Raw genomic sequence first — 72,089 nt, 5'->3', positions numbered from 1 at the left:
TAAGCTTTAAAATGAGTGAGAGGCAATATTTGTTGAACAATTATTAAGCATCAAACACTGGGTTGAGTACTTCACAAACCCTTTAGTTTTCATAGAAATCCTCTGAGGAAGGTACTAATATTATCACCTCCATTTTACAGATGAGAAACCCCAGGGATGGAAAGGTTAATTAACTCACCAGATACACAGCCAGAGACTGATTTGTAGAGCTAGGATTTTTTTTTTTTTTTTTTAGCTCAATCACTAAGCCATACTGCCATATCACGAAAGAATGTTTCTATGAAACCTCACAAAGTTTGAGATTTGAAATCACCTGCAGAAAAGATTGTGGAAGCTGCTCTCACAGAATATTTGAGCAGATGAGAAAAGTAAAAAACGAATCCCTAACACTTCTTGTGCATTTACATATTCTAGGCACTATGATAAACCCCTCATGTGCATTATCTCATTTAATTCTCACAACCCTATAAGAAAAGGTTGCTATTATTATTCCAACACCCATTTAACTAGTGAAGAAATTGAGGTATAAAAAAAGATCACGTGGTGGCCCAAAATGACAGGATAGATTTGAACTCAACTTTGACTCCAGAGCTAGAGGTTTCACCATTTCGCTAAATTATACCTTTTAGACAAATCATGCATGGGTAGGGTGGAATTGAACTTGAAACTATCTCAAACACTTAGGAGTTTACAATTTAAAAAGTACCTATTATTTATTATTTTTAAATTACTGATAATCATGTGGTGTTTGTTCAGATTTTTCATGAGAAGATTAATAATCAAAGAACTTTTAAAAATATACCTACACAAGCAATCTAAAGCATCCATTTATCTTTCCCTTAACTTTAAAATCACCAGGTTAATGCCTTTGGAGAAGCCTCTTGTAACATATAAATATTTAAAGATACATCTTTAAAACAAGGAAGTTGTTTAACCTAAAGCTCTAACTCTAATAAGAATTCACTACCTCTTTGTTTTTTCCTCCACCGCCACTAAGGTGCTCAGTCCTTCCAAAGAAGCTAAGGCCGTTTTGGGGTGAGACCCTCACTTTATCTGGAGACTAGCACTCACCGGCATCATGGCCTCTGTCTCAGAGCAAGCCTGCATCTAATCGGCCCTCATTCTGCAGGACGATGAGGTGATGGTCATGGAGGATAAGATCAATGTCCTCATTAAAGCAGCCTGTGTAAATGTTGATGGCCAGGCTTGTTTGCAAAGGCTTTGGCCAGTGTGAACACTGGGAGCCTCAACTGCAATGTGGGGGCTGGTGGACCTGCCCCAGCAGGAGGTCCTGCCCCATCCACCACTGCTGCCCAAGCTGAGGAGAAGAAAGTAGAAGCATAGAAAGCAGAATCTAAAGAGTCTGATGATGACATGGGCTTTGGTCTTTTGGTCTTTTTGACCAAACTTCTTTAGTAACACATTCAATAAAAGCTGAGCTCTTTAAAAATAAAAAATAATTCACTACCAATTTGTAGCCCTAACTTGCACATCTGGTTAAGCCATGGAATCAGGGGTATTGGAACATACCAGAGGGATTTATGAACTTAAGGTGCTCCAAGAACTTAAGGTTCAAAGCAAGGCGGTCTAAAAAGAATGTCACATTTTTGGTAGGTAATGTCCTTTCTTCATGTGAGTTTAGTCAAAACAACACAAGCATTACTTTTAAAATAATAATATATAACGATGAGAAAATTCTCACGGAAGCATCAAAATACTGAGTGGGTAGAACAGACTCTTACTTCCCTTGAGTGGCTAGAACAGTCTCTCATGTGAGTATCTAAACACCTATTTAGATCATTCAAATGCCATACACATCAAAACACTCCATCTTAACACTTCCTTTGAAGTCACGACAATCAGTTTTTTATTAGTGTCATTATTTAGCATTTCTATAGCACTTCACTTTTGACAGGTGCTTTATAATTATTTCTGCTCTTGGTTAACTCCTACTTATTCATTAGCATGCAGTTACTTTCCCAATAAAAAATATATAAGTTCCTTGACAAAACTGAATCTAACCAAAACCAAGAAGTTTTTATGTCAGAATTTCAGACAAACATGTACCCTCAGGACAAATAAGGCAAACAGATAGATAATAGATGGGTATAGATGGATGATAGACAAACATATATAGTAACATATAAGAAAATAACTCCAAGGACCAGTAACATTTTTGTCTTGGTTCAAAGGCAGCTTGGTAATGTCAGTCATATCCCTGTTGCCAATGACTGAATGAATAAAAGAGAGACCGGTGGTCACATATGAACTAAAATTGTTGAAAGAGTAAATGAATATGGCAGAGACTGCTAGTTATTAGCCAGCATCCATTCTCTTTTTCTTCCTTTAAGTAACAGAATCTCCAGCCACCCATCTAGACAGTACATTTCCCAGACTCCCTTACAGCTAGAAGTAGCAACATAACTAAGTTCAGGCCAATAAGATGTGAAAAGTAACATGTACAGCTTCTGAGTCACCTCCTTAATCATAAAGCTTCTTGCCATGGACCACAATTAATCTAATTAGCACCTGTCCTCATACATAGTTTCAAACTTTCTTGTCCTGAGAACTTCTAAGATCAACTCAGCAAGTATCAAATATACAAATACGCAACACTGTATTGTTAACTACAGTAACCATGCTATATATGGCATCCCTGTGACTTCCTTATATTGTAACTGAAAGCTTGTACCTTTTGACCACCTTCACCCATTTTGTCCACCCCCCACCCCCTGCCTCTGGTAACCACCAATCTGTCCTCTGTATTTATAAGCTTAGTTTTTCATTTTGATTCCACATATAAGATCATATGGTATATGTCCTTTTCTGTTTGACTTATTTCACTTAGCATAATATCCTCAAGGTTCAGTCATCTTATTGCAAATGGTACGATTTCATGCCTTTTATGACTGAATAATATTGCACTGCATATATATTCCTCATTTTCTTTATCCAATCATTCATCTGTGGACACTCAGGTTGTTTCCCTTAGGTTCCCTTAGGTTGGACACTTAGACTGGCTACTGTAAGTAGTGATTCAGTGAACATTGGAGGGGTGGGCAGTGTACAAATCTTCTCAAGTTAGTGTTTTTGTTCCTTCGGGTAAAGACTCAAAAATTTCTGGATCATACGGTAGCTCTATTTTTAATTTTTTGAAGCCCATCTATACTGTTTTTCATAGTGCGGCACCAGAGGATGAGATGGTTGGATGGCATCATTGACTCAATGGACATGAGTATGAGTAAACTCTGGGAGTTGGTGATGGACAGGGAGGCCTGGCGTGCTGCAATTCACGGGGTCGCAAAGAGTCGGACATGAATGAGCAACCACTGAACTGATTCTAACAGATGTGAGGGGATATCTCATTGTGGTTTTGATTTTCATTTCCCTAGTGATTATTGATGTTAAGATCTTTTCATGTACGTATTGGCCATCTGTATGTCTTCCTTGAGAAAATGTCTATTCAGATCGTTTGCCCATTTTTAATCAAATTGTTTGGGTTTTTGACTATTGAGTTGTATGAGTTCTTCATTTTTAACATTTAATATTTTTAATGTTAACCCCTTATCAGATATATTATTTGAAGATATTTTCTCCCATTCATAAAACTGTCTTTTCATATTGCTGATAGTTTCCTTTGCTGTGCTGAAACTTCTTAGTTTGACATAGTCCCATTTGTTTATTTTTGCTTTGGGAGTCAAAAAATTATCATCAAGATCAATGTCAAGGAGCTTACCTACTATGTTTTCTTCCAGGAGATTTATGGTTTCAGTTCTTACATCCAATTCTTTAACCTATTTTGAGTTAATTTTTGTGTATGATGTAAAGATATGGGTCCAGTTTCATTTTTTTGCATGTGGCTATCCAGTTTCTTCAAAATCACTTATCGAAGAGACTATCCTTTCCCAATTGTATATTCTTGATTCCTTTGCTGTAAAATATTTGACTGTAGATACATAGGTTTATATGAGAGCTCTCTGTTCTGTTATCTATGTGTCTGATTTTATGCCAATACCATACTATTTTGATTTCCATAGCTTTGTAATATAGTTAAAAATCAGGGAGCATGATGTCTCCAGCTTTGTTTGTCTTTCTCAAGATTGCTTTGGCTATTTGGGGCCTTTGGTGGGACCATACAAATCATGGGATCAGCTGTTCAATCTCTGTGACAATGCCATTGGCACAGTTATTTTGATAGGGATCGCACTGGATCTGTAGATTGCTTTTGGTAGTATATAGACATTTTAGCAATATTAACTCTTTGAACTGATGAATACAGAATATCTTTCTATTTATTTGTATCTTCCTCAATTTTAAAACTAATGTCTTAAAATTTTCAGTGTAAACTCTCACAAATTTCAAATAAGTTAAAAATTCCCTACAAAAGTTGAGAAACACAAAAAGCATAAAACCACTGCATCAATATCAAAGATTTCTTATGATACTAATTCTCAGAAGGCCAGAATATGTCTTTTTTTATCCTCTTCTTTCTTTTGTACCTTAATGCTAATATAGAGATAAGCTCCAATATCTTGGAACCATCTAAGAATTAAAAACAAATGCCTACTACAGAATTTATTGCTATTATCTTTATCCCAATGACCCTCAAATTCTGTCATTGACTGGTTCTGAGAAATGCAAGCATATTTTTAATTATTAGACCTATTTAGAGCCTGTGAAAATTTAGATCCACAGACATGAACTCTTTTTAGAGTAGGATTAACACTTAATTCAGCATCTCATCTATGCCTGGCTCTGTGTTAATTACTTCTACACAATATTACCCATTTAAAGTAGACATCATTACCTCCTCTTAAAAGAAGAGGGAACTAATACAAAGATTAAGTGATCTGCCCAAGATAACATGGCTGGTGAACAATAGAGTTAAGATTAGAATCCAGGCTTCCTGACTCACCAGGTAGTCTTCTTTCTGAGAGCTCTACTCTATTGCATCATCAAGTTCTGATACATTTTTACATTTCAAAGTTTGTACTCCCCAAAACAGGGGGAAAAAACCTACCAGCATAATAACTGCTAAGTATTGATGGATAGGAGAATTAAAAGGTAATCCTAGTCAGAATATAAGGATCAGGAAGGACCGTCAGTAAACATATGACAGCAATTCTTCCCTGAATAAAAACTGGGAAACTTTCCAAGATGAAAATGAGCAATTGTCACCACTATTAACATGGATATTTTTACTCACTTTTGAAAGTTATCATCTAATTCAACACAATTCTTCACCATAGGTCTAATTAGAATCTGTTTGGATTCAAAGGTGCTAATGAAAGTGAATATATCAAGGTCAGGAATTGTCCAGCTATTCAAGACTCTAGGAGGTTGAATTAATAGTACATCTTTTTTTCCATAAAACTTAACATTTACTTAATGAGATATCCTATATGCTCAGCTGTAGACATTTTGATCAGAATAAGTCTGAGTAGGAAGAACAGTGCTTTGAATCTCCACTTTGATGTTTTTTGTTGTTGTTGTTCATCATTATTTGTTATTTAATTAGCTCTAATTAAAGCTAAAGAAGGAAGATGAAATGAGTTATCCATACAATTCTTAGTCCTCATAAATTGAACATAAGAGTACCTAGGAATCTTGGCTGCCAAGAATATATAAATTTGGTTTCACATCTCAGAAATTAAACTTCCCACTTTTCAGACAGAGAAGCTCTTTGTGAGACCATGGGAAAGCCTTTGTAAGATGAAATTAGGATTGGAGATGGAGATATTCAAATTTATGATTCTAAGAAAGTGTTGTGACATGGTTTATGGCAATGACTCTCATTCCCAAAAAAAAAAAAAGTCTGATTCTAATCGAGAACTAACCCCATCCTCTTCACCTACTGTGGGCAATTTTACTTTTCACAAAAGAAGGTTCTCAGAGCTGCGGGCAATTTTACTTTTCACAAAAGAAGGTTCTCAGAGTTTTAAGCAAACTCATGAGAGTTCCAAATAGTAGGTTACAAAATGCTATTTTACAGGCCTGCCTCCAACTCTGCACTAAATAAGGGTGGGGCCAGGAGGTAAATACAGGAAACCAGCTGGGTTGCATAGAAAGTCCTAAGTGGGAGGCGCTTCGTTTGATGAACCCAGTGAGCACAGATAGTCCCCTCCCATTCATGGTTTCTAGAGCACACCCTTGATTCTTAGTGCTTCTGATGAAGTTTCTGCTTCAATGGGACAACGGCTTTCTATCAAAGAGTGTCATAATACCCTATCAAAGAGTGTCATAACACAGAACTTTTCTAATTGGTGTGGAGAGCTCTGCAAGAGCATATTAGTTGTAAGCCATAGCATCACCTCTCTTTAGGGAGAGGGAACAAAATTTAAATACACAGGGAGACAGAGAGATAATTAACTGCCTTCTTGGCAACCCACCACTCTACTGCCAATGGGATCACTGTGACAAGTTATGAAATTAGAGTCAAAATATTTAACCCAGTCACTAACTCAAGTGGTAGACCCAATTTTAGGCACCCCACAGTTAGGGTACCGATAAAGAAAAAGTCTTCTCTTCATTTTCTGCAGTAGAACGTTTAACTGTTGGCATCTATGGGTGTTCTGTTTCCTCTAATCAGGATATACTTGACTGTCAAGTACACGCATGTATTTCTACCAATGTAAGGAATAAATGACAAATACAGGGAACTATAATAATCTGGATAGTTTCAGGAAAACAAAGGAACTAGACTAAGAATAAAAAACGATTAATACTGGAAGTCTTTCAGAATAATCTGAGAGAAACAGCCTATCAATAGAGTATGCTGCTGCTGCTGCTGCTAAGTCGATTCAGTCATGTCCGACTCTGTGCTACCCCATAGGCGGCAGCCCACCAGGCTCCCCCATCCCTGGGATTCTCCAGGCAAGAACACTGGAGTGGGTTGCCATTTCCTTCTCCAACGCATGAAAGTGACAAGTGAAAGTGAAGTCGCTCAGTCGTGTCCGACTCTTAGCGACCCCATGGACTGCAGCCCACCAGGCTCCTCCGTCCATGGCAGTTTCCAGGCAAGAGTACTGGAGGTGGTTGCCAGTGCCTTCTCTGATCAATAGTGTATAAAAGGGTGAATTAACCCATGTGCCCCCAAGAAAGGCTGATTATACCAACTTACTTCATAGTTCCCAGAAGATGAGATCTCTCCCCTAATGCAGACTAATGATGCAAATTGTAAAACCAGGGCAGGAAATTCTGTGGCCCAAGAGTCAAGGATCAGGTTAGAGAACAGAGTAAGCTCCAGGGAATGAGCTGGCAGTAGGAAAGGGGAGGAAAGAAGTAAGAAGATGAGACTAAATTGACTATGTGGGCCCCATGTGCTCACTGAGTCAAGATCTGACAGAACTTGGTTACAGGCTTTTTAAGAGACGAGGGCTCCTTAGTGGGAATATACTAAAGGCATTTCCTGCTATGTCTTTTATATTCACACAAATAAAATGCACTCATTTTAAATATGCAATTTGATAAGCTTAGACAAATGTATATACCCCCACAGTCATCACCACATTCATGATATAGACTATCCTCATTATCCCAAAAAGTTTCCTTTGTAGTCTCATCCCAAGCCCCCAGACAATTACTGATCTCATTTCTGTCACTGTGAAGTATTGTCTGTTTGGGAATTTCATATAAATGGAGTCCTACATTATATACTCTTTTTGTCTGACTTCTTTGGTTAAGCCAATGCTTTTTGTATTCATGCGTGCATGCTAAGTTGCTTCAGTCATGTCCAGCTCTGTGCGACCCTATGCACTATAGCCTGCCAGGCTCCTCTGTCTGTGGGCTTTTTCAGGCAAGAATACAGGAGTGGGTTGTCATGCCCTCCTCCAGGGGATCTTCCTGACCCAGGACTCAAACCCACGTCCTAAGTCTTCTGCCTTGGAGGCGGGTTTTCACCACTAACGCCATCCATCCCACTTGTAGTGGTGGTTCATTGCTCTGTACGGCTGAGTAGAATTTCACTGAATGAATAACACAATTTATTTATCCACTGACCTGTTGATGGACAGTTGAATGGTTTCCAGGTTATGGTATTATAAATAAAGCTGCTATAAATGTTCATGTACAAGTCTTTGTGTGCATATATGCTTTCATTTCTCTGGGGTAAATATCTAAGAGCGCACTTCTGAATCATACAGCAAAGTGAATGCTTAACTTACAAGAAATTTTCAAAGAGCCTGTACCATTTTGTAGTCCCTTCAACAACATATGAGAGCTCCAGTTACTTCACATCATTATCAGGCCTCAATATTCTCAATCGTTAATCTTAGCCATTCTAGTGTGTGTGCAGTGATACCTCAGAGTGGTTTTAATTTGCATTTTCCTGAATGATGTTAAACTTTTTATGTGCTTATTATCTATTCATATACCTTCTTTTATGAAATGTCTATTCAAATCTTGTGCTTATGTTTAAGTTGGGTTGATTCCTGGTACATTGACTTCAACTTTCTACTAAGGATCACAGCACTTTTGATCAATTTGATTTAGAGTGAATAATTTGAAGCCTTCCACTGGCACTGATAGGCTCAAAATTATCAGCCAGGGTTCAAGTGAAAGGGTCAACAGCACATGGAATGCATAAATCAGATATCATTCTTGTGTTTAAAATCTGCAAATGGCTTCCTTTGGGAATTAGAGTAAAATCAAAACTCTTTATTCTGGTCCCCAAAGCATCATAAGATATGACCTCTGTGTCCGCTCCAACCTTACCTCTTGCTACTCTCCCCTCACAGTGCTTCTGACATTTCACTCTTCTTTCTGTTCCTCAAACATGCCATATCTGTTCTCATCTCTGTACCCTCTGCCTGGAGCCAGGTGTGCTGTGTTTTTCTAATTATTCAAGTTTTTACTTCAATGTCAAGACTCCCCTGCCTAATCCTGATAAACAGCACCCCTCAATCCTTCTCTATCTAGCACTTATCACTATCTGACATTATTTTACATTTTTAATTGCCTGTGTTTATTGCCTGTTTCTCGCCCACCAGGATCCACGCTTCAAGAATCCAGAACTTTGTCTTGGTCACTGATGCTTCCATGGGATGTATAAGCAATGCCAGGAACATAGTACCAACTCAATAACTGTCTTTTGGAAGGAAGACAGGGAGGCAGAGAAGGGGTGAGGAGAGAAAAATGAAAGCATAAATCCAAAGAGTTGTACACAAACATTCATAAGCAGGTTTTCAGAAAAGTGAAAGATAAGCCACTCCCTGCCCCCATCCAGACTCACTCTATACGCAAAGCCTCAAGGCTTGGCACAAAGGCTTTCTCTCCTCCCCTTCAACTGTTCCTCCCATGAAAAGTCCCCAGCCTCTAGAATCAGAGTGGCCTTTTGCTAGAGCCATGGAGGGCCATCATTGGAGAATGCACCAGACGTATTCAATTTGGAGATATCACCACCTCCCAAGTCCCCAAGTCATAAGCAAGGGTGGCTTGATTTGTGACATGGGGTGGGTAAGAGAAAGGGGGTAGCTTGGGGGTAGCTCTGGGCCAGAGAGGGAAAAAGGACATTTTACATCTATTCCTTCATAGATAGGGCTTTCCTGATAGCTCAGTTGATAAAGAATCCACCTGCAATACAGGAGACCCAGTTTGATTCCTGGATCGGGAAGATTAGCTGGAGAAGGGATAGGCTGCCCACTCCAATATTCTTGGGCTTCCCTTGTGGCTAAGCTGGTAAAGAATCCACCTGCAATGTGGGAGACCTGGGTTCGATCCCTGGGTTGGGAAGATCCCCTAGAGAAGGAAAAGGCTACCCACTTCAGTATTCTGGCCTGGAGAATTCCCTGGACTGTATAGTCCATCGGGTCACAAAAGAATCAGACGCGACTGAGTGACTTTCACTTTCATATATAATCCATCTATTTTTGGATGGCCTCAAGTTTCTGGAGCATTCCCCCCTTCCTCATCATGGCCTCAAAACTTTCAGTTTTCATTATGTTTTTATCCTTTTCTCTGAGCCTGTTCAGGGGCAAAAAGCTTCACCTTGCTTTCCTGGTCACATTCCCATTTGCCACTTCTAAATATCACTTGTGTTCCTTCTGGTTTGTAATCTGTGTACTTTATCCTTTATAACAGACTTTAAACTCAGTTTTTTATTCAAATTGGAAATTCAGCGTAAGAAGAGGTTTTCTTTCTCTCTTTTCCTTCTAGTTTTCAAATCTTTTGCTTCTGGTCACTTAAAAAATGATAGTAGATGGTTGGATGAGAGGATGGATGGATGGATGGATAGGTAGACAGATATAATATTATCCTTATAATATTTGTGTCCTTGCAGTTTGGGAGCATCTTTCAAGGAGCCCATGGCTGATGACTACGCAGAACTACTCCCATACTTACAACTTGTTCTATTTCCAGTGGAATCTATGAGGCTCCTATTCTCTGCCCACATGTCAACTAATAAACAAAGTCTCTCCCCACTTCTAATTAGAATACCCTTTATAGAGCCATAGACTTTCTCCTTATGTTTTAGTTCAGTTCAGTCACTCAGTCATGTCCGACTCTTTGCAACCCCATGAACTGCAGCACGCCAGGCCTCCCTGTCCATCACCAACTCCCAGAGTCCACCCAAACCCATGTCCATCGCGTCAGTGATGCCATCCAACCATTTCATCCTCTGTCGTCCCCTTCTCCTCCTGCCCTCAATGTTTCCAACAAACAAAAAAAAAAAAATTAAAAACTATTCCCAGTGTTTGAGCCAATGATATGTATATATAAGACTTTCTAAAATAAATGAACCCCCTTTTCCTTTCAGATTCCCTCTACAGCATTCATTTTATTTTATTTTATTTTTAAACTTTACAATATTGTATTAGTTTTGCCAAATATCAAAATGAATCTGCCACAGGTATACATGTGTTCCCCATCCTGAACCCTCCTCCCTCCTCCCTCCCCATACCATCCCTCTGGGTTGTCCCAGTGCACTAGCCCCAAGCATCCAGTATCGTGCGTCGAACCTGGACTGGCAACTCGTTTCTTACATGATATTTTACATCTTTCAATGTCATTCTCCCAAATCTTCCACCCTCTCCCTCTCCCACAGAGTCCATAAGACTGTTCTATACATCAGTGTCTCTTTTGCTGTCTTGTACACCAGGTTATTGTTACCATCTTTCTAAATTCCATATATATGCGTTAGTATACTGTATTTATGTTTTTCCTTCTGGCTTACTTCACTCTGTATAATAGGCTCCAGTTTCATCCACCTCATTAGAACTGATTCAAATGTATTCTTTTTAATGGCTGAGTAATACTCCATTGTGTATATGTACCACAGCTTTCTGAGCCATTCATCTGCTGATGGACATCTAGGTTGCTTCCATGTCCTGGCTATTATAAACAGTGCTGCGATGAACATTGGGGTACACATGTCTCTTTCCCTTCTGGTTTCCTCAGTGTGTATGCCCAGCAGTGGGATTGCTGGATCATAAGGCAGTTCTAGTTCCAGTTTTTTAAGGAGTCTCCACACTGTTCTCCAAAGTGGCTGTACTAGTTTGCATTCCCACCAACAGTGTAAGAGGGTTCCCTTTTCTCCACACCCTCTCCAGCATTTATTATTTGTAGACTTTTGGATCGCAGCCATTCTGACTGGTGTGAAATGGTACCTCATAGTGGTTTTGATTTGCATTTCTCTGATAATGAGTGATGTTGAGCATCTTTTCATGTGTTTGTTAGCCATCTGTATGTCTTCTTTGGAGAAATGTCTATTTAGTTCTTTGGCCCATTTTTTGATTGGGTCGTTTATTTTTCTGGAGTTGAGCTGTAGGAGTTGCTTGTATATTTTTGAGATTAGTTGTTTGTCAGTTGCTTCATTTGCTATTATTTTCTCCCATTCTGAAGGCTGTCTTTTCACCTTGCTAATAGTTTCCTTTGATGTGCAGAAGCTTTTAAGGTTAATTAGGTCCCATTTGTTTATTTTTGATTTTATTTCCAATATTCCAGTCATTCATTTCATAAGTAGGTAGTTGAAACCTATCACATGGTAGACGCTGGGTATAAGGTAAGAGCTGGGGAGGAAGCTAACATATACAAAATACACTTAAAAGTATACAATTACCACTTTTAAAGTCTTGAGTTCTTAATGAAGTACTAAATAATTATACATTGTATGGTGTATTAATCAGGATTCTCCAGAGAAATAGAACCAATATAATGTGCATATGGAGAGAGATTTATTTTAAGGAATTGGCTCACCTGATTGTGAAGGCTTCCAAGTCTAATATTCTACGGGAAGGGACAACAGGTTAGAGACCCAGGAAAGAGTTGCAATTTGAGTTCAAAGGCCTTCTGTCGACAGAATTCCCTTTCTCCTGGACAAGTCAGCCTTTTTTCAGTTACAGCCTTCAACAGATTGGATGAGGACCACCACATTATGGAGAGTAAATCTTCTTGAATCAAAGCCTACCGATTTATGTTAATCTTATCTAAAAAATACCTTCACAGAAACATCTAGAATAATGTTTGACCAAATATCTGGTACTGTGGCCTAGTCAGGTGAACACATAAGATTTACCATCATGTATGTCAAACAATCTGAGAACAATTTAAGACAGTCTGTATTAAATATGATAAACTGAAGGGCCAAATCATGGGTGATAAGAAAGAGTGCTAACATTCACCGAGCACTATTAGATGCCAGATTCTTTGCATAAACTAGTTAATATACACATTATACCTTTGGTAGATTGCATATAATGTCTGCTTTTACAGGTAAAGAAGATGAAACCCAGAGAGGTTAAGTAACTTGACCAAGGTCACTCAGCAAGTATTCTAACACAAATAAGTGTGGCAACAAAGCCCTTGGAAAGTTGAACAAAAGAGTATTATTGCATAGGGAAGGTAGTGGGAGAAAGCTTGACTGAGTAACATTAGAAGTTCTTCCCTTAGAATATACATTGGTGCAGCCATTGTGGGAAAGGGTATGGAGGTTCCTTAAAAAACTAAAAATAGAGCTATCATATGATCCAGAAGTCCACTCTTGGGCATATATCTGGAGAAAACTCAAATAGATACATGCACCCCTATATTCATGGCAGCACTATTTACAATAGCTAAGACATGGAAACAACCCAAGTGCCCATCAGTGCATAACTGAATTAAGATGTGGTGTGTGTATATATACATACTGTGGAATATTACTTGGCCATAAAAAAGAATGAAACAATGTCATTTGCAGCACATGGATGAACCTAAAGATAACCATACTAAGTAAGTCAGAGGAAAAAGAAATACTATATATTATTATATGTGGAATCTAAAATACAATACAAATGAATCTATATACAAAACAGAAAGAGACTCATAGACATAGAAAACAAACTTCTGGTTACCTAAAGAGAAAGGGAAGTGGGGAGGAAAAATTAAAAATATGGGACTAACTTAACTGATACAAACTACTGTACATAAAATAGATAAGCAACAAGGGTTCACTGTATAGCAGAGGGAATTATATTTAATATCTTGTAAAAACCTATTGTAGAAAATAACCTGAAAATCTATATATGTATAACTGAATCACTTTGCTGTATACCTGAAGCTAACACAATAATGTCAATCAACTATAATTCAATTTTTTAAAATGTTCTTCCCGCAGAGTAAGGAAACACCCTTTTTCTAACTCATGATGTTACAATCTATCATTTTTCACTGACTCTTTGTGTGTATATATCTTCCTTAGGAATAGAACTCTACATATTTATGAATAAGCATGTAACTATATGCACATGATAAATAAAAAATAAGATTTAATTACTATTCTAGAATGTTTCATTGTATGTTTTAAACAACACTCATGGACAGAGGCATTTCATTTCCTTTTGGGGGTTTGAGGAGGGAGAGAGACTAACCAAAAGTAGCAGATCTTCTTAAATAGGACAACTTTATAGCAATCAATTTTTTGATGGTACAATAATTTTATTATGAACATTTTCATGTGTATAGTTCATAATGTCCTATGGTAAACACCTAGAAGCAGGAACATTTTCTCAAAGTAGTATCTCAGTGTGATATTAATTTCTCTTTCCCTGATATTAATGAGGTTAATAGTTCTTCATATGTTTATTGGACATTTAGATATTCTTTTTATAAATTGCCAGTTCAAGTCCTTTTGGTGAATTTTTCCATTTGGCTTAGCAGTATTTTTAAATTAATTTAGCTGAGTTCCTTATGTATTTGGATGAGTTCTTTATATATTGCAAGTATCTTCTCCCACTCTCTGACTTGCTTTTTCACTCTCTTAATGTTCTTTCGCTGAACAAAAGTTCCTTAATTTTAACTTAAGCATTTTTATCTGTCTTTTCATTTAGAGTTAGTGCTTTTTGAGTCCTGCTTAGAAATCCTTGCTCCCTCAAGGTCATGAAGATATTCTTCTCTATTTTCTTGTAGAAGTTTTATATATTTGCCATAGAAGGTTTTTCACACCTATATCTACAATCCATCTGAAACTGACATTTGTGTATAATGTGAAATATTTATTATAAAATAAAACACAGATGCAGAAAACCACACAAAAAATATATAGCTTAATCAACTATTATGAGTCAAAAACCATCCAGGTCATTAAATAGAACTTTACCTGCCACACCCAGAACCTCCCCACGTTCCCCTTCCAGGTCTATCAGTTCAGTCAGTTCAGTCGCTCAGTCGTGTCCGACTCTTTGCGACCCCATGAATCGCAGCAGGCCAGGCCTCCCTGTCCATCACCAACTCCCGGAGTTCACTCAGACTCACGTGCATTGAGTCAGTGATGCCATCCAGCCATCTCATCCTCTGCTGTCCCCTTGTCCTCCTGCCCCCAATCCCTCCCAGCATCAGAGTCTTTTCCAATGAGTCAACTCTTCGCATGAGGTGGCCAAAGTACTGGAGTTTCAGCTTTAGCATCATTCCTTCCAAAGAAATCCCAGGGCTGATCTCCTTCAGAATGGACTGGTTGGATCTCTTTGCAGTCCAAGGGATTCTCAAGAGTCCTCTCCAACACCACAGTTCAAAAGCATCAATTCTTCAGCGCTCAGCTTTCTTCACAGTCCAACTCTCACATCCATACATGACTACTGGAAAATCCATAGCCTTGACTAGACGGACCTTTGTTGGTAAAGTAATATCTCTGCTTTTCCAGGTCTATAACCCCTCCCAAATCCTGATTACTGAGTGCTTCTCATCTCTGTTTTCCTTTTCTTTTTCATTAAAAAAAAAAAAGTCCTTCATCTCACCTATGTCTCTTAGAGCACTGTCTGTTGGACTTATTTATCTTGTGTTCCTTCTAGTTTAGTGTTTGTCTGAAGCTATTTTTTCTTTTATTTCTAATTCTTTCCTTTTTAACTACCTTATTGAGGTATGATTGGCATAAAAAAAAGCTGTATAATTTGTATAACAAATATAGAGATAAGTACACATTCATTAAATAACTGCCATATTCTATGCCATCAACATATCCAGCACCTCTAAAAGTTTCCTCTTGCTCTCTTTATCATCATTATTTTGTGATAAGAACACTTAACATAAGAGCTGCACTCAACAAATTTTTAAGTATACAATACAGTATTATTTATTATAGGCAGTTCGCTTTACTGTAACTCTCCAGGACTTACTCATCTTGCATAACTGAAATTTTGTACCTTTTGACTGAGACCATCTCATTTCCCTCTCCTTCCAGCCCCTGGCACCCCCATTCTACTCTCTGCTTCTATATGTTTAATTCTTTTAGATTCATCACATCAGTGGTGTCATGCAGTGTTTGTAATGTATCTGGTTTATTTCACTTTCCATAATGTCCTCCAGGTTCATCCATGTTGTCACGTATGGCAAGATTTCCTTCTTTTTTAAGGTTTTATTGGGCTTCCCTGGTGGCTCAGTGGTAAAGAATCTGCCTGCCAACTCAGGAGACGCAGGTTTGATCCCTGGGTTGGGAAGATCCCCTGGAGAAGGAAATGGCAACCCACTCCAGCATTCTTACCTAGGAAATCCCATGGACAGAGCTATAGTCCATGGGTCTGTAACAGAGTCAGACATGACTTAGTGACTAAACAATAACAACAAATATTTTATTGCATTAATATCACATTTGCTTTATTCACGTGTCTGTCAATGGACATTTAGGTTGCCTCCATGTCTTGGCTATTGTGAACAGTGTTGCAAAGAGCAGCTATCTCTTTGAGATTCTAATTTCATTTTCTTTGCATGTACATCCAGATGTGGGATTTCTGGATCATATGACAGTTCTAATTCTTTCTGAGTCCTGTCACCTCATTTTTATGTTTTTCTAATTCTGATTTGTGAAGTTTTCTTTTTTTCATGTCTTTTAGCTCATACTGAAATAGGAGTTTACAGCTTTCAGCTATTGTGTTCACATGTCTTTCTGGCATGGTTTAACTGTAAGGATGATTTTTTTTTCTTGTAATTTTGTGTGGCATTCTACCTCAAAAATTTCTGTGGCTTAGTCCTCATGCAAAGTTAGTTTTCCTCAGCTTCTGTATGGAGGCATAATTCAGGGCAGCTTTTCTCACTTCATAGAGCTCCCTCTTCTGTTGCTTTCTTGAAGTGCTCAAAAACACAGCAGCTTGCTTTCTCAGATTTCCTGGGCCTGTCCCCATCTCCCACTTCTATCTTTACCTGCTGTTTCCTTCCTCTGTTATGTTACCCCTGTCCTACTCATCATCTGGGTTGCTACCCAGGAAGAGAATCCTGGATGATCAGGTTGGCAAGTTCACAAAGGCTAGATTTTCCATCCTCTTCAGACCTGACCACTGTCCCTTTGCTCTAGCCCATTATTAAAATGGAAAAAACCCCTCCCAAAGGCGACACATTATTTTCATGGATTGCAACTTGGCCCACCAGGCTTTTCAGTGAATATCTCTCAGTGACTTTAGAAATCTCCTCTTCCCAAGTCAGTTAAATACGGCCTTGCTTCCCTCTGCATTCCCATCTAAGGATTCAGGTCCCAGACAGATACAATGGCAGCTGCTAGTTTTTGCTCGGAGAAGGCAATGGCACCCCACTCCAGTACTCTTGCCTGGAAAATCCCATGGATGGAGGAGCCTGGTGGGCTGCAGTCCATGGGGTTGCTAAGAGTCGGACACTACTGAGCGACTTCACTTTCACTTCTCACTTTCATGCATTGAAAAAGGAAATGGCAACCCACTCCAGTGTTCTTGCCTGGAGAATCCCAGGGATGGGGGAGCCTGGTGGGCTGCCGTCTATGGGGTCGCACAGAGTGGAACATGACTGAAGCGACTCAGCAGCAGCAGCAGCAGCAGTTTTTGCTACTTGCTTGTATGCTTGTATCTTAGGTTGGGATTGCCAGAAGCATCTGCTGAGATGTTTAGACAGCAAAATGCTCATTAAGAAACAACACAGATAAACAGGAATAAGAAGAAGCCGGGTTGGGCAGAAGGAGATGAAGAACTGCAGTTCAAGTCTAACAATCTTACCAACAATCCAGCAGGCTGTTGACAAATATTGCTTGTCAGAATTGTTCCACATCAAAATGGCCACAGGTTTGTAACTCATCTCTTTTAGTCATGGGATATGGGCTACCCAGGAAAGGTGGAACTCCAGGCAATGCAACTCTCTGCAGTTGAGGCAGATTCTGAAGGAGCTGAGAGTTCCCATAGTTGGGCAGCAAATCTTTCCTTGAAGAGTGTATCTCTGTGTCTACCCTACCTAGTCACTTAGTTTTGTTGTATTTTCTTCTATAATTTTATTTGGAATTCCATTGACTCTACAGATGAGATTAGGAGAATTTACATCTTTAAAATATAGAGTTTTCCAATTTATGAAAATTATATATGTCTCTACTTGTTTAGTCCTACAGTTTTTATAAAGTCTCATATAATAGCTTTCTATATAAAAGCCTTACATATCTTTTGTTAGATTTTTCTCCTAGGTATTTAATGTTTTGGTGATGTGATGTTTTTAAATTTTCTAATTGCTGCTATATATAAATACATACATACATATATATATATGTATATTTCATATTGATCTTACACCTATTGACCTTCCTAAATTCACTCATTAACAGTGTTCCTTCAGATTCATTTGGATTTTCTGGACACATAATCATGTCATGTGCCAATAATGATTTGTTTCCTTACACATTTTCATTTGCCTTTTTTCTGTCTAGGATTTCCAGAAAATGTTGAATAAAAGTGATGATAGAGGTATCACTTTCCTGGTATCAAAGGGAAAGCTTTCAGTATTTCAGCATTAAATATCATTTTACTATAAGTTTTATAAATATACGTATTTTCAGATTCTAAGTTTTTTTAAATAATGAGTATTAAATTTTATCAACTGTGTGTTCTTCAACTTACAAGAAAACCATTTTTTCTCCATCATACTATTAATGTGGTGAGCTATATTGATTTTTTTAATATTAAAGCAACTTTGTAGTCATAGAATAAAAGCTGACTGTGATATAGTATCTTTTTTATAATTGTTAGATTCCATTTGCAACTATTTTGTTTATAACTTTTCCATCTGTGTTCACAGAAATTTGGGTTTTCTTTCTTACAATGTCTTTATCACCTTTGTGTATCAAGGTCATGTTAACCTCATAAAATATGTTGAGTTACTTTTTTTCTGTTCTCTGGAAGAATTTAAGAAGGATGTTATTTCTTCTATAACAAAATTAGAGGAAGCTGAGCAATCGAGGCTTGGCAATCTCTACATGGGAAGATGTTTCTTTCAATAATTATAAAACTACCCAGATTTTCCATTTCTTGACTTATCATTTTGAGGATAAATTCACAAACCAACTGTGACTATCATCTTTCTTCTAGAGGAAAAAAATTCAAGCCAGTGCACTCTATCATCACTTTTATGCTGAATGCCGTTGAGGAATATGTAGTTGATCCTGGCTTATTTTCCAGGACTTGGTGCTCATTTTATCTATAGTTTCAATATTATTCACATTAAGTTCTTTATAATATCCTCTTACTTTCTTATAAATTTTGTAGGATCTGCAGTGCTGTCCTCTTTCCAATTCTTGATACCAGTAATTTTATGCTTTTCCTTTTCTATGTCCTGAACAGTCTTCCTAGAAGTTTATCAGAAGAACTTATCTTCTCTAGGAACCAAACTTAGCACTTTTATTCTATTTTATGTTTGTTTTTTACTTCTTTAATTTCTAGTCTTATCATCATAGTTTCCTTATTTCTATTTCCTTGGGGCTTAATTTTCAACAGCATCTCAATTTCCTAAAATAGATACTGGTCATTGCTTTTTCAGCCATACAAGAATTTTAAGGCTGTTAATGTTCTACATGAATTTAGCTATATCCCACAATAAGTTGTGCTATGTCATATTTTCATTATCATTCAGTTCAAAATATTTTCTAGTTTCCATTGTACTATCTACTTTGACCCTTGGGTAATTAAGTAGTTTATTTCCAAACATTTGGACATTTTTTTTCTTTCTGTTCTTGTGTAGCTTAGTCACTGAGACCTGAGAACATAATCTGTACAATAATCTGTACATAATCTGTCTTTTAAAATTTGGTGAAAAATATTTGATGGTTCAGCATCCATTAAATTTTGGCCATGTTCCATGTTACTTTAAAAAAGCATACTTTGTTGTTGATTGCAGTATTCTATATCTGTCGATGGCATCAATTGTGTTAGTTTCATTAATCATACCATTAAGATCTACACACTTATAGTTGTGTGCATGTTTTAGTTTAATCAGTTATTGATGGATATGTTTTGGTGTCTCTCACTATGAAAATAGAGTTCTACATATGCCATTTTAGTTTCAACCAAATTTCACTTTGTATATTTTTTACCAGCTTATTGCTGTTGTGTTCAACTCTTTTGCAACCGCATGGACTGTAGTTCCTCTGTCAATGAAATTTCCCAGGCAAGAATACTGGAATGGGTTGTCATTTCCTTGTCCAGGGGATCTTCTTAGGTGCACACAAATTTATGATTGTGTTATCTCTAAGGTCCTTTGTCTCTTTTTTCATTTTGAAATGTCTTTTCTCATTTCTGGAAATTTTTATTGTCTTCAGGTTTTCTTTTACTGATAGCAGTGTAGCTTTCTTTTGCTTAGGGTTTGTATAGTATTTCTCAGTGCATTCTTTTCACTTTCAATTTTTCTTTGTCCTCATATTCAAGATGTGTCTCTTCTAGCATTATATAGTTGGATATAGTTATTTTTAAATGTGGTCTGATAACTTTCATCTTTCTATTAGATAATTTATTCCATTGACACTGAGTACACTTACAGTTTAATTTGGACTCATATTTATCAACTATTATTTTTCTTGTTTTACTGACCATTTCTTCAACCTCTTATGCTACTATTTCTCTCCTTCATCTCTTTAATCAATAAATTATATTTTTGTTCCATTTCCCCTCTAGTAACCTGTTGACTGTATATTTCACTTATCTTTTACTTGTCATCCTCATTTATAGAATGCATTCTTGATTTCTTAGAATATAAAATAATTCCTTTATCACTTTCCAGACAATGTTAAGTCCTTAGAATACTTTTACTCTATTTGCTTCAGCATCACCTTTTAAATTAATTTTATTTTCATGCTTTTTAGTTGTACACATATTTTAAAATCTGTAAGTCATTATTATTATTATTCTGTATAGCATATATTCCATTATATTTTCCCATTTACTTGCTCTGTGGCTCTTCAATTATTCTTATATTTTTGTTTTTCAATCTGGGATCATTTTGCTTTTGCCTACATAACTATCTTTGCTACTTTGTTTAGTGCAAATCTGTTCACTGAGCAATTTTCTCATTTTTTATCTGGAAATATTTTCATTTCACCTTCTCTTTGAAGGATATTTTTGCTGGATATAAAATTCTACGTTGGCAGATATTTTCTCTCAGATCTGGAAATTATGAAAGTTACCTAATAACATTAACTAATTAAAACACAAGGAAGCTTATTAAAATGGGTTTTGATGTCTGCAACTAGGTATCTTGATGACTGAAATGTGAAAATGTGCTAGTCCAACTCCTTGCAACCCCACTAAGGCCACTCTGTTCACGGAATTCTCTAGGCAAGAATACTGGAGTGGGTAGCCATTCCCTTCTCCAGGGGATCATTCCAACCCAGGGATTGAATACAGGTCTCCTGCATTTCATGCAGATTCTTTACTGTCTGAGCCACCAGAGAAGTCCTAATAACTACATCTTAATGACTACAGGGTTGCAAATCACTAGTCAGGTTTCCTATTGAATAATAATGATGAATTTGAATTATACTTTATCATATATTAGTTTTTTATTAATACTTAACACCTCTGAGAATTTTCCACATTTTGTTCTGATCCACACAGTCAAAGGCTTTGGCATAGTCAATAAAGCAGAAATAGATGTTTTTCTGGAACTCTTTTGCTTTTTCAATGATCCAGCAGATGTTGGCAATTTGATCTCTGGTTCCTCTGCCTTTTCTAAATCCGGCTTGAACATCTAGAAATTTTGTTTTGTTTTTTTGTATGAATCACAACTAAATGTGGAAAATTCTTAAAGAGATGGGAATACCAGACCACCTTACCTGTCTCCTGAGAAATATGCAGGTCAAGAAGCAACAGTTAGAACCAGACATGGAACAACAGACTGGTTGTTGGGAAAGGAGTATGTCAAGGCTGTATATTGTCACCCTGGTTATTTAACATATATGCAGAGCACTTCATGAGAAATGCTGGACTGGATGAAGCACAAGCTGGAATCAAGAGCTCCAGAAGAAATATCAATAACCTCAGATATGCAGATGACACCACCCTATGGCAGAAAGCAAAGAAGAACTAGAGAGCCTAAAAAAGTTGGCTTAAAACTCTACATTCAAAAACTAAGATCATGGCATCCAGTCCCTCAATCCATGGCAAATAGATGGGGAAACAATAGAAACAGTGACAGACTGTATTTTGGGGGGACTCCAAAATCACTGCAGATGGTGACTGCAGCCATTAAATTAAAAGACGCTTGCCCCTTGGAAGAAAAGTTATGACCAACCTAGACAGCATATTAAAAAGCATAACCATTACAAAGGTCTGTCTAGTCAAAGCTATGGTTTTTCCAGTAGTCACGTATGGATGTGAGATTTGGATTACAAAGAAAGCTGTGTGTGGAAGAATTGATGCTTTTGAACTGTGGTGTCAGAGAAGACTCATGACAGTTCCTTGGACTACAAAGAAAGAAAACCAGTCAGTCCTAAAGGAAGTCAGTCCTGATTGGAAGGAATGATGCTGAAGCTGAAACTCCAATACTTTGGCCACCTGATGCAAAGAACTGACTCATTGGAAAAGATCCTGATGCTGGGAAAGATTGAAGGCAGGAGAAGGGGGTGACAGAGGATGAGATGGCTGGATGCCATCACCAACTTGATGGACATGAGTTTGAGTAAGCTCTGAGAGTTTGTGATGGACAGGGAGGCCTGGCATGCTTCACTCCATGGGGTCACAAAGAGTTGGACACGACTGAACAACTGAACTGAACAGAATACTTAACATTGCTTCTATATTATGTATCATATTTGCTGCTTATTCTGTCTATTCTTGGTACAGAAATAAGCTCCTTGAATTATACATTTTTTATCTCTCTTACATTAAATATCTCACAATGCAAGTCTTTCTCACTTTACTACTTTTCTTTTTCCAAATTTTACTAATATATTCTCCTCTATTCTGCGTAATCTTAAGAATTGTTTTATAAAATTCCCACACAAGTGTCTTTATAGTTTTGATTTGAAAACAACATATTAATAAATTAGTGTATATTGTTTTTACAACATTGTCTTTACTCCAGCAACATTAAGGCTTCTTAGTTGTGGGAGTTGCTTGTCTCTGAAGAGATGTGAGTGTATGTGTATATCCTGTGTACTGAAACTTACTCTTGTTGATAAGTATAGAAGCTTTTTATATTATATCAGCATTTTTTTAATATTAGGATATAATATAATATTCTTTTTGTATTAGGATATTATAACTGAAATACTGGGGTCCCCTGGTGGTCCAGTGGTTAAGAATCCACCGTGCAATGCATGGGATAACAATTCTAGCCCTGGTCCAGGAAGATGCCACCGACAGCTAAGCCCACGTACCACAATTATTCAGCCTGTGCTCTGGAGCCCTCGAGTGAGGCCCACATGCCCTGGAGCCCGTGCTCTGCAAGGGAGGCCACTGCAATGGAAGGCCCGTTCGCCAAAGCTAGAGATCAGCCCCTCAGAAAGTCCATGTACAGCAAAAGAGATCTAGTGCAGCCAAAAACAAATAATTTTATAAAAACAGAAACAAAAAAAATAAAATACTTTTCCACAATGTTTGTTAATTGGCATTATACAGCAAAGTCCATGAAGAGTTCTCTAATTAGTTATAATCATTTTTTTCTTAATCCTTTGGGCTTTCAAGATGGACAATCATATAATCAGAAAATAAGGATAATTTTGCATTTTATTTCCCAATTTTCACACTAAATTAGTTACAACTTAAAACAAAATATCAAATAAGAGTTGTAAAATATGGCATATTCATAAAAATGTAATGAGTATTGATCCATACTACAACATGGATGAACCTGAAAATGTACTATATGTAAGAAGCCCATCACAAAAGACCAAATACTATGTGACTGCATTTACATGAAAGTCCAGAATAGGGAAATTCATAGAGACAGAAAATGCATTAATAGCTGCTTACAGCTGAAAGTGCGGAAGGAATGTGGGGATACGGGGTGAGAGCTCAAGGGGATTTCTTCTTCAAGTAATGAAAATTGTCTCAAATTCACTGTGGTGCTGGTTGCACGCATCTGTGAATATACTGAAAACCACTGAATTATACACTTTAAAAGGATGAATTGTATGGTATGTGTTTTAGATCTCAAAAAAAAAAAAAAAAAAAGCTATTAAAAAAAAAAAAAAGAGGTTGATAACTTTTATCTTTGTCCTGACTTTTAAAAGAAAAAATTCCAAGCTGGTATTTCAGTTTTATATAATTGTGGTTACAGGTTTTACAGAGCAAATCATTTTGCTCCAAGGTCTCATCGCCAGCATTCTGTGCTTTGATATATAGTCAAATATATATATTTGACTGGAATTCAAAAACTACATTTCCTAGACACTCTTGCCAGTTGACTTTTGGCAGATCCGGCCCATGGAAGGCACTGCTGGAAGCCTGGAGGACGAAGAAGCAACACTCTCCTCCTCCTGGTTTCTAATGACATTTCTGGTGGTAGAAGCAGCAGCAAGGACAATGTCAGCCTGTAGCGGGGGCAACAATACCTCAAGAGGCAGCAGCAAGGGCCAATAGCAGCCGGAGTGGCGTCAGGGCCGGTTCCCGGTCGGCACAGCAGCTGCCTCCGAAAACACTGAGCCCATCTGGCTTAGCGCCCTCGACTACTGGGCAGCATTGCCTTTCAAGCCTGTTTAGTGCGATTACAGGTTCAGTAACCTTACCTTCCTCCAGTCCTTCCATTGTGCATATAATCAATTCCCATATTAAATGTCTGTTTTACACATGTAGAGTGGTTTCTATTTTCTTGAGTGAGCTCGAACTGATAGAGTAAGGAACTTTTCTCCATTCAAATGTTAACAGTTCTCATCAGAATGGATGTTGAATTATGTCAAGTGCTTTTTCTGAATCGGTTAAGAGGAGCGTATTGCCTTCTCTATTGATATTGATGAAATTAATTATATTAAGTGATTGCCTAACATGGAATCATTTTCACACATTTAGGTTTAGGTTCCCCCCCAAAGCAACACAGGTACCTTGGTACAGGGTGGCTACTTGAGAGGTGATGCCAGGAAACGAGTGATGGAGTGGAGAGAGTGAGACAGAGGAGGAGGAAAGGAAAGGAAGAGCTATGTAGATGAGCTGATGATAACTGAGAGCAACTGGGGTTTAATTTCTTCGGTGGACCCTCAGAGGAACTGGGTATGACGCAGCTCACAATGAATGCCTCCTCATTGACTTTTAATCCCAATGATAGAAGGTTGTCTGAGGGGATACAGATTCTTCCACACCTCTGGCTGCGCTTCTGCCTGTAGACTGGGGAAGCAACCAAGGCTTGGAGAAGCCTCAAGGCAGAAAAGCTGAAAGCCCAGCTGTGGTGGAAGGCAGGGCAGGCCATGGGATGTGGGTGGGGCACCAAGGCACCTGCAAACCCATGTTACCGAATAAACCTGCCTTAGTCCAGCTGGTTTAATTTTCTAACCTGATGCTTTTGTATTCAAGTGAGTTTCATATGTGGTTTACTCTGTTCATTAAAGTTATTATAAAGTGAATTGTGAAGATCTGAAATGTTTAAAATAGTGTCTCTTTCGTAAAAGTTTTCAAGAATTGTTTGTAAAACTATGTGGATCCAGTGCTGTTCCAGGGAAAGTCTCTGATGACCATTTCTTTGCATTTCAAGACGTGCCTTTCTTTGCTTTATGTACATCAGCTATGCAAATAGGACATGATTGGTTTTACTTATGGGAACCAACATAATTGGCCAAATGACCAGAGTTCTGCTTTTACAATTCATATGAAAAGAAACCACAAAGTACATTTTTTCCATTCTGTTTAGAGATGTAGATTATTGACATAGATGTGGATTTTTCACTGTGTTCATCTGTGTTAAAAAAAAATATTGAAACAGTACCCAAAAATCTTGCCCACAAAAAGGCCACAAAAAATTGCTGCATTTCTCAGTTTATAATATTCACTAAAAAATTGAATTCTTCAAACTCAGCACTTCTACTACAGTACATCAAGGAATGCAGAATACTCTTTACATAATAAAAAGAGAAATATACCTGAGGAAAGAGGCAGCAATGCAAAGGTGGAAGGGTCCCTGGGGCACTAGCAAAAGATGTTTACATTTGGAGAAAGTTCATCTTTTTCTTGTCATAAAAAACAAATTAAGATTTTGCATGAAATGTTTTGACTTTCCCTTTAGTGCAAAACCATTTTTCCTTGAATAATATACCTAATAGACATGAAGAACTGCTATCAAGCCTTTTCTCCTCCAGTTACAGCAGCAAGAAAATTATCTTACATCAGTTGCTGACAACTAGTATCCCTCTCGGGGGCACATAATGAGAGAACTGTCAGGCAGGATGAGTGTCCAGTACAGAAATATTTAATTAATGAGCTTTCATCATGCCTCCAGGTAATTCTTCACAGAACTAAGGATACAGACAGAACACTCTCTGAGCAGTCCAAGGAATTATAAAAAAAAAAAATTGCTGTTGAGAGAATTTCTGTTTTCATTTTTTTGAAAGCCAAGTTAACCTATAAAATTCTATGGACCTATTTTTCATCTGCTTAAACTTTTTGTATTTCAGAAATATTACATAACTTTTTTATCATGGTAAAATATGCACAACATGAAATTTAGCATTTTAAGTGTATAACTCAGTGACACGACATTTATATTACTGCACAGCCACTGCCACTGTCCACTTCCAGAACTTATCACCCCAAACAGAAGGTACCGCTTAAGCAACAATCCCCAATTCCTCCCTCCCCTCCCAGCCTTTATTCTATTTTCTGCTTCTGTGAATTTGCCTATTCCAGGTTCCTCATATATGTGGAATCATACATTTATTTTTTTGTGATTGACTTATTTCACCTGGCCTAACATTTTAAAATTTCATCCATGTCATAGCATGCATCAGAACTTCATTCCTTCTTTAAAACTGAAGTATAGTTTATTTAAAATGTTGTGGTAGTTTCAGATGTATAGCAAAGTGATTCACACACACACACACACACACACATTCTTTTCCAGGTTCTTTTCCATTATAGGTTTTTATAAGATACTGAATATAGTTCCCTGTGCTATACAGTAGGTCCTTGTCATTTACCTGTTTTATATAGAGTTTGTATCTGCTAATCTCAAACTCCTAATTCATCCCCCCTGCTTCCCACATCCCCTTTGGTGACCACAAGTTTGTTTTCTATGTCTGTGAGTCTATTTCTGTTTTACAAATAAATTCAGTTGTATCATTTTTCTAGATTCCATGTATAAGTGATATTAGATTATCTTTGTCTGTTTTACTTAGTATAATAAATTTGAAATTTTAAAGGAGTCAAACACCAGAGAATCTAGAATTAGAATCTTAAATTTTAGATCTTATATTAAGAAAAATGTAACAGCGATAGTAAATTATTTTCCACATAATTTTGTGGGGGTTACTTGGTAATTAAAGCATCATGTACATACACTGGAAAACAGTAGCACACTATGTGTGAGTTACTCACTCAGTACATTCACAAGGCTGGATGTATTTTCAGGATTCACAGGTCCCTGGTAACATTTTCATGGTTCCCAACATGGGAACCACCCATATTCCAGACAAGAACAAAACCAGGCTGTCCTGTCTTAAATCAAGGCCTTTTCACTTTATTGGAGAATCTTTGTCTTATGAGTTGGTTACTGTTCACTATAAAAACCATGTATGGCATCTCATTCCAAGAAGTTCTTCCATCTGCTGTCCTCTACAAAAAATGGGCTCAAGGGGTGGGGCTGAAAAAGGTGAGGTGGAGGTACAGAGTGGAAATGACAAAAAGATGTTAAACTAAAACCCAGATCTCTGGACTTCTAATGCAGTGCTCTTGCCTTTCAACTAAGTGAACAAAGAAAGCATTAAAAAAGTGACTGCTGCTGCTAAGTCGCTTTAGTCGCGTCCGACTCTATGCGACCCCATAGACGGCAGCCCACCAGGCTCCCCCGTCCTGGGATTCTCCAGGCAAAAACACTGGAGTGGGTTGCCATTTCCTTCTCCAATGCATGAAAGTGAAAAGTGAAAGTGAAGTCGCTCAGTCATGTCCAACTCCTAGCAACCCCATGGACTGCAGCCTACCAGGCTCCTCCATCCATGGGATTTTCCAGGCAAGTACTGGAGTGGGGTGCCATTGTGGACAGGAATTTCCTCAATTTATGGTGATATTTCAATAACCTCAGATATGCAGATGACACCACCCTAATGGAAGAAAGTGAAGAGGAACTAAAGAGCCTCTTGATGAAAGTGAAAGAGGAGAGTGAAAAAGCTGGCTTAAAACTCAACATTCAAAAAACTAAGATCATGGCATGTGGTCCAATTACTTTGTGGCAAACAGATGTAGAATAAATAGAAACAGAGACAGACTATTTTCTTGGGCTCACTACAGGTAGTGACTGCAGCAATGAAATTAAAAGACACTTGCTCCTTGGAAGAAAAACTATGGCAAATTTAGACAAATGACACAGCATATTAAAAAACAGAGACATCATTTTGGCAACAAACATCCATATAGTCAAAGCTATGGTTTTTCTAGTAGTCAGTGTATGAGTGTGAGAGTTGGACCATGAAGAAGACTGAGTGCTGAAGAACTGATGGTTTTGAAATGTGGTGGTAGAGAAGACTCTCAAGAGTCCCTTGGACTGCAAGGAGATCAGACCAGTCAATCCTAAAGGAAATCAACCCTGAATATTCATTGGAAGGATGATGCTGAATCTGAAGCTCCAATATTCTTCCACCTCATGTGAAGAGCTGAATCACAGGAAAAGACCCTGATGCTGGGAAGATTGAAGGCAGAAGGAGAAGGGGGCAACAGAGGATGAGATGGTTGGATGGCATTATCAACTCAATGGACATGAGTTTGAGCCAGCTCCGGGAGTTGGTGATGGATAGGGAAGCCTAACATGCTGCAGTCCATGGGGTCACGAGTCAGACACAACTGAACAACTGAACAACAATGGTGAAATTAATAGCACATATAAAGACAAGAAGCTACCATGGCTGTAACTCCTGAAAATTGACTTTTCTTGGGCTTCTTTTGGTAAATTGTTATCATGTTTAATGAAATCAAATTATCATATGACCCTTGACTTCATCTAATATTCTAAAAGTTCAAAAGATTAATATCACAGAATTGGAAGCCTTTAATTAATCACCCATGTAATACATTTAGAATAATATGATAGTTTCATTTGAATGTGGGTTAAATATATTGAAATTAGTTTTATAGGAGAAAGTTCTGAAGACTATTCTAGAAAAGATCAAGGTGATCACATGGCATGACAATAAATGCATATTGTATAAAAATATTGAGAGAAATAGAAGTTTTAAATTTATAAATAATAAAGCAACAATGTATTTAATAATCATTATTAAAAACCTCTTTTGAAAAACTATAAGCCTAGAGAATTCAATTCAGTTCAGTCACTGAGTCATGTCCAACTCTTTGCGACCCCATGGACTGCTGCACTCCAGGCTTCCCTGTTCATCACCAACTCCCGGAGCTTATTCAAACTCATGTCTATCGAGTCAGTGATGCCTTCCAACCATTTCATCCTCTGTCATCCTCTTCTCCTCCCACCTTCAATCTTTCCCAGCATCAGGGTCTTGTCTAGTGAGTCAGTTCTTCACATCAGGTGGCCAAAGTATTGGAATTTCAGCTTCACCATCAGTCCTTCCAATGAATATTCAGGATTGATTTCCTTTAGGATAGACTGCTTGGATCTCCTTCTTGAATCTTGAGAAGACTCTCAAGAGTCTTCTCCAACATCACAGTTCCAAAGCATCAATTCTTCAGCACTCAGCTTTATTTGTAATCCAACTCTCACATCCATACATGACTACTAGAAAAACTTTAGCTTTGACTAGACAGATATTGCAAGCAAGGTAATGTTTCTGCTTTTTAATATGCTGTCTAAGTTAATCATAGCTTTTCTTCCAAGGAGCAAGCGTCATTTAATTTCATGGCTGCAGTCACCATCTGCAGTGATTTTGGAGCCCAAAAAAAGAAAGTGTCACTGTTTCCACTGTTTCCCCTTCTATTTGCCATGAAATGATGGGACTGGATGCCATGATCTTACTTTTCTGAATGCTGAGTTTTAAGCCAACATTTTCACTCTCCTCTTTCACTTTCATCAAGAGGCTCTTTAGTTCCTCTTCACTTTCTGCCATAAGGGTGGTATCATCTGCATATCTGAGGTTATTGATATTTCTCCCAGCAATCTTGATTCCAGCTCGTATTTCATCCAGTCCAGCATTTCACATGATGTACTCTGCATGTAAGTTAAATATGCAGCCTTGACGTACTCCTTTTCCTATTTGGAACCAGTCTGTTGTTCCACGTCCAATTCTAACTGTTGCTTCTTGACCTGCATACATATTTCTCAGGAGGCAGGTCAGGTGGTCTGGTATTCCCATCTCTTTCAGAATTTTTCACAGTTTATTGTGATCCACACACTCAAAGGCTTTGGCATAGTCAATAAAACAGAAATAGATGTTTTTCTGGAACTCTCTTGCTTTTCCTATGATCCAACGGATGCTGGCAATTTGATCTCTGGTTCCTCTGCCTTTTCTAAATCCAGCTTGAACATCTGGAAGTTCATGTTTCACATACTGTTGAAGCCTGGCTTGGAGAATTTTGAGCATTACTTTGCTAGCATGTGAGATGAGTGCAATTGTGTGGTAGTTTGAACATTCTTTGGTATTGCCTTTCTTTGGGATTGGAATGAAAATTGACTTTTTCCTGTCCTGTGGCCCCTCTGGAGATTCCCAAATTTGCTGGCATATTGAGTGCAGCATTTTCACAGCATCATCTTTTAGGATTTGAAATAGCTCAACTGAGATTCCATCACCTCCAATAGCTTTGTTAGTAGTGATGTTTCCTAAGGCCCACTTGACTTCGCATTCCAGGATGTCTGGCTCTAGGTGAGTAATCACACCATTGTGGTTATCTGGGTCATGAAGATCTTTTTTGTACAGTTCTTCTATGTATTCTTGCCACTTCTTCTTAATATTTTCTGCTTCTGTTAGGTCCATACCATTTTTGTCCTTTATCAAGCCCATCTTTGCATGAAATGTTCCCTTGGTATCTCTAATTTTCTGGAGGAGATCTCTAGTCTTTCCCACTCTATTGTTTTCCTCTATTTCTTTGCACTGATCACTGAGTAAGACTTTCTTATCTCTCCAAGCTATTCTTTGGAACTCTGCATTCCAATGGGTATATTTTCCCTTTTCTGCTTTGCCTTTTGATTCTCTTTTTTTCTCAGCTATTTGTAAGGTCTCCTCAGACAACCATTTTGCCTTTTTGCATTTCTTTTTCTTGGGGATGGTCTTGATCACTGCCTCCTGTACGATGTCACAAACTTCCAACCATAGTTCTTCAGGCACTCTGTCTATCAGATCTACATCCTGTGATTCTATTTGTCACTTCCACTGTATAATTGTAAGGCATTTGATTTAGGTCATACCTGAATGCTCTGGTGGTTTTCCCTACTTTCTTTGATTTAAGTCTCAATTTTGTAATCAGGAGTTCACAGTCAGCTCCCAGTCTTGTTTTTGCTGACTGTATAGAGCTTCTCCATCTTTGGCTGCAAAGAATATAACCAATCTGATTTCAGTGTTGACCATCTGGTGATGTCCTTGTGTAGTCTTCTCTTGTGTTGCTGGAAGAGGCTGTTTGCTATGACCAGTGCGTTCTCTTGACAAAATTCTGTTAGCCTTTACCCTGCTCCATTTTGTACTCCAAGGCCAAATTTGCCTGTTACTCCAGGTATCTCTTGACTTCCTATTTTTGCATTTCAGTCTCCTATCATGAAAAGGACATCTTTTTGGGTGTTAGTTCCAGAAGGTCTTGGATGTTTTGGGTGTTAGTTTTAGGTCTTGACCAGTAATGCTGAAGAAGCTGAAGCTGAATGGGTCTATGATGAGAATTCAATACTAACACAAAAATACTGCATATCCTGTAACTACTATTAATAGAAAGAGTGTCCAGGAGATTATGGCTGGTGTTTAACTAACACTCCCTGGAATGTCACTGTGGATGGAATTTGTTTTCACAGGTCAGTATCCATGCCATAGAAGTACTTTAGTATTACTCCTACAAGTCCCTCCAGAATAACCTCCACTCTCTGCCTCAGGCTCCACTCCCTAATGTCCTAGTCAGCTCTGGGTGCAGTCATGGATGTCTTAGTGACCCAAATGAACAATGCAATCATGGTGGATAAGGGGCACTGTCACAGGTCCAGGTCGAGACGCTGCACCCAGCCTGCAGGTCATGACCTCCCCTGGGCCTTCAGCACATTAGAGGGGCGACCTCATGACCTGGCTAGCTCTTAGGTCATCTTCTTGCAACAACACATCACCTTTCCTCAGACAGACTTTGGACTCTGTCTCCCATGAATGAGCAGCAGCCTCTGATGAAGCCAGTCCTTCTTAAGGATCTTCAGTTAAGAGTTGCAACCACCCTGCTGCCACAGTAAAGAATTCTCCTTTATATCAAGTCTAAAACACTCCTGTATTATGCAGAACCAGTTCAACTGTAAATAACATAAATTACTCAAATTAGCTTCAGCTAAAAGGGAATTCACCGGCTGTGTGACCACGTGTGCAGGACTCAGGCGTGTCATCTGGCGTCTCTCCTGTTCTCTCTCCCCTCCTCTCTTCTCTTCCGCTCAGCATCTCTCAACGAATGTGTCACACTGCCTCCACCTGAAGCCAGGCTTCTCTGAGGCATGTGAGTTGGGGACATGAGAACAACATTCCAGGTAGGAACTTTATTTGGCCGCACCTGGACCTCAAGACCACTCCAGTGCAGAGTGAACGGAATGCAATGTGCCACCCTCTCTGGTTGGCAGCCCTGACCCTGACCACATAGGCAGGGGAGGAGTCTTGCCAACCGGCCCTCCACAGACCCATAGCACCAGCAGCTGGTTAGAAACTGAGAATCTCAGGCTCCACTGCACATCCACCAAATCAGGATCTGGACTTTAATCAAGCTCCTTGGGTGATTCATGTGCCCAGAAATACTATAGAGGCTTTTCTCCTAGGAAGGGTGCAATGGGGGATGATGTATTTATAGGCGGTTGGGAGGACATGAAGATATTTATTCAAACACAAGTGAGATGGAATCCAGCTTCTCTTCATTTAGCCTTTAGGGGAAATGAAGAACTCGCCTTCAGTCTAAATATCATAAACATTAATACGTTCATAGGTTTCTCTTCTGCTTCCTCTTCTTTATATTCCTATTCTTCTTTATCTAAGCTTTGTTGTTGTCATTCAGTTGCTCAGTTGTATCTGACTTTTTGTGACCCCATGGACTGGAGCACGCCATGCTTCCCTGTCTTTCACCATCTCCCAGAGCTTGCTCAAACTCATGTCCACTGAGTCAGTGATGCCATCCAACCATCTCGTCCTCTGTGGGCTTCTTCTCCTCCTGTCTTCTATCTTTCCCCACATCAGGGTCTTTTCCAATGAGTTGACTCTAGCTTTTTATTTTATAAGTTATTTGCTGTGTCAGAATTTTTGTTAGGTGAAAGGAAATCAACACTATTCGTGTTTATTTCCATCGTTGACTCTGGTTAAATTACTCTGTGTGCATCAAAGATTGGGGGCAGGAGGAGAAGGGGACGACAGAGGATGAGATGGTTGGATGGCATCACCGACTCAATGGACATGAGTTTGGGTAGGCTCCAGGAGTTGGTGATGGACAGGGAGGCCTAGCGTGCTGCAGTTCATGGGGTCGCAAAGAGTTGGACACGACTGAGTGACTGAACTGAACTGATGCTGTCGCTTCAGTCATGTCCGACTCTTTGCAACCCCATGGACTGTAGCCTGCCAGGCTTTTCAGTCCATGGAATTCTCCAGGCAAGAATACTGGAGCGGGTTGCCATTTCCTCCTCCAAAGGATCTTCCCGACCCAGGGATTGAACTCGCAACTACTGCACATTATAGGAGGATTCTTTACCACTGAGCCACCAGGGAAGCCCAAAATTGCTCTACATCCCAGCAACATATCTGCTACCTCCCGCCAGAGGTAGCACAGCCTAGCAGTTATCAGTGTGGATCAGAAGCTGGTTTGAATTATAACTCTGCCACTTACCAGCTGTGTCATTGAACCTCTCTTAGCCTTATTGCCTCGTCTGTAAAATGGGGCTCAGCATAGTTGTGCTGAGGATTACATGAACTAATTCATGTACCTGGCACGCTGTAGCATTCTTTATGCTTTTATAACATAAATGTTTATTGGTTATACACCCCTAATACTGCTTGGTGGCTAATGTATAAAGCGAGCACCTGGAAAATATTTATCACTCAGGTGATGAAATTGCCAGAAAAACTTCCTTATTTCATTCACATCCTTCCATTTCTGTTGAACCATTCCTTCTAAGCATGAGGTTATGAAAGGAACTCTTCTAAACCAACAATAGTCCCACAAGCTGATATAACCAAAATTTACATGATATAACCAAAGCTCTCATAAAAGTTTCCATAATTTAAAAATGAACAAAACTGTCCATGATCTATTAGCTAGAAAATATTTGTGGTCAAAAGTGGCTACCACCAAAAAGCAGTTTGTTGTCCTTATTGCTTAAATTCAGAGCCTAGAAAGTACAGATTTGCTACTGTAGGTAGGTTACCCACTCTGCTTCCCTCAAGGAGTTCTTACCAGGGTTTAATGATTAACATATAAAAACTGCTCAGACAATCCCTGGCTTAAAGCAAGTAATCAATAAATGTCATTTATTATCATCACAAAGTCTTCCACATATAGGTTGGGGAGGTAAGGAGTTACAATGACTGCAGCAGGCAACAACAAACCAAGGCACAGAAGGATTCAGTTCCTCTTTCTATATCACTAACCAACACAATCAACATACATACACACACAACCCTCCACAGCCAAGAGAAGTGAGAGTTAAAGAAAAGAAGAATAAGAACAACAATTTTTAAAGATCACTAAGCTGTATAGTCTGAATCATTTGGACTAGCTCTGCTGTGATCTTAGCTAACTTATCTCTGCCCTAATTTCTCCACCTCAAAAAAAAAGGGGGGGGGAGGCAATTTATTAAAGGTTGGTGATGCTCATGGGCAAGATGCTATAAACCAATAAGTGTCCCACAGATTAACAGCCTTCCTAACCATTTTAAATACTAGCAAATGTTCCAGCTCACACAGTGCCATGGTTTTACTAGACTTGAAAATACAGCGATTTGTTCAAACAGTAGCTATTATTTCTGGATCCTAATCAAGAAGTACCATTTACCTTGGGAGTCTGGAAAATGTATGGACTGTGCAAGTGCGCCATCTGCTGGTCCTAAGAGACTCAAACTTGGCCGCTGGGCAAGGAAGCTTGTCCCATGCAGCAGGTACACGAGCAGACTGTAGCACCAAAGTGGCCAAAGTGATTTCCACCACAACATACCGTGGTGTTAAATTATCACAGTGAATACACTACTTTTTCAAAGCAAAATGACGTGTTTAAGAATGAGTGTGTATGATATTAAAATAGCTAAGTTATTCTTTGTGCTTACATTATCATGTAGGGAGAAGAGATCATTTAATGCATCTCAAAAATGAAATGACCCTAAAAAAGTATCTATTCTGAATGCCTCTTATTTAACATGTGAGCAAACTGAGGTTTCAGAGGCCACACAACTTTCCCAAGGTACTCAGCCAGTAGCAGAAGGACATGACCCCAAATCTCCAGGCCGGACACCCTGTCCTGCTACATAGGAAGGTAAAGGAGGGCAGAGATGTACCAAAAAAAGCAAACTGCCCAACCAGTTTCCTGGGACTCCTGCATTCATCTTACTGATATGGGCACATTAAGTGTTGTTTGCAAAGAACCATAACTTTTCATCTTATATCCACTTTACACTTTTTACAAAAAATTTCACCTCTGGTTGTAGCCAAAAGCAAAAGCCCTTTTGATGGTTTTACTATGCTTATTTAAAAAAAAAAAAAACAAAAACAAAAACAGAAAAGAAAAACAACAGGTAGGGACATTTTTTCTTATGATTAATTTCACTAATTGAAAAGAAAAAGATCTAGTAGTTTAATCACAACTTCTGTTATGTCATTCAACATATTGAATGGACACTACTTATTTGCCTGGATCACCTGCCACTTGACCAGGAGCACACAATCAATCTGGATGCGAATTTGATCCCTGGGTTGGGATGATCCTCTGGAGAAGGGAAAGGCTACTCACTCCAGTATTCTGGCCTGGAGAATTCCATGGACTGTATAGTCCATGGGGTCGCAAACTTCATTCAACTTCACGGAGAAACGCTAGCACCATCCGATAGAGGGCAGTAGTGCACAGACACTGGTAACCACCCTGCTCTGCTCTCCCCATTCACGGGGCGGGGGGGTGGAGCGGGGGTAGTGGGTAGCGGGGAAGAGGCACGTGTATATATTCTTGCATCTGTAAGACTTTTCTTCTGAGAGCGGAGCCAATCATTTTTCAGATATGGAAATTAACCTTAAAAGCCAATGATCTGACAAGGAGAAATGTTAATCATTGCGTTTTGTTATTTCCCCCAGCTCATGACTCCAACTCCAAATTCAGCCCTCAAACCTCCCAAATCAAAGTTCCTTTACAACATGACAGAGATGAGCCTTGGATCCGTCTGAAAACAAGGCTGACAATTTTCTCACCACCTAGCAAAACAAAAAAACACTAAACACAATCCAAAAATCCCCAAGGGGAACAGCTTCAAGAATCTTGAAAATCATACCTATTTTTGTTTGTAACGTATGAAATTATTACAAGTATGTTCACCAAGAGGACTATTGATGGATGACTCACAATTTAGCTAAATTCAATGAACCACACACTGTGCCTATCCCAGTAGGTGACTCATGCATTTTTTATTTCAAGTATCAAGTGTTTGCCAAAAACAGTATTTAAAAAAAGTAATGAAAATTGTTCTGAAAGAGCTCATGAATAGGGTAGGACTACCCACCGACAGCCTCATTTGTGCCCTGACCACTTACATGGGATTTGGTGGGTCTGCTCTAGTCGCGCTTAACTGAGCGCTCCCCACAGCAGGGCTGGCAGGCGGAGGGCAGGTTTCTTACTCACTGGGCAGAGTTATCTGCCCACTGCCCACGTCTCAGCAAAGACTTTGGATATTTGGGGTTGCCCTAATAATGTACGTGTTTTGGGGTACATGCAGGTTTTGCTAAAACATATTGAAAATAGACATTGTTATTTGTCTTCTATTGAACTTTCCTCTTTTTTTCTACATTTTTAATTTTTAAAACCTAGTTATCAGAAAAAAATGGAGAGATGAAAGGTCAAACAGGAAATAATGAAAATGATTGCTAGTAAAGAACAGTTAAGGGACAGAAACTTTATTCTGACTATGAATGTCTCCCTGAGCACCTGCTACTAGGCTATTCCCAAAGACCTCGGAAGATGTGCTTTCTCAACCTGCCTCTGACCAGCCAAAGGAAAAGTTCCTAGCCCCTACTGATCTTCTCCCAAAATTCACTGTATTTTCTCATCATATAAGAAAATGCTTGTAAAGCTCAGAAAGGCATTACTGCATATTAATTTGGGTGTTTTAATATATATCTAAAGCTTTGGGGTATTTCAAGGGAAAGAATTTAAACCCTTTACAAAGTTCCTGGTACTGCTACTCTTTACCATTAAAGATTATCATGATTTTAAATCATGAACAATGATATTTTTCAGGTCATATGTTGGCTCTTTATTTCACTTATGATTTTGCTCTTTTCAGGCAAATGATGTCCTTTTCGAGTTCCAAGAGACCTTTCTCCCCATCCACACTGTGGACCATCCCTTCTTCCTTTAACCAGGTTTTTAAAAAGAGGTGCAGCAGGCACTTAGTAGGCTGACCAAATGTTTTGCATTCTATGGTCATTCCTTTATGGGGTTTTGATCTGTTGTTGCTTAGCAACATCTACATAGATATAATTTCCATCTAGTGGTGAAATCAATATTTTTGGTCTCTTGTTAATCTCAAGACATGCTGATCTCTCGATATGCTACGCATCAAAGAATACTTGGGCACTGTTTTACCCTTCGAAGGAGAAACAAAGAAAGAGCCTCTCTGAGAGGATTTTTTCTTCTTACATGTATCTTCTCTGGTCTGCTTAGCAATCGCTGCATAACAAACCAATCCAAAACTTAGTAGCCAAAAACAGCTTCTTATGTTATCTCTTAGAGTTCTGTGGTTTGACTAGGTTCAACCGGATGACTATGGCTTTGATCTTTCATGCAATTCCCAGTCAGAAAACAGAAGGGGATGGAGTCTCCTGAAAGCCAGACTGGGCTAGACATCCACAATGGCTTCGTCTCTTATGTGTCTGGACTGGGATGGCTGGAGAGCTGGAGGCTAGCCCAACCTCTCTCTTTTCACACAGCTAGCTTGGGCTTCACAACACTAGCTTGTAGTGGGTAGAATGGGTGAGACAGAAAGTGAGAGTGAGCATGAGCCACTCACGGGAAGGAATATTTTATCACTGACATTGTTTGGAACTGCCTTGCATGGTAATAATAAAAAGAAGACTGGTTTTTTTGTTGGCTTTAATATCATTTTTTAATTCTCTATAGACAAAGTACCCCCTTTATTCTACACTTCAGGTGGACAACTCCCACTGTGTCAGTATGCCACTGCTTCCCAACATGGCTGCCTCTGGACTGTTGGAGTTTCTGACTGGCTTCCTTTAGATCTGGCATTCCAGGAGGATGGGTGAAAACTCTGAGCCTTCTTATGACCTAGAATCATGGACTTTCACATCCACTCCATTCTGTGGGTCAAAAGTAAGTCTCACAGCCATTCTAGAGTCCGGGGAGAAGACTAAACAAGTGTGAGTACTGGAAAGCGGACTTCATGGGGGGTATCTCTGAGACAAGCCACCACCATTCTGCACTACCGTTTGTAGTTCAGAACCACGTGATTATTTAACCAAAGCTGGAGTTGACTGGATTTCAACTCAGGAAACTACAAACACCTTTAAAGAACTTTGCTAAAAGAGATTTTAAATTCAAGATTTTATTGAGCTTTGGGATCCTCTGATGAATTTTGTTTCTTACTGAAATAACAGAACTTTGAGTACACAGTGCCAACCTGTCACCACGGCTTCTGAGTCAATCCTTTTATTTCACTCTAACCTTGAGCCAAAATTCTTCCAAACTCTTACAGTCATAGCTCAACTCCGTTTCTCAGATACACTGATCTGAACAACTGGGAACTTTCCAGAGCCATATCACTCCATTATAATCAAAAATTGCCCACAGAGGCCCCAGGACAGCTGTGAACAGAATCTTCAGGTTTCTCAAACTCATAAATTATGACCAGTGTAAATGTCAAGGGGGCTTCCCTGAGAGCTCAGTTGGTAAAGAATCCGCCTGCAATGCAGGAGATCCTGGTTCAATGCCTGGGTCAGGAAGATCCGCTGGAGAAGGCATAGGCTACACACTCCAGTATTCTTGGGCTTCCCCTGTGGCTCAGCTGGCAAAGAATCCGCCTTCAATGTGGAAGACCTGGGTTCAATCCCTGGGTTGGGAAGATCCCCTGGAGAAGGGAAAGTCTACCCACTCCAGTATTCTGCCCTGGAGAATTCCATGGACTACAGTCCATAGGGTCGCAAACAGTCGGACATGACTGAGCGACTTTCACTTTCAAATGTTAAGACCCTAGAGGCTTAAGTGTTTCTTAAAATAACAATAGTGAACCTTTTTTCTACTCCAGGCACTATTTTCTGTGCTTCATGTATGTTAACTCATATAAAGCTCATAATCAACCCTATAAAGTAGTAGCCATTATTATTCTCATTTACAGATGAGTAAGCTGAGGCCCAAACAGGTTAAAGAATTTGTCTTAGATCCTGTAGGTAGCAATTGGAAGAACCAATGCAGTCTGATTCTAGAACCCAAACTCTTAATAGTCATGCTGTGATGGTCCATAAATCACAGAGCTAGTATCACAGGGCAAGAAAGATTATGTCTGTGATTATGCACCAAATCCTTAGGAAAAGTTTCTGCAGTCAGTGTTAAATCAGCCATTGAGGGATAACAACGTGACTTGCTCCCCACGTACAAACAGGTCAATATCTACTGAGGGAGATAAGACAAATACCCTAGCAGTGAGTGATGGCACTGAATGGTAGTCTAAGTCCTGAAATATGTACTGATTAAAGACTGTGAGAGTTGGAGGATTCCAGGCAAGGTCAGAGAAGACACCACAACATTGGATAGAGCCCCTTCTCATTCAGCCAAATCTCAAAACTTGTGTGTTCTTTTCACACATGCACTGCCATCTGTGACTCTCAATCCCTCTGTAACTATAGGATTCATACAGAGGGAGCCACTAAAACTCAGATGCCTGGCTTTACACAGCAGCCTGATTTCAGTAGACCCCCCTCACAAAGAAGTTATCAGTCTGCACTGTTAGAATATCACAAAACAATAACAAAGAGGAACATTTTTTAAGGTAACGTTGTTCATAATATTATATTAGTTTCATGCGTACAACAGTATATTTCGACTTCTGTATGTATACACTACAGTATGCTCAGCACTGAAAGTTTCGTTCCTGTCACCCTACAGTTGACTCCCTTTACCAATTCTGCCCTCCTCCCACCCCCTTCCTAGGAATGTGACTTACTATCTCAGACAGCAGTTATCCTGAAGAAGCAAAGTTGAGCCTTCAACTGATTCCTTTACTAAAGGAGAAGCTGGCTTGGCTCAAGGAATAAAGCACCCTCATGCCTGTCAGATTCAAGGCTCCAAGTCTGGTTCTGACCTTGGGCTGGTCAGTTAATTTGCAGAAAGCACAGAAAATAAAGTCAAAGAACTTACAGGTAAAAAAACAACAGCACTGAAAATGCATTTAATGTATTATTCTATGATACAAAAACGCCAAGGAGACACTGCATTTGGGTGAAAGCAATCCTTCAAGAGCACTGACCTACTCAAATGTAGCTGCTTTAAAGAATATCATGAATGTGTTTTAACTTAGTATCCATATTTTTTCTATGTTCATTTTTCTTTTTTCTTGAATTGTGTTGTTTTCTATTAAATTCCAACATGAATCAGCTATAGGTATACATATATCCCCACCCTTTTGAACCTCCCTCCCATCTCCCTCCCCATCTAGGTTGATACAGAATCCCTGTTTGAGTTTCGTGAGCCATACAGCAAATTCCCATTTGCTATCTATTTCACACATTCATATTTTTACCAATGAGAAACAAACTAAAAAAATAGCATTTGGGCAAAAAGATATGTAACGTGAAACAACGCTGCTTTGCTGCCTCTGTAGGGAAAATAAAGTATGAGCATCATTATGAAATTAAGTTGATTTATCCTTATCACATATAATAGGACTACCTGAAGAAAAATCATAAAGTTTATATATAAAAAATCATAATGATTACTACTTCAATGGTAAATAAATATTGGTCACAATAATATTAAATTGTTCAGGACGAGACTCTAAGAGCATAGAAAATTATTGCAGATCTTAAACTTTGAGCCCAGATTATACATCAATGAAATGCCTTCTGTTAGGAGGAGACTTAAAAGGATCAGTTATATTAATTGAAACTCCCTTAAAAACAGATTCAGCAAATGCTTTTTACTATTTTCTAAGCATCTCATTGTCATGGACATTTAACAGTCAAATACAAAATTCACCAACACATTTGATTTAACAACAGCTATCATTAAGAGGGCAGCTTTTAATATTATATCTTATGACCTTTAGGAAAATCTCTAGTCGTGGAAAAATACATACTTTTTCATTAGCAAACTAATTTAACAAATGTATATCTCAAAAATTTTAAAGCACTAAAAGAAGAAATCAGGATAAAGCTGCTGCAAAAACAGATAAAAGATTTGCCAGATGACTTAAACTATTAAAACAATTATGTAATTGCATCATTATAAGAAAAAAAATTATGTTCTTGATGCCATTAATATGTCAGTGCCATTAATTAGCACTAGATGTTATGAGAAAGACAATCCATTTATCTCCAAAGTTTATAAAAGAATAAAAATTTTTTATTTCAAATTCCCAACAAACATCAAACATTCTAAGTCACAGAGTTCAATGGTCTTAATGGTCTGGTTTCCATTAAAATTAAAAATTCTATTTAACTCCAACCACAGGGAAAAAAACAGGGGCCAACTCTGGCTCTAGCTTTGATTACCTAGAGACTTTTAGTTCAGCTGTCATAATTCTAGGAAAGACTCTCATCACCATGTCACAGAAAACTTAAATTATGTTCTGGTGAAAGCTTAGAACTATCTTACTATTCCTTTCATACATTTAAAAACTACATTCAGGACTTATCTTTGTGGTTTAATGTCAGGGATCCAGCATTCTACACCGTCCCAGAGGACCATGTGTGCTGTGCTTAGTAGCTCAGCTGTTGACTGCCTTCTCTGTGATTGGTCCAACTCTTTGAGTTCCCCATGGACTGTAGCCCACCAGGTTCCTCTGTCCATGGGATCCTCCAGGCAAAAATACTGCAGTGGGTTGTCATTCACTTCTCCAGGGGTTCTTCCCAACCCAGGGACTGAACCCAGGTCTCCTGCATTGCAGGTGGATTCTTTACCATCTGAGCCATGAGGGGAGCCCAAGAATGCTGGAATGGGTAGCCCATCCCTTCTCCAGGGGATTTTCCCAACCCAGGAATCAGACCAGGCTCTCCTGTATTAAGTGGATTCTTTACCACCTGAGGGCCATGGATCTGGATAAATAAACTGTGGTCTTCCAGCTGGCGCTCTGGAGTCACCATGCCAGACCTCTGCTCCTGGACTTGCCAAGTGACTCCCTCAATGACCCCAGAAGTCCTTTAAAAACTTAGCATTATTCTTTCATCTATAAAGTAAAAATAAATTCATCCATCTTCTTTCCCAGAATTAAGCAAGGCTCTGGGGATAAATATAGAAATCATAACTTCTTACCTAATTTACAATTCTTTGTAGAAGGAAATAAAGTACTCTGGGAAAATTAAGCCAGAGTTTGTATAATCTGTCAGTTCAGTTCAGTCGCTCAGTCGTGTCCAACTCTTTGAGACCCCATGAATCGTGGCACGCCAGGCCTCCCTGTCCATCACCAACTCCCGGAGTTCACTCAGACTCACGTCCATCGAGTCAGTGATGCCATCCAGCCATCTCATCCTCTGTCGTCCCCTTCTCCTCCTGCCCCCAATCTCTCCCAGCATCAGAGTCTTTTCCAATGAGTCAATGCTTCACATGAGGTGGACAAAGTACTGGAATTTCAGCTTTAGCATCATTCCTTCCAAAGAACACCCAGGGTTGATCTCCCTCAGAATGGACTGGTTGGATCTCCTTGCAGTCCAAGGGACTCTCAAGAGTCTTCTCCAACACCACAGTTCAAAAGCATCAATTCTTCGGCACTCAGCTTTCTTCACAGTCCAACTCTCACATCCATACATGACCACAGGAAAAACCATAGCCTTGACTAGACAGACCTTTGTTGGCAAAGTAATGTCTCTGCTTTTCAATATGCTATCTAGGTTGGTCATAACTTTCCTTTCAAGGAGTAAGTGTCTTTTAATTTCATGGCTGCAGTTACCATCTGCAGCGATTTTGGAGCCCAGAAAAATAAAGTCTGACACTGTTTCCACTGTTTTCCCATCTATTTCCCATTAAGTGATGGGACCGGATGCCATGATCTTCGTTTTCTGAATGTTGAGCTTTAAGCCAACTTTTTCACTCTCCTCTTTCACTTTCATTGAGAGGCTTTTTAGTTCCTCTTCACTTTCTGCCATAAGGGTGGTGTCATCTGCATATCTAAGGTTATTGATATTTCTCCTGGCTTGTGCTTCTTCCAGCCCAGCATTTCTCATGATGTACTCTGCATAGAAGTTAAATAAGCAGGGTGACAATATACAGCCTTGACGTACTCCTTTTCCTATTTGGAACCAGTCTGTTGTTCCATGTCCAGTTCTAACTGTTGCTTCCTGACCTGCATATAGGTTACTCAAGAGGCAGGTCAAGTGGTCTGGTATTCCCATCTCTTTCAGAATTTTCCACAGTTGATTGTGATCCACACAGTCAAAGGCTTTGGCATAGTCAATAAAGCAGAAATAGATGTTTTTCTGGAACTCTCTTGGTTTTTTGATGATCCAGCAGATGTTGGCAATTTGATCTCTGGTTCCTCTGCCTTTTCTAAAACCAGCTTGAACATCTGGAAGTTCACGGTTCACATATTGCTGAAGCCTGGCTTGGAGAATTTTGAGCATTACTTTACTAGCATGTGAGATGAGTGCAATTGTGCGGTAGTTGCAGCATTCTTTGGCATTGCCTTTCTTTGGGATTGGAATGAAAACTGACCTTTTCCAGTCCTGTGGCCACTGCTGAGTTTTCCAAATTTGCTGGCATATTGAGTGCAGCACTTTCACAGCATCATCTTTCAGGATTTGAAACAGCTCAACTGGAATTCCATCACCTCCACTAGCTTTGTTCCTAGTGATGCTTTCTAGGGCCCACTTGACTTCACATTCCAGGATGTCTGGCTCTAGGTGAGTGATCACACCATCATGATTATCTTGGTCATGAAGATCTTTTTTGTACAGTTCTTCTGTGTATTCTTGCCACCTCTTCTTAATATCTTCTGCTTCTGTTAGGTCCATACCATTTCTGTCCTTTATCGAGCCCATCTTTGCATGAAATGTTCCCTTGGTATCTTTAATGTTCTTGAAGAGATCTCTAGTCTTTCCCAGTCTGTTGTTTTCCTCTATTTCTTTGCATTGGTTGCTGAGGAAGGCTTTCTTATCTCTTCTTGCTATTCTTTGGAACTCTGCATTCAGATGCTTATATCTTTCCTTTTCTCCTTTGCTTTTCCCTTCTCTTCTTTTCACGGCTATTTGTAAGGCCTCCTCAGACAGCCATTTTGCCTTTTTGCTTTTCTTTTCCATGGGGATGGTCTTGATCCCTGTCTCCTGTACAATGTCACAAACCTCTGTCCATAGTTCATCAGGCACTCTATCTATCAGATCTGATCCCTTAAATCTATTTCTCACTTCCACTGTATAATCATAAGGAATTTGATTTAGGTCATACCTGAATGGTCTAGTGGTTTTCCCTACTTTCTTCAATTTCAGTCTGAATTTGGCAATAAGGAGTTCATGATCTGAGCCACAGTCAGCAGTATAATCTTTAAAATACTACTAATTATTGCCTCAGCAATCTCTTTTCAGTTATATTCAAAACCTTCTAAAAATTTATACAGCCCCAAACTGGAAATGATGGAAGTGTCTAGCAACAGGAAAGTAGATAGACTGTAGAATATACATACAATGAAATGGTACTCAACCATCAAATAATGAACTACTTATACATAAAACAACATGGAAAAATCTCAAAAACAGTAAGCTAATTAAAAGAAGCCAGACAAAAAAGTACATACTATGTAATTCCATTTATATGAAAGCCAGATACAGGTAAAAATCAATCTACAGAGACAGAAATAAGATAGTGGTTGCAGAGGGAATAGGATAACTGATTAGAAAAGAGTACAAAGGAAAAGGGGGTAGAAATGTTCTGTATCTTGTTTGCATTGTTAAAATTATCAAAGTTCATTAATGTGTACACTGAAAATCTGTGCATCTTATTGTATATTACTTACACGTCAACAAAATAATCTTACTAGTTACAATTTCCTGAGAACTTTTCCCCAGAACTTAAGATTCCTGATTGGGAGCTAGTATATGACCAACCTAGATAGCATATTCAAAAGCAGAGACATTACTTTGCCAACAAAGGTCCGTCTAGTCAAGGCTATGGTTTTTCCTGTGGTTATGTATGGATGTGAGAGTTGGACTGTGAAGAAAGCTGAGTGCTGAAGAATTGATGCTTTTGAACTGTGGTGTTGGAGAAGACTCTTGAGAGTCCCTTGGACTGCAAGGAGATCCAACCAGTCCATTCTGAGGGAGATCAACCCTGGGTGTTCTTTGGAAGGAATGATGCTAAAGCTGAAATTCCAGTACTTTGTCCACCTCATGTGAAGTGTTGAATCACTGGAAAAGACTCTGATGCTGGGAGGGATTGGGGACAGGAGGAGAAGGGGACAACAGAGGATGAGATGGCTGGATGGCATCACTGACTTGATGGACATGAGTCTGAGTGAACTCCGGGAGTTGGTGATGGACAGGGAGGCCTGGCGTGCTGCAAGTCATGGGATCACAAAGAGTAGGACACAACTGAGCAACTAACACACAGATGGACATTTGAATGGTTACTGACCTTTGTCATTACAATGATGTCTGAACTTTCTGCCCAATCCCCATGCACGCATGCAGGAATGCATCTGTGGGATACATCCCCAAGCAAGGATTGGTCCAGATTGATACAAATCTCCATTCTTGGTATGTGGCCATGGAATTGGGGCTCCAAAAATCAGACTCAGCCTGGCAAAGGGCTTGCCATTAGTCAGAGAGTAGGTACCACAGCTCTGCCAAAACTGCATCATCCAAATGAAGGGAAATAATCCCCGAAAGGAAGGTAGACACTTGTGTATTCCAGGGTTTCTCAGTCTCAGAACTATTGACATTTGGGGCTGGATAATTCTTTGTTTTCACACAAAGATGTTTTCTGGAGAATGAAATTTTCCCCACCCCTTATCCTGCCTCCACCACCATTGAGAACTGCTGGGAAAACAACAAATTTCCACCATAAAGTATTTTTGCTGGGCAAGATAGAGGTCACTGGCCATGAAAAGGAAAGATAAAGTCGAACTAAATCACTCCGCATTATAAGAGAAGGACCATCTAGCGTCTGTGCGTGAAAGCCTGGATAATAAGGGGGCAAGGATTTCAGAGAGAGAAGAAAGTAATCAAGGAAAAGCATCTGAAAGTACGTAGTTCACAAAACAGGGACGGCACTTTCAGGAGTTGGAGTGCCCCCCAAGAGGGGTTACTTTGAAATTTTTCACGTTGTAATTTTCCCTCAGACTTTGAGAACAATCATTGGAAGCACCGTGCTAATTTTTTTTTTTCTAATTCATAATTCTCTCTTTTACCCCCGAGTTTTCAGGACAAATTTTCTACATACAACTACCTTATTTATGTTAGGGGTACTTTGGGGAAAAGAAGAAAGAGGGCAGTGACCAGAGATGGAGAGAGAGGACAGCAAATGCACAGACAGGATCCTACAAGAGAGCAGGCTGCAGAAGACCACGTCCTGGAGCACAGATACCTCCAGGAATTCACAGAAATACTGGAGAGAGGCACAGTGGATTTCCCACTTCACATGGAATAGGGTCTGAAGACATTTTAAGTAGATATTTTTTTTAAAAAAGGTTGACTGCAGGAAGGTGAGTGACCTTGGAAACACATTACATATATCTATATTATATGCATAAATAGCCATTTGGAAGGGAATAGAAAGGCCTCATATATAATTATGAGCATGAACTTTGCAGCCAGACTAAGTTTGAATCTCAACCCCATATAACTATGTATCTCTGTGCTAGTTCCTAATGCCTCCAAGACTCCATTTTCCTCTCCGTAAATAAAAAGAAAGTACCTACCTCATAGGGTTGTCATGAGGATTAAATATGGTACAGTTGTTGGCATATGGTAATTGCTATGCAAGGGCTTTAAGCAAAATCAATAGATATATATCAAATTGTGAACAGTGACTATTTCTAGGGAATAGGATTACGGGGGGTTTACTTACATTTAATATTTATTTCTGAATTGTTTAAATTTTCTACAATGATAATGTGTTATTTATAAAATCATGAAAACATCATTTTAAAATTCCTGTTTAGGAAAAGAAGCAAAGTATCTGCGAGAATCTTCACAGTACACATCAGGAACACATTGTTTTCTACAACAAATGGTAGCATAAGCTATTTATTGTCAAGTTTTCTGTTAAAATAAAATCTCTATATTTTAAAAAACTTCAAATCGGGACATGTGTCCAGCTCAAGATTCAACTTATCCATCATCAGAAGACAAGTGAGACTAATGAACACATTTGTTTGGATTCTGCTTCTATTTCTAGAGTCTATTACCTTCGTAGGACTCATTAGTGTCTGCTTGTAAGAGATAATATGCTTGAATCATACAAATCTTGTATTTCATAAGCAGAAACTCAGATTCATACATTATTGGTGAAGAATTAAAATTATTATAGATATGTAATATTCTTCTTAAAAATACATTATGTAGTCGACAAATAGAATTGCAGATAGGACTGTCTTTCCATCTGGACACAATAGCAACACATGTATCAGATATAAAATGCTCACATGTGAGGATACAGTAAGTCCCCTACATACAAACAAGTTCCAGTCCAAGAGTGCATTCATAAGTCCAATTTGTTCGTAAGTCCAACAAAGTTAGTCCAGATACCCAACTAACACCATCAGCTCTATAGTACTGTACTGTAATAGGTTTATAATACTTTTCACAAAGATAATATATAAGAAACAACACAAAAAATAAAACATTTTTAATCTTAGAGTAGAGTACCTTGAAAAGTATAGTAGTACAGTATAATAACTGGCATCCAGGGCTGGCATCTAGTGAGCAGGCAAGAAGAGCTACTGGCTGGAGGAGGGAGAGGGGGTGGGAGGTGCTATAGCTGAAGGATTATCAGCAATAGGAGATGGAGGGCAAGCTGCAATTCCACTCACACCTGACGCTGATGTGACACACATTTGCATCTTTGAAAGTTCATAACTTGAAGGCTCATATGTAGGGAACTTACTGTATTTACAAATCGCCATATAGCTCCAACTACATTTCTGACTTTTTTATACAGGTTAAACTTGGTTCAAAGGTATTTGTTACTTTTGCCCTATGTAAGGATCATACTCAGAGATTCCTAGGATTTAAAGAAACACACGCTATTGTTCCTGCCTACTGGAAGCTTTGCAGTCTACTTGTGAGGACCACACAGGCTCCTTGGCTGGTAGGAGCAGAGTGGAGGGAAGTGGAGTAGGAAGAAGTCTTGTACTAAGAGACTCTCAAATCCTCTTCCACACCTATTGAAATACCACAAAGAGCCCCACCACCCAGCCAAGTGTGGGGCCCAGGAAACACTCAGGCAATTTTGTTTTCTAAGATGCAGAGACCACAATGCCCCTGAAGGTTATGTGATGGTGACTATACAACAGCTACAATCACCTTGGATTCATAACCAGTAGTGAGCACAAAGAGTATTAAACATGATGATCATCATATTAGGAGGACAGAGCGCATTCCAAGGACCATCATATTAGGAGCCCTCTCCCAGTCATTTATCTTCATCTTCTGACAAATACATTCCCTCCCTTATTTTGGAAATTACTGCTCTCCTCCCAACTCCAACCACTAATTATGATGGGAGCTGGCCTTTTCTTACATGATCCTGCCCTTCTGGTCACAACTGATTGGAGCAGGACTGAGCAATCACCTGAAACATCCAATCACAGTTCTTCCACAGTATTTTGAAATGGATCTGGGAAAAAAAAAAAACAGTTTATATCTCCCTGATGGAAGATGTTGTAAAATGGGAAATTCCTAAGCAAAGTGTCAACAGCCCCATTCACTGCCAAGTGGAGAAAGCTGGTGTGTAGTGGGAGAAAATAAAACCAGCCAAGAAAAGTAGAAACCAAAAGAGAGATGAAGTCCTGGCAAGTTGTTCTTTGTTTCAAGATTCCTGAAGCCTCCCTGTATTCCTCCCAGCCCTCCTTGTTATTTAATTGTCCTGCTATTTTTTTAATTTCAAGTATGTCAGCTACCCTGAGATCTTTCCACTAAATACCCGCTTTTCATAAACTAGTTAAATATGAATCTCAGACACCTGTCAAAAATCTAGTGACTCAAGTTTTTTCCAACCCAAATAATAAATATGGCTTGGTAAGCCAGCCTCTTTTTAAAAAAAACAAATTCAGCATTACATTGATACTCTGTGAGATCAACCACTGTAATGGATTTCTCCTAACAAGCAGAGGTTTCAAATGAAATTGGTGTGATACATTTTAATCACTGGGGCTTTCTTTAGGTTACGTTGGTGGCAAGATTTTTGTTTCTGATATTTTCCTCCTCTTTCTTCTTTTTCATCAGCATTGCCTTCTATTAGGCAGCCATCAGCAAACCTCAGGAATCCTTTGGTCAACCTCATTTTCCCACTGTAAACTGTTCTGGATGTAAATTACTCATGGTCAGATTTCATGGAGCCATAGGACTGGAAGGAATCTTATTACTTTTGAAGACCTTTTGTTGGAAGCCATCTTAAGTCTGATAAAAACCTTGAGTAATCAAAGACATGTATATGCAATCAACATAACCTCTTTAGAATACTTCTAAATTACCACTGTCTATTCGAAAAAGCAACAATACTGTTCTCAATACCAATATTCTCAGTTTCAGTTTGGGAACTCTAAAGTCTCCTCTTTCTCAATTCTTGAGGACAGAGACCAATACACCTTATTATTTAAAGGAATGATAATATTAAAACAAAAAGGTAGAAAAAATAAACCATGCAACCTCATTTTCTTTGTGAAATAAGTGATTACAGTATTGCTGATTACCTGCATAGGCAAAATGCTACCATTGGCAATTGCAATAAATTAACTGGGGTTCATTGACATACTTTCAAGAATGTAGAATGACTCATGGGTATTAATGGAATGAAAACCTCCACTCCATCTACTCAACACATGGCAAGCCTATCTAATTGTTTTTCCTGAAAGTAACACAACAACCAGATATTTAAGCAGCCCATAAATTTCCTTTTATCCTGGAAGAAGCAGGAGTCTTGAGAGAAGAGATCTGGAAAAGTCCTGAGGATTTTCTTTGACTTTTATTTGATTTTCTGAGCTTGCACTACATGGTTAAAAGGCAGGACTGAACAGTCAAAATGACCACATTTCTAGGTAAGCACAGAGTCCAAAGGGCTAACTTTATATTAGTTTTTGTTTTTTTTTTAATGTATTGGGTACCCACTATGGACTAAGCTCTTTGCTAGACACTCTTCTTAATCTTATAACCCAGTTAGAGAGAATACAACTATAAAACAACTGTGAAAATGAATGATAACATAATTAAAACTAATTTGTAGTGTTATCCAACCTCTTACTACCCAAAATGTGGCATCAGCTTCACCTGGAAGCTTGTTACCTGCAGTTCTACCCTGACCTTTAAAATCAGAGCCACATTTGGCTAATATCTCCATTTGCACACTCAAGTTTGAGAAGCACTGATTTAACCAACTCCCTTGCCTTACAATTGAGGAAAATAAGGCTCAGGGGAGATTAATTGATGCGTCGTCACCAAACAACTATTTAGGGACCCAGCTGGGACTCCCGGGTCTCCTAGCTTGCAGGTCAGTGGAGCTTAGAGTACTCTAGGATTTTGAACAAGAGGAAGTGAAGTGTTTCATTGCCTCAAATGACCACTGATTGTTCCCATCATCTCCACGCTGAGGACACGCAGAGGACCTGGTGAGCCCACTCACTCACCCACCCCCGACAGGCCAGGCCCCAGCAGCCTCAACCGGCTAGTCCTCAAGCCTCAGGCCTCCCTGGATAGATTCCCCCACCCCCCACTTCACAGTCCTCATTCTAACCTTTTCTTGAGACCCTGTTAAACAACCAATCGCTTCATGAAGCCTTTCCAAATGACTCCGAACCTCTTCAGTCTCTCTCTGCTTAATTCAGATTGGCTTCTACATTCTCCATTGCACATCTTAAATAATTTCTTAAATAGTTTTCTGCACTATACATACTATCAAAAGGATATAATGATAATATGGATGTAATCTTTTATTTTCTATTTCCCTTTTCAGGAATAGTATCTGTTTCTCCTTTCTCAAACACATTGTTTTTATTTTATCATATTGGACTATCACACAATACCAAGCACAAAAATAACTCTTAATGGAAGACAGGACCAAGCTCTTTCCAATGTAGGGACCCCCTCTAAAACTTTTGTAAGACACAGTCATTTAGTTTTTACTAGCATATGTTCTGGGTTAGGAAGCTCTCTACACTTTTAAGGCAGCACTTTTAAAATTCTGAATAACTCAAGTTGTTAGAAAATTCTAGGCTGAAATCTACTTTTCTCTCACTTCTACCAAACATCCTCAGTTCTAAGTTCCTTTCAGTTCAGCTCAGTCACTCAGTCGTGTCCAACTCTTCGTGACTCTGTGGACCGCAACACGCCAGGCTTCCCTGCTCATCACCAACTCCTGGAGCTTACTCAAACTCATGTCCATCGAGTTGGCTGGGGCCCTTTAGAACAGCTTAATCCATCTTCCACAGGAAAGTGCTGCAAGTTGTTTGAACTAATTTGCCAAAAGTAATCTGGCAACACAAGGCAAGCCTGCTGCTGCTGCTGCTAAGTTGCCTCAGTCGTGTCCGACTCTGTGAGACCCAATGGACGGCAGCCCACCAGGCTCCCCCGTCCCTGGGATTCTCCAGGCAAGAACACTGGAGTGGGTTGCCATTTTCTTCTCCAATGCGTGAAAGTGAAGTCGCTCAGTTGCGTCCGACCCTCAGCGACCCCATGGACTGCAGCCTTCCAGGCTCCTCCATCCATGGGATTTTCCAAGCAAGAGTACTGGAGTGGGGTGCCATTGCCTTCTCCCAAGGCATAGGCTTGAATTGAAAAGATAGTTTTTGTAACTCCTAGGCTTGCCTTGGAGTTACAAAAACTATCTTTCAATTCAAGCCTATATCCTGCATTTCCTGCCCCATACTACTTAATCAACTCGTGTTATCAACAAACTTGTGTTGAACACCTACTGTGTGCCAGGCTCCTTAGAGAACACACATTTCTGGGAGTTCATAGGACAGAAGGCAATGAGCAGATCAAACACATTCCTGACACACTGCAGGATGGAAACAATTCCACAATGGAAGCTTGAGGCCATTTCATCCCACTTACATTTCATCCAGATCTTCCTAAACTGCCAAAGTGTAAACCCCTCTAGAGAGTCATTGCCCCTCTCCCACACTCCATCCTGATTTAGTTCTAGCTTTCTTCCTGAGCAAATCGTCTTCTCATGGCTGCACTCCTGGATAATCCCTTCCCCAGTCTCTTCTAGAATTCTAACTTCAAAGTAAATAAATTCCCCTAAACCCTCAGCCTTTTCCCAGAATGCTCTCTCCACCTGGACACTGGAATTTCCCCTGAAGACGCTACCTCCCCTATTAAGGAAAGGCTGCTCATTTTCCCAATGTCCTCACACCACAAAGCCAGGGAAAGAAGGCTTGCCATTTTGATACTTCCAATGGCCCTTCAGATTCCTCACTTATGCATTTGCTCACTCATTCATTCAACAAATACTGTTTCAGACACACACTAAGGCCCTTTACCCAGTATACAAACACCTTAAAAGGTTAGTAAAATCTAGTTCCAGAAATAACTAGAAAGACATGACGGTCTCTCTCTGCTATTAAGACAATTTTTTTCTTTCTGGACAACTGTTACACTGAAGCAAAAACTGCTGATTCGAAGACAGATTTTTCAGTTACATTTCTGAGTTTCATTTGTCTTCCTAGGGGAGGGAGATTTTTACTGTTTCATCGTCATGTTACAATTTGGAGGGAAACATTCTACTTTCACAAATTCAAGAGAATGAAAGATAAGCAAATATAATTAGTAATGCTAAAGCCTTGTAGAGTTCTATCATGAGTTTGAAAGATACTTGATAGCAAATACTATTTTGAAGATGTATAAATTTCTGCTGTCTCTAATAATGTAAGTCCCAATGAAGCTGGTGTGTACACATTTTTCCCTTATCGCTTTGGACTTTATGAACCTAAGGATTAATGGACAGGATAGAAACACGGACAATTATTAGGGTGGCCTTTTGTGGATTGTGCAAAGCTGCTTCCCAGGTGGCGCTAGTGGTAAAGAAACCGCCTCCCACTGCAGGAGACACAAGAGACATGGGTTCGATCCCTGTGTCAGGAAGATTTCCTGGAGAAAGAAATGGCAATCAAATGGAGCGGTGTGAGGAGCTCCGCCCGTGGCAAAGGTCATGAGGAAGGAGGCTCGGCATACGCAAAGGCGGGATCGAGCCTCAGGAGTCCCCCTGGATATTCTCGAGCATCTACCCCCAAAAACCAGAGTCTGTCTACTTTACTGCTTTGTGCTCTCACTTCTGACTTTATTGGGGGTTGTCCCCCACCACCATCTCGCTCTCTCTGATAAAGAGTTAACTTACAGCGCCAGTTAATAAAGTTCCTGGGCATTAGGAGTGTTTAAATCCAAACCCCTCAGATAGCTTTCTAACTCACCTGACAAGTTTACCCGGACTCCTACAGCTATGCATACGATTGTTTACAGTCTCTCAGCCTCAAGAGGCACGGGAAGCTTAAGATATTCAAATAGCTTAGAGCCTCTCAGAGAATTAGAAACTGTCAGAATAAAACTAGTACAAGATTTCATTGATGAGCCAATGCTTGCTGCCAAGTTTCCACATCCCCTGTATTGTATTCTTGAATGTGTATTAATTAATATAGTTGGTATGTAGAAAAAATAAGTAGTGGCCTTGGTGTTAGCAACTTTAGACCCTTAAGGTAATAAATTCTTTCCTTTGTTGTAAACCCATTGCACCTCTGCCCTATAGGAATGCAACTTTATCTAACACCTTCGGAGGATGGCGCCAAACATTAAAATAATTACTCTTAGAGAAAATGTCTTACGGTTGACAAACCTTTGTCAAGAGTCATAAAATGTTAATAGGCCTTCTGGCCAGAAGATGATGTAAATCACCTAAACCATTTGTATACGATAAATGTGCAGGAAAGAAACCCTGGTTTCGATAAGGATCAAAGACTGCTGACTTTGCATGATTTCACATCCCCTATTATCCTCTATGTGCAACTTAGGGTATAAAAGCCCCTGTTGAAAATAAAGCTATGGGCCTTGCTCACCGAAGCTTGGTCTCCCCATGTCATTCTTTCGCATTCTGGCTGAGTCTGCATCTGGAGCACGGAGGTCCTCTGCAACCATTTATTTGCCTGGGCTTCTAAGACCCACTCGAGAAGGTGCCTAAGGTGGGACACCTTCCGCTATTCGAGAGGGCGCCTGCGGCCTCCGTGGTCAGAGCTAACCTGGTGTCACAGGTTATATTGATTTTCCACGTAAACCAAGCTACTCAGCCTCTTTTCTCCACTGAATTTTCCAGCTGAGCTATCCTCATTCTATTACTCTTTATATCTTTGATGAAGATATAAATAAAGCTATTGTATCCAGTGAACTCGCCGACGCCGTCTCCCCTTCGAACTCCCTGGATCAGCCGGGACTGGACCCCGGCAGCAATCCACTCCACTACTCTTGCCTGGGAAATCCCATGGACAGAGGAGCCTGGTGAACTACAGTCCATGGGATTGCAAAGAATTGGACAAGACTGAAGCAACTGAGCACTCACACACACAAAGCTGCAAGAGCCACCTGGCTGCTAAGAACCCCACTGACACCCAGGCCATGCCAATCACTCTCTCTCACCAACATGTTGCCATTTTCAGGAATCATGTAACCTAACCTCACTGACCAACCTGCACTAAAAAGTATCCAGTACAGCTGTGCAATTTGCTTATCACATTCAATCTCATTTGTTTGCCTTTTCATGCCCAAGTAAAGCTGTCTGGGGAAAAAAAAAAAAAAAAAAGGCACAAAAATCAATACATATTGAGTGAGACCGTGCATACAATTTTCATCAGAATATATAGAGTTTCAAGAGCAGAGCACAAAATCTGTTAGTGGAGGGCTCCAGATCCAGGAAGCCCTCTTTGGACTCACCTAAGATAGGACTACATAAACAAGCACTTCATAAACCCCTTTTAATGACCATATACTAAAAAATATTACAGCATTTAATAGCTGCTTTATTGTATATACAACACATAGTTTTAAAACAGGAAGTACAAAATAAAGGGTTCGTTTATTTTACGCAAGTTGAAAACTGGTTTTATAGTTGCAGCATGCTAGTTGGCATCATATAGATGAATCTAAATTTCCAAGCAGGAATGTTTCACATTTCTGAATATATGAATAAATGAATTGTTCTAAAGTATTTGCTAAACACACACACACACATTTTGATCATTGGCAATTTTACCCTGGATTACTCAGGTTTGAGTCAAGTGTTCACCCACTCTGCCTTTCACTGGGGCCATCTCTTCATACACCCGTAACTATCTGGCACAGGGTGAAATCATGATTTAGTAAAGGGGCAAGTAGGAGGCGAAATGGAGTGCTTTCTCCCCTAATTGATATTTAAGTGAGACAATAAAAAGGATGAAACAAATTAAATTAGCTAAGAAGCAAGAGCATCCCAATGAACTGGCCAAGATAATCAACTTGGAAAATTAGCTATTAAACCTCACACATGCTCATTTTCATAATTTTGTGTGTGTGCTTATGAAACACAATCCCTCCCCACATCAATAGAAACCATGGGGATGAAGGTGCTCTTCACTTCTCTGAGATAAGTTATTTGCACTTGGCCTTGATGAAGTTGGAAGTGAAATTTTTTTTTTAATGCCCTCAATCATCAGTTCCCATTTCAGTACTAGAGTGTTTTGATTAGAAACGGAAAAGTATATAAAAGAGAAGTTGACTCAAACTGAAATCCTCCACCTGATTTTATTCTCATTTCTAAATCTGTGTGCCATAATATGGGTTTTGGTTTTTATTATTATTACCTTTATGTATCATCATCATCAAGTACCTGATCTTTACTGATTTTTGGACTACCTTCCATAAATTTCTATGAGATTTAATAACTCCTACTGTTTAAATCTTTTCTAGCTCATCATCCTATGTCTCTCAATGTTAGCCCCTCTTACACATAGGTCTTCATACTTATCAACAGTTAATTCTTTATTGCTCGTGATAGTTATTGAAAAGACTATAAGCATGAATATAATCTGTGGACAATAAAAATCCATGATTAATTTTACCTAACAATTCTAATTTTATAGTTCATGGAGCTATTACTAGAACACAGAATAAGTAGCCAAGTGAGTTTATGTGAGATTCTCCTTTATACTCACCGCTTTGCTAAATCATAATTGCTACCCAGGGTAAGACATAATTTTCATGGAAATTTTTTTTAAAGGAAGAGAATTAATGAATCTGGATGATTCACAATCAAGAAATGTGAGAGCCACTGTCCTGAAGATTAGCTATTCAGATAAGAATGTTTTAATTGAAGATTATGATGGTTAATTTTATGTGTCAACTTGACTGGGCTAAGGGATGCCCAGATAGCTGGTAAAACATAATTTCTGGAAGCGTCTGTGAGGGTGTTTCTGAAAGAGACTGGCATTTGAATCGTTTGACTGCATAAAGAAGACTGCCCTTGCCATTGCAGGTAGGCATCATCCAATCCATTGAGGGACTGAATAGAACAAAAAGACAGGAAGCTCAAATTTGCTCTCTGCTTGAGTTGGAACAGCCAGCTTCTCCTGCCCTCCAACATCGACACTCCTGGGTCTCAGACCTTTGAACTTGGACCAGGACTGTACACCTTCAGCACCCCCACCTCAAGTGCTCAGGCCTTCAGACTCAGACTGGGACTTACACTGTCTGCTCCCCAAAGAAAATAGCTTCCATAACTCTTCTTCTCTATATGTGAATAAACTTCATTCTAAACTTGGAGCAAAAGTGAATAATCTAAGAACTCTTAGACCAGAGTTCTGGAGATCCCAGCTGTCATAGGGGATGGCTCAACAGTAGGGGTTCCACTGGCCCTGGGTTGCAGAAAGAAACTCAAACTTATGCTTGGTACCGAGAAAGCCAATGTCCAAACTAAGTCATACTCTGCATGTTCAGCCTTGTTTATCCTTTATCATTTCTCAGAAGAAAAAAAAAGACCAGGTAATGTAGTTGATTGTTGTTAAGTAGATGATTGTTTTTGCTGTTGTTCAGTTGCTAAGTTGTGTCCAACTCTTTGTGACCCCATCCATGGATGGTAGCACGCCATGCTCCCCTGTCCTTCACTAATGTGCTTAAATTCATATCCATTGAGTCAGTTATGCTATCTAATCATCTCCAGCCAAATTCCTGGTATTAGCATTAATTTTAACTAAATAGAAAATACCTCATGGCACACAACTAGATTAAAATATATTTTCACTAGAAATACAAGGAGGTCTTACCTTTTGAGGTAGAGATAAAGAAGGGCCTTGGTAAAGCACACAGTTGTGCATTAAAATTAGTTACACAGATTGAATTTCTTTATCAGAAATAGAATGATATGTGTTCCTGGCTTAAAAGTGTATTAAAACATTTAAAACAATAAACAAATACCACTAAACTGTCATACCACCAGATGCACTTTTGTCTCATTAGGAGTCGACACATTAGATTCTCGATAAGGGAAATAAGTTTTTGATGTCTTACCTTTTGAATGTCTTGTCTTACATTCAAATTGTTTTGTCTGTTAAGTTTCATCCCCTCAAATATTTACTGAGTACCCACTGTTTCCCAGCATATTGTATTTATTCTGGGGAAACAGTAAAAGAGATGAATATCTCTTATGAATATATTCACCTCTTATACTGTATAGAGTATAAGACATAGCCCCTTCTCCAAAAGCACTCACAGGCAATGAGTTTGATGACAGACCAGAAAAATATTATTATGCAACTTGGGAAACGAAGCATTTATGTTGTAAAAGGTTAAGTAGAATATTGCACTTTCAAATAATCCATCTTGTTCCTCTGGGTTAACTCAGTTGTTTGTTAAATCTTATACTTGCCTTCAAGTAAAAAGAAAATTGATAGATAAGCATATACAGAATCCCAACTATGTTCCAAGTATTTTACATTTAAAAATAATACACCCTTCTCTCAAAGAATCATAAACCTTAAGAGTTAAAAGAAAATTTATATTTTTAAAAGGCAAGATTTACATTAAAACTAACCTGTTAGAAGAAGAGAGGTTAAGCTAAGTATGAGAAAGATTAATCTAGGTCACATGTTAGATAGGCTTCCGTGGCCTACTCTTGATGCCTACTTAGCTGCTGCTGCTGCTAAGTCACTTCAGTCGTGTCCGACTGTGTGTGACCCCGTAGACGGCAGCCCACCAGGCTCCCCCATCCCTGGGATTCTCCAGGCAAGAACACTGGAGTGGGTTGCCATTTCCTTCTCCAATGCGTGAAAGTGAAAAGTGAAAGTGAAGTCACTCTGTCGTGTCCAACTCTTAGCGACCCCATGGACTGCAGCCTACCAGGCTCCTCCGTCCATGGGATTTTCCAGGCAAGAGTACTGGAGTGGGGTGCCATTGCCTTCTCCAATTCTTTATGCCTACAATAGATTAAAAATGGCTGTAAATTCTTTGCCACTTTTCCATCAAGAGATAGACCCCCTTCTCCTTGAATCTGGGTGGTCACGATTTTTGACCAATAGAATACAGCCGAAGTGATGATGTGCTAGTTTTCCAGGCCCAGACCAAAAGGAATTGGAAGGCTTCCACTTTCTGTCTCTTAGAACACTCACTCTTGTAATACTGCCCACTATCCTGAAAGGAAGCCAAGGAAACCCCTCATGGAGAGGCCCTTATGGATGAGAAGAACCAAGAATCCTAACCAGTAGTCCCAGTCAAACTCCCAAATGATAACAACAAGTTGCCAGCCACCTAAGTGAGCCATTCATTCTGAAGGTGAATCCCTTGGCCTCACTCTCTACCTCTGCTGCCACTACACAGAGCAAATGTGAACTGCTCAGAGGAAATGTCCTGAATTACTGACCCACAAGACCGTATTAGTCCTTCAGTCGTGTTCGACTTTTTGCAGACCCATGGACTGTAGCCCACCAGGCTCCTCTGTACATGGAATTCTCCAGGCAAGAATACTGGAGTGAGTAGCCATTTCCTTCTCCAGGGGATCTTCATGACCTAGGGATTGAACCTGGGTCTCCTCCATTGCAGGCAGATTCTTTACCGTCTGAGCCACCGGGAAAGCCCCAAGACTATGAGTCAGATAAAATCAGATTTTGGTAGGGGTCAATGGTTATGTAGTAATAGATTGTTAGAACAGAACTTAATGATTTAACATCAGAATTAACAGAAGTAATACTATCACCTCTGTGTGTGACACAGTTAGGAGTACAGGTTCTGGATCAAACTCCTGAATCCAGCTGTGTGACCCCAGACAATTTAATCTCTCTGCACCTCAGATTCTACAAAATTAGGTTAATTTTAACCTAAGTCATAGGATTTTTGGAGAAGGCACTGGCACCCCACTCTAGTACTCTTGCCTGGAAAATCCCATGGATGGAGGAGTCTAGTAGGCTGCAGTCCATGGGGTCGCTAAGAGTCGTGTCACTTTCCCTTTTCCCTTTCATGCATTGGAGAAGGAAATGGCAACCCACTCCAGTGTTCTTGCCTGGAGAATCCCAGGGACGGAGGAGCCTGGTGGGCTGCCGTCTGTGGGGTCGCACAGAGTCGGACACAACTGAAGCGACTTAGCAGCAGCAGCAGCAGCAGCATAGGATTTTTGAAAGAATGAAATAACTCACATAAAGCACTCAGAGCTTAGCACATAGCTAACATTGTTGAGAATTCACTCTTAGTATTGTGGGAAAATCTTCTGAATTAGAAACTACTGACTTGTAAAAACAGACTTTCAGAACATCTGTTCACAGCTTGGGAACTTGTTTGTCTATATGTTAGATTCTTAAGCTTTACTCTGCTCAGTTTCCCATATAAAACCATGAGCACTTCAATGACTATCTCCCTCAGGATTAATTTGGTGTTATCCCAAGCTCTTATATTTCATGTACTGTGAAAACATTCTTTCAAGAAATGGTCTGCCTCATTGAAACCATGTATCTCAATTGTGTTAAGTATATAATGACTTGCCATGTTAACAAGATAAATCCAAGGTTAATTTAATGTGAGTATTTGAGATTTATTTTATTTCTTCTGGCTCTGTGAATTTAAACATTTCTGCCACTTAATTTTTTTCCTGTGTTTAGTTAGAAACATTACTCCAGCAAGCAGATCCACAGGATAAATTTGCAAATACCACTTTCCAAACTTCTGAGCTGTTTAAACAGAGTATGAGTTCCATGCCTATGAGTATTTTTTTAATTGTTTATCCTGCTGTTAAACATTACTGAATTCTGCTACTTCAAACTAGTCAGGTGGTTCTGTTAGGGTCCAAAATTAATTTTGAGCAATTCTACTAGCCATATCCTGTATGGCTCAAGAGAGCAACTTGTGAGGAGAAAAATCAAGACGAGTTTAAAAAAAAAAACAAAACAGGTTTGCAAATTGAGATGTGAATAATAAACCAGTCTCATTAATGTTGTAATCCAAAAACCTTTAATCTTCCTGTGAGAACTTGTATGTAGGAGCATACTCTCTGTAGACTGTTGTCAGAAATTCAGAATAGTATCATATATCAATTCACAATAATCTCCGGACATATCGTGAATAGCATTACTCAAAATATCTTAATTTGTGCATCAGGTCTTCTAAATGGGTAAATTCCCTGTGCAAAATGAAGGCAAAGAACACTATAAATTGAAGTGCAATAAAAGGAGTTTATTTCCAAGCCACAGCTTGGAATCATGTCTTTTTAGAATGTTGCTGGCAAAGAATGAATTCTTGATTAGGCTTTGTTGATAGGCAAAATGTGGAGCACATTTTCAGTTTTCTAAGTCTTGGTGACTCTAGAAATCCAATTCTGAACTACATAAAATAGCTCATCACAGTTCCCTCTCCCCCCACTCAAAAAAGCAATAGTCAACAAGGAGTGAACTGACAGCCTACAAGAGAGTTCATGATTTCTAGGCTGGTCTCTGGAGATACAGACAAAAACTTTTGTTTTTAATTTGAAAACATCAGGGAGGATAGAAAAATTGTTAGTCAATGACAAAAAAGAAAGAGGAAAAAGATGAAATAGGTAAGGATGGAGGGACCAGCATATTTGAGGAGGGGAGCTCAGAGATATTCATGAGGAAATTATATCGTGTGTCATCAAAAAGGTTTCTAGAGCAGTTGTGTCGGAAGTTGCTGCCGCCATAATCCGCAGATACCGTATGGAAGTAAGAATGTGAGCGCCTGGAGTCAGTTCCCTAAATCCACCACTGGCCAACTGTATGATCTTAGAAATATCTTTAAATATTCTGCTCTTGTTTCTCCAGATAACAGCAATTATTAAAACACGCCCTCTACTTGTCCTACTGAAATTCATGAGCTAAAATTCTTTGAAAGCCATATGCAGATTATAATGTAAATGATGTAGCTTGCTCGTCTAGTTTTTGTCACCCTTGTTCCAAGAGCCCATCCCAGTGTGAGCCTTCTTGAACACTGAGGTCATGCCCTTTTTTAAGCCTGATTCATTAGCATATTGTTAGTTTCTGCTTCCTACACCATAGACAGGGTCAGAAGCTCCATAGAGCCAGAGGACGTCCCTAGTTTCCTTGCTGGTATTGTTACATTGAGCCTACCTACAGATCTCCCTTTCGGCGGCCCCTCCTCTATGGTTTCACATTTCATGGGGTACAATATTTCTGTCATCAAATTATCTTCAAATACTCAGTCCCCTGACAAACATTAAGTCACATAAAAACATTACCAAAAGGTATTAAAAGGTGAGCCTCCATGTTTTACATTTCCTCTGGAGTCTCATTTTCAATGATTTACATAACTGCTTCAGAATATCAAATGCTTTTTTAAATGTCACCATTTGCGGGGATTATTTGTACATTGCTCTTAATTAACTTCCATTTCAAAATCTGGTTGGTCAGAATCTTTTATTTTTTTGCATCCTATCTTGTCTCACTCAGCACTGGTTTAATTAGGTTCCCAGCTTGCTTTTACCTAGATCAAAAGCGGGAAAAGGGGACTTGAGGGGGATTATCATAATAAATAAAATTTGCCTGCTCGTCCTTTGGTTCTCCATTCTATGTTTTTTTTTTCAGTTTGTACTGTAGAAATAATGAAGGCACAACATGCCTATTCTACATATGATAATGCATCAAGGGGACCGCAGACACTTATTAATAAATATTAAAACAACAACTGTGCTATTTAAAAACTGAACCTAATTTCAAGCTCAACATTTTGTCTTGAGAATATAGAACAAATAAATCATACTACATTTTTAATGGTCTTCTCTCTTTCAGAAACCATAATATCAAGAGAGAAATGTCATCCATACCATTTACTCATTAAATTATAGTTATACTAATTTTTCAACTGACAGAATCATGAGATAAAATCATCAATAATCAGAAGAAAAAAAGAAATGTGAGAGATCATTCCAGGAAAATGAATGCAGGGCAAAATGAAATCTAGCTAGAGGAAACTCATGCACATCATTCAATTTTGATACTCATTTGATGATTTTTCAAACAATGCTGTAAACAGTAAAAAAATAAAAGTTTATTTTATTCCCTTTCAACTCTCCAACTAAATTTCCACTGTCCTCTCATGGTAGCCACTGCTTAGAAATAGGATATAAAGGTTTTCAAAGTATTCTAATGCTGTAATAACTAAGTGTATGTAACATTTATAAGGGCTTCTCAGGTGGCACCAGTGGTAAAGAAGCTGCCTGCCAATGCAGGAAACGTAAGAGACAAGAGTTCAATCCCTGGGTCGGAAAGATCCCCTGGAGGAGGGAATGGCAACCCACTCCAGTATTCTTGCCTGTTAAATCCCATGCGGACAGAGGAGTCTGGTGGCGTACAGTCCAAAGGGTTGCAAAGAGTTGGAAATGACTGAAGCAACTTAGCACACAAACACATTTATAAATATAATCATACAAATAATATCCAAAATGCATGCATGCATGCATGATCAATTTTTCCTTTTGACATTCAGGTTGTTGAATATTTTACCACATACATCTTTGGGCATAAGTTTAAATTTTGAGGGGGGGGAATATATATTCCTAGGGATGTAATTACTAGCTCAAAGGATACATACATTTTTATTTTGATACCTTCAGCCAAATTTGCCTTCCAAAACCTAATGCAATTAGGTTTGTATATGAAAGCAAGCATTTCCCTACATTCATCACTGGACACTATGTTATCCATCCTGTTTCGCAATACAATTATGATTTTTTTTTATTCTATAATTTCAGCGGCATCTTGAAAAAGAGCAGAGGTAAAGTATGAGCTTAGTTCTCTACCTTTTACTAAAGTCACCATTAAATATCTAAAACTGGGAACAAAATAAGTAAACCTTTTTTCTGAGCGATCTTTCAACATACACGCAGACACCCAACCACATGTATGTACATGAGCATGCACGTGTGCACACACACACAGAATCATCTCTAAAATATCCATAAAGGGCGGAGTGACAATATGGAATTCTTTTTTTTAATACAAATTTATTTATTTTAATTGCAGGCTAATTACTCTATAATATTGTATTGGTTTTGCCATACATCAACATGAATGTGCCACGGCTGTACATGTATGCCCCATCCTGAACCCCACTCCCACCTCCCTCCCCGTACCGTCCCTCTGGGTCTTAATCTTTAATTTACAAAGGGACATTAAGTTGCAAATACCAGATATCCAAGTAGCATCTGAAATTTTGTATAGTTCAAACCATAAGCTCTAGGGAAATTGAGACTTTTTAAGATTAGAGTTAGTTTGATATTTAAGACGACCTCAAAAACTGTCATGTGAGATTCTGGAGATAAAATATATCACAATAATGACCCTTATTGCTAGGTCTGGTTTCAAATCAAAATTCAAACAACTATTATGACAGTTCAACACAACAGTGAATTATGGCACTAACCATGAGCAATTTGTCCAGCCTTTGTTTGAATGGAAAACAGAACAAGAAAGACACATAACCAACCTCTTAGTAACTATTTGGAAAGTAAAAAGAATTAAAACAAGAATAAATGTCCACATTTTGACCAACATAACAGAACAGAGAGATCAAAAGTATACCAACTATACAGCTTAAATATGAATATATTATAAAATAACATATTACTAAATAGAGAGTAGGAAGGATTATCTAACATAGTTTAGGGATGAATAGGTTAAGAATCTGTTAAAAACATGGATTTGCACTATATACCAATTAATAAAACTAATTCCAGATAGATTAAAGAGATTAATATAGGAAATAAAATTCTTGAAAAATAAGCAGAATAGAATGATTGTCAGACCAATGGAGACAGAAGTTGCAAAGGTAAAATTGACATTCAAATATGAAAAACTGTTTTATCTTGTTTAATAAAAAAAGAAAGCTAATATAAGTGACAGTAGCATTGCTATTTTCAAGACAAATATCAAGGTCAAAGGTATAAACAGACAATTTATAAAAAGAGTAAATACATATAAAGGAGTAAGCACATTCTTGCTGGTATTCTTAACAACGCAAGGTGTTGACGCAGCTTAGATTGGCAAAATATTCTTCAGTTCACGTCAGTTCAGTCACTCAGTCGTGTCCGACTCTTTGCGACCCCATGAATCGCAGCACGCCAGGCTTCCTTGTCCATCACCAACTCCCGGAGTTCACCCAGACTCACGTCCATCGAGTCAGTGATGCCATCCAGCCATCTCATCCTCTGTTGTCCCCTTCTCCTCCCGCCCCCAATCTCTCCCAGCATCAGAGTCTTTTCCAATGAGTCAACTCTTTGCATGAGGTGGCCAAAGTACTGGAGTTTCAGCTTTAGCATCAGTCCTTCCAAAGAAATCCCAGGGCTGATCTCCTTCAGAATGGACTGGTTGGATCTCCTTGCAGTCCAAGGGACTCTCAAGAGTCTTCTCCAACACCACAGTTCAAAAGCATCAATTCTTCGGCACTCAGCTTTCTTCACAGTCCAACTCTCACATCCATACATGACCACAGGAAAAACCATAGCCTTGACTAGATGGACCTTTGTTGACAAAGTAATGTCTCTGCTTTTGAATATGCTATCTAGGTTGGTCATAACTTTCCTTCCAAGGAGTAAGCATCTTTTAATTTCATGGCTGCAGTCACCATCTGCAGTGATTTTGGAGCCCAGAAAAATAAAGTCTGACACTGTTTCCACTGTTTTCCCATCTATTTCCCATTAAGTGATGGGACCGGATGCCATGATCTTTGTTTTCTGAATGTTGAGCTTTAAGCCAACTTTTTCACTCTCCTCTTTCACTTTCATCAAGAGTCTCTTTAGTTCCTCTTCACTTTCTGCCATAAGGGTAGTGTCATCTGCATATCTGAGGTTATTGATATTTCTCCTGGCACTCTTGATTCCAGCTGGTAATTCTTCCAGCCCAGAGTTTCTCATGATGTACTCTGCATAGAAGTTAAATAAGCAGGGTGACAGTATACAGCCTTGATGTACTCCTTTTCCTATTTGGAACCAGTCTGTTGTTCCATGTCCAGTTCTAACTGTTGCTTCCTGACCTGCATATAGGTTTCTCAAGAGGCAGGTCAGGTGGTCTGGTACTCCCATCTCTTTCAGAATTTTCCACAGTTTATTGTGATCTACACAGTCTAAGGCTTTGGCATAGTCAATAAAGCAGAGGTAGATGCTTTTCTGGAACTCTCTTGCTTTTTTGATGATTCAGCAGATGTTGGCAATTTGATCTCTGGTTCCTCTGCCTTTTCTAAAACTAGCTTGAACATCTGGAAGTTCACGGTTCACGTTTTGCTGAAGCCTGGCTTGGAGAATTTTAAGCATTACTTTACTAGCGTGTGAGATGAGTGCAATTGTGGGGTAGTTGGAGCATTCTTTGGCATTGCCTTTCTTTGGGGTTGGAATGAAAACGGACCTTTTCCAGTCCTGTGGCTACTGCTGAGTTTTCCAAATTTGCTGGCATATTGAATGCAATACTTTCACAGCATCATCTTTCAGGATTTGAAATAGCTCAACTGGAATTCCATCACCTCCACTAGCTTTGTTCGTAGTGATGCTTTCTAAGGCCCACTTGACTTCACATTCCAGTATGTCTGACTCTATGGTGAGTGATCATACCATCGTGATTATCTGGGTCATGAAGATCTTTTTTGTACAGTTCTTCTGCGTATTCTTGCTACTTCTTCTTAATATCTTCTGCTTCTGTTAGGTCCATACCATTTCTGTCCTTTATCGAGCCCATCTTTGCATGAAATGTTCCCTTGGTATCTCTAATGTTCTTGAAGAGATCTCTAGTCTTCCCCATTCTGTTGTTTTCCTCTATGTCTTTGCATTGATCGCTGAGGAAGGCTTTCTTATCTCTTCTTGCTATTCTTTGGAACTCTGCATTCAGATGCTTATATCTTTGCTTTTCTCCTTTGCTTTTTGCTTCTCTTCTTTTCACAGCTATTTGTAAGGCCTCCCCAGACAGCCGTTTTGGTTTTTTCCATTTCTTTTCCATGGGGATGGTCTTGATCCCTGTCTCCTGTACAATGTCACAAACCTCCGTCCATAGTTCATCAGGCACTCTATCTATCAGATCTAGGCCCTTAAATCTATTTGTCACTTCCACTGTATAATCATAAGGGATTTGATTTAAGTCATACCTGAATGGTCTAATGGTTTCCCCTACTTTCTTCAATTTCAATCTGAATTTGGCAATAAGGAGCTCATGATCTGAGCCACAGTCAGCTCCCGGTCTATGACCCCAAAAATAAAGAGCCAGTAAATTGTTCATTCATTGTCAATAATAAATGCCCTAGAAATTTCTTCTAGGAAGACTATGTGTGCCTGATAATTTACCTATATTATCTTATTTCAACAAAAGAAAAAACCCATAAGCATAAATACACTCCTTGCAATACTTTCTACAAAATAAAAGCATTTTAAATGCCAACCACAGGAGAAAGCATTAAGAAAAGAATGCTCTTCTGACCTAGCATGCTGCTGCTGCTGCTGCTGCTGCTGCTAAGTCGCTTCAGTCGTGTCCGACTCTGTGCGACCCCATAGACAGCTGCCCACCAGGCTCCCCCGTCCCTGGGATTATCCAAGCAAGAACAGTGGAGTGGATTGCCATTTCCTTCTCCAATGCATGAAAGTGAAAAGTGAAAGTGAAGTCACTCAGTCGTGTCCAACTCTTAGCGACCCCATGGACTGCAGCCTACCAGGCTCCTCTGTCCATCGGATTTTCCAGGCAAGAGTACTGGAATGGGGTGCCATTGCCTTCTCCTCTGACCTAGAATACATCTGGTTAAAAACAATCATCACCATTAGCACATGGAACTCTACTCAATGTTATGTGCTAGCCTGGATGGGAGAACTGTTTGGGAGAGAATGGATACAAGTATATGTATGGCTGAGTCCCTTCGCTGTTCACCAGAAACTACCACAACATTTTTAATCAGCTATACCCCAATACAAAATTAAAAGTTTAAAGTTAAAAAAAAAAAAAAAACTACCATTTTGAAGCTTGAGTAGACTTGATAAGAAATAACATTTAAAAAAAATATTCATCTGAGACAACTAGACTTATCATGGTGATCATTTTAAAATGTATATAAGTATCAAATCACTATATTGTGTACCAGGAACTAAGGCAGTGTTGTAGGTCACATTTGTGGCCAGTGGGTGGGGTGGGGGGGTTGTTTAGACAAAGGCAGGCAAAAGGTACACACTTTCAGCTGTGAGATAAATAAGTACTAGGGATAAAATGTAGAGCATGAAAAAGAAAAAGATCATTAACACCACTTTACATTATAAATGAGAGTTGTTAAGAGAGTGAATTCTAAGAGATCTCATCACAAGGAAAATCTTTTTTTGGAAAGAAGAGCAAATACCAGACTTTAGCAAGATTTGCAGGTCTCTAAGGACATGCACCCTGTTTTGAGAGAGATGTCTATCACTTGAAATTCCTTTCTGGGCTGCCCTTTTTAAAAAGAGACCTAGGATCAGCTCCATGACTTCATCATCATTATTCAGTGATATTGTTTATAATCATTATTTAGTGATAATTCAGAAAATGTTTATGATATAACCATCCATCACTTACAGGAAAGAATAGGAAATGGTCAGCAGAACCTGCTACTGAGGAGAGCTACCCAGCTGTGCAAGCTCATGGCACAAGCCAAACAGATGTAACCCCTAATTTTGAAGTCATAGATCACACCCCCAAAGCAACAACCAAAGTTTAGGGACCAAGGAAATAGCCAACGCTTTTCAAGCTAGAGATGCTAGTGACAAGTCGTGGCACGTATTTGGTGCTCAACAATGAACACAATACAAGCAAGGTTTCCAAACCCTGGGCACACACTGAGGCCTCCTTTTGCAAGGCTCAATCCACTGCTCTAATCTATCTACTGCTCTAATCAATCCACTGCCTTGCCAGGCTCCTCTGTCCATTGAATTCTCCAGGTAAGGATACTGGAGTGGGTTGCTGTTGCCTTCCCCAGGGGATCTTCCCAACCCAAGGATCGAACCCAGGTCTCCAGTATTGCAGGCAGACTCTACCGTCTGAGCCACCAGGGAACCCCACTGTAATCTAGAGACAGACTATTAATCAAGAACCTAAATGTAAGTTTTAATTACAAGACATGCCCAAAAAGAGAGGTGAGATGAACATACCCCAAAATTAAACGTTTGATTCAAGTGTGTGATTTGGTAGTTCTTAAATTTTCATAAATATAATTATTTTTAAAATCTTTTATACGAAAGTGCTTAGAGCGACAACACATTTCAATGAGTGAACACTCAATGACTTTTTGATTGCTGCTGCTGCTGCATGGATGAAATATAGTAGAAAAATAGCATGGGGCAAGATATTTCCTTCATCAAAGGAAGATATTACCTAAAAGCTTCTACATAATGCTTTTCCCATAGAGACAGGGAATGTTCAGATACACATTTTTTGCCTCCTGTGAAAATAGTTGTTCCTATAATTTAATATTGTATATCAAACTACCTGGGCCATTTGACACTGAACAGCTGAAATGCAATGATCTGTCTAATCCATCAACAAATTTTCATTGACCATCTCAGATGTATAGGTTTTTGAGCTAAGCTCTACAATAATTTTTCCAATAATTAATATCACTGGAGCTAGAAGGATTTTTACATTTTCAGGTACTATACCATTAGAACTGAGTGCAGTTCAGTTGCAGCTATTGTTTGTATTGTGAGGGTGTGAGAACAGCATTCTACAGGAAGGACCCCAGTATCTTTTGCCTTGTGAAATGAATCTGTGAGCAGAGTTGTAGAATAATTTAATTAGTAAGGATAAATTAGTTAGATTAAATTAGTAAGAATAAATATTAAATTAAATTAGTAAGAATAATTAAATTAGTAAGAATAAATACTATTTTTATAACCTTAAGCCCTTTTACCATCAACTTCTAAAATACAAATGGTACTTTTTATCATTACATAATAGAAAGCATCCACTCATTATTTGGGAAATACCTTGCCATTTTAAGTGGTAAAATAATCAACGGAGGTCATTAAATGGTGTCATCATGTGCTAGAGCCTTTATCATTTTGCAGAGTATTACATCTTACACATCAAGTCTTATTTAAACATTAGTACAATGGCACCCCACTCCAGTACTCTTACCTGGAAAATCCTATGGACGGAGAAGCCTAGTAGGCTGCAGTCCATGGGGTCGCTAAGAGTCAGACACGACTGAAGCGACTTAGCAGCAGCTTTACATATTATTGCAAAGCGTAGTATAATAATCTTCTTACATTGTAGGCTATTGTTGTTGTTCAGTTACTAAACTGTGTCCGACTCTGAACTGTAGCACACCAGGCTCCTCTGTTCTCCACTGTCTCCTGGAGTTTGTTCAAATTCATGTACGCTGAGTTAGAGATTGGTGATTGTAGGCTATACTAAAGGTGATAATTGAGATTCTTGAAAATTAGCTAAAAATCAGTACCTAAGAATCAGATATACCTAATGTATTTCATTGAGACAAAACATTTCCTGGACCAGAATTAGGAAAAAATTAGAATTTGACTTTAAGCTAAGCAATGGTATAACATCCTTAAAGAAAGAACTTGTTAGATGAAGATTGGTTGGTTTGGAATTTGGGAAAATGAATTTTTTTTTTCTATCCTCCTGGTTTTATTCAGATGATAATGGGGGAAGACTTAGGAGGCCCACTTGGTCAGGCATAGCCTGCAGTAACTGCTACTGTGGCACTGAACTTCCCCTTATGATTTAAAAATGGTGCAACTTCTCACTCAGCGCCCCACGTCCTTCACAGAAGGAAAAGTATGGCCTCACTTAGGGACCTGACCAGTCCTAGGACAAGAATGTCATTATTACAGCCATAGCTTCCTCAGGCTCTCATAGGCTAACATCCTTATGCCTTAAACATACCGAGTTTATAATTAACTCCCCTTGACCAGAGTCCAAGTTCATCAAGTCACCTTCTGACTCTAAACCATTTGAGGTAGTTCTACAGAGATAGTGTGCCATCCTTCATATTGTTTAGTGCAGATTAAGAGTTTGGTTAATATGACTCTGTCCCTGAGAAACTCAACCACTCTTAGTAAACTAAGTCCTATAAACAGATAAAACCCATAAATAGAGCAAACCCTTACACACATGTGCATATGCATGATATTCCATTTTTTTGTAAGAGACTGATTTAAAATTTTATTTAAAGTCTCCCATGATAAATAGATCTTCAGCAACTTTTTAAGAACCCAATTTGACCCCTGTGGAGACAGGTTCAAAGCAAATCTCATTTTCTTTACATATGTTTTATTCCCACTTATTTTATAGAAAGTTTAGACATTATTTGTCTTCTATGGCTTTAAAGAAAACTTTGAAAACAGAAAAGTTATCCTTGCTTCAAAGGAGGTTTGGAAGAGCATAGAGCTGCTTCTTCAGGATGGAAATAGCAAGAAGTCAGAAAGAAGCAAACTATGAAAAATGCAAGAGAATAATTTTCAGAGTCTCCTAAAGTAGGTTTTCTAGAATGGCTTGAAGAAAATATTAAGTATAAACATATGAGCACAAACACTTATCTCTAAGTGCAATAATAATAATTTCATAATTTCTATACTTCTATTATTAAAATAGTTAAGGACTATCAATAGTCAGAATATCAATAATATTCCAAAGTGGGTTTCACAAAAGTTAGTATCAGATCAGATGTGAGACCAAGACACACCAACCCACTACTGTCCACTGACATACACTGCAGAGGCGGTGGAGCAGGGCTGCATATTTCAGAAAATGTAGAAAGACCATTTGTGTAAGAAATTACAAAGTTTAGCAAATCAAATGTACAATCTGCACAATAAGATCGGCAGGGTTTTTAGGAAGTGAAAAGTGAAAGTGTTAGTTGCTCAGTCACGTCCAACTCTTTGTGACTCCTTGGACTGTAGACCACCAGGCTTCTCTGTTAATGGGATTTCCCAGGCAAGAATACTGGAGTGGGCTGCCATTCCCTTCTCCAGGGGATCTTCCTGACCCGGGGATCAAACCCGGGTCTCTGCATTGCAGGCAGATTCTTTACTGCCTGAGCCACTAGTACTTTGAAAGTGGAA

At 39.1% G+C, this 72,089-nt stretch overlaps 1 pseudogene; it reads left to right on the top strand.

Moving 5' to 3' along the window:
* The first annotated feature begins 1,078 nt into the window (after positions 1 to 1,078).
* On the top strand, positions 1,079 to 1,416 carry LOC107131617 (large ribosomal subunit protein P1-like; annotated as a pseudogene).
* The last annotated feature ends 70,673 nt before the right edge of the window (positions 1,417 to 72,089 follow it).

Source organism: Bos taurus, chromosome 21 (assembly GCF_002263795.3).
Source record: "Bos taurus isolate L1 Dominette 01449 registration number 42190680 breed Hereford chromosome 21, ARS-UCD2.0, whole genome shotgun sequence".
Taxonomy (NCBI): Eukaryota; Metazoa; Chordata; class Mammalia; order Artiodactyla; family Bovidae; genus Bos; species Bos taurus.
This window is presented reverse-complemented; position numbering and strand designations above follow the sequence as displayed.